Genomic DNA, 72089 nt, shown 5'->3' with positions numbered 1-72089 from the left:
CATCCAGCGCGAGCCAGTACTGTGAACACTTACCTGATTTACGACGTCAGTCATCTGCAGTCTGACGTTCCTTTCTCCAGCGATTACGCTTCCCTTCATTCCGACGACAGTGATCTGCGGTCCGGAGCTCCTTTCTCCGTGACAAAATACACAAAGCCTTTCATACAAATCAACAGTGTCTCGTTAATTGTCCGGAACACAAAACCTTAAGAACGCCTCAATAAACATGAACGCGGAAGGCAAAATATCATTCTCACTCACAAGAAACAAAACTGTCGAGGAGTGGCTTATGGAAGAGGATGCAGAAACTGAAAAAGGACTAACCTTTCCTTCAAATACATTACTTCAAATGACTGAAATGACTGGCAAACCTTCAGCAATTCGGCACCAAGTACTTTCTCCCTTGGAACTTGACTTACTTGAATTTAATAGATGTGAACAAAATACACAAAATGCTACCAAATAGGCAATATACACCTTTAATGGATGGCTAATACAAAAAGGCTTTTCTACTGCTTTTGAAATGGAACCCATTGAAAAAATAGCTGAATATCTCTGTGCATTTTATGCTGAGGTTGGCACAACACAAGGAACAGAATACCAACCCCAAAGTTTGATTTCATTGCGATCATGTATAAATCGGCACTTGAATAATCCACCTTTCAGCCGTAAAATTAATATTATGCATTCTCCTGAATTTACAGCAGCCAACAATGTCTTTATTGCAAAAATCAAACAAATCCGGCGAGATGGAAAGGATTTTTCTCAACACAAAAATCCAATCAGCTACCCTGATTGGCAAAATTGCGTACCTCCGGAATTTTCAATATTCAACATCTACAAAATCTACAATTCAAGGTGTGGTTCGATTTATAAATACATTTTGCACGCTGTGGTCATGAAGGACTGCGTTTACTTCCAAAAAATGCATTTGAAATTGTTACCGACGACAATGGCAAACAATATGCGACACTAACCTACAATGAAATTACGAAAAATCACCACAAATTCATCGATCCACAGCGTTCTCAATTACGTGGAAGAATGTTCTCCATTGAAAGTGACCCTAATTGCCCTGTAAAATCCTTGCTACTTTACATGTCAAAACTTCCTCAGGATGCACTTTGTTTTTTTGTATTACCAAAACGCTTTGCAACAAATGAAATTAACAAAGAAGAAGTTTGGTATACAAATCGTCCTCTCGGAAAAAATACACTTCGGTCTTTTATGCAGCGTATAAGTCAACAAGCACACCTAAGTACAATCTACACCAACCGCTGCATTCGTGCTACTGCTATTCAACTTCTATCAAATGCAGGATTGGACTGCAAAGAAATGATGTGAGTCACTGGACACAAACATATTGGATCACTTTCATCCTACTGGAAACCACTTGACAAACAACGAAAACACTGGTCAACTGTACTACATCAACCACAATGCATCATTGCAAAACCAAATGCTTCTCCTCTCAAATCAAACTACTCCAATAACTCCATCCTCCTCTTCATCCTCTACTGCTTTCAACACTATAATGTCTAATGTCTAATGTTTGCACGCACAAAAGCAATCCACAATTTTTCAATTGCTCCTTTACTTTTCATGGTAATGTTACTTTCAATAGTGAATAAAGCACAAAAAAACTTATTGCCACAATAATGTTGTTCTTTCAAACAGTTAAAATTACAATTTGTTTATTTATTATTACAATCGTAGCACTTGTTCTACTCAATTAAAAGTTTTATAATGCAATGCATATTATTCAAAATGCATTATTTTGTAAACACTATTTTCTTTTTGAGCAACGTTTCATAAGTTTCTCCACATAAAAAAGTTGCATGTTCACCTCACATTTTCTCCATGTTAATTTTTATAATAATATCATAAATGCACTTCATACACATCTTGAATAAATACATTTTTCTTTACATACCCCTCTTTACGACCTACGAATGGATTTAGAACTTTACCAAGTTTCCCAAAACTTCTAAATCCATTCGTAGATTGATGTTTATGTCAATGTCATTTTGTTAACACAGAACAACTAGCACAAAAATGGCGCGCTGCTGATCCGTGTTAACAAAGCAGTACGCGCGGTCTAGTCTTTTTTGAAAACCAGCGCATACTGCTACGAAATCTCTTCACACAGCAAAGCGTTGCTGTGTGAAAAGATTTCACTAATAAGTAGTGTTCCAGGCTGTAAACTGCGATTTCCTGCATAACTACGCCCCGGGGGCATTACCTGGGGTGGTATTGGCCCGCCACCTCGTGGCTTATTGCCACAATAAGACATTATTATTTCACTAAGGTCTGTAGAAATTACATTAATTGTTTATATTAAAAGATGTATTGTTTACCATTATAGATGCAATCATCACTCATTTATTCTGTTAGAAATGTGTCTCCCAACCACTCAAGTGTGTTTGCCATTTCTGTTCCAATAAAAACAATAGTAATATTTGCTTATAAGAAATGTTTACATAATGAATGGTAATACTATAGAAATAAATACAGTGTAGTTACTGTTTGGTGAGAGATTGTTTTGGAATAAGTGATTGGTTTATGTGATTCTCTATGAACAGTTGCATTGACTTGATAATATGAGGTGTACAGTTATGGTTTAGGCTTGGTCTATTCCATTATATTGTGTGCTAAATGAAAACAATGATTTCCACTTTTTGAAGTAATCATTTCTACAAAAAGGTATATTTGGGTCTAGTAAATATAAGTAATGTTGTGTTATGTATATCTTTTTGTTGGTTGATCGGTAGAACATTTGATGCTCTCCCTGTGATTCTGAGCTTTGTCATTGCTGACTTCTGTCCAGGGACTTGTAGGGTATTTTGTGGAGATTTGGGGCCTGACGGTATTTTCTTACCGCCGAAAAATAACTTAGCAACAATCACTCCTTGTATTCAGATTGGGCCATGTACAACAATAATACAGAGGACATGCATTTTTTCAGCACACAGACATGCGTATTTGGTATGCGTGGTTAGTATGCGTGGTTGGTGGTATTTTGGTGAGCATAATTCCCTTGTTTTATTTGTGGCCCCAATATCCAGAACACCTTATTTTTGTTTAGATTTTTCGTGTAATCACTAGAGAGACCTCAGGCTTGCATTTCAGGAACACCACATTTTCATTTTTAGTGTGCCACCATGGGCAATTTCTCTCTGTCTTATCTACGGCAGCGAGCTATCATGTGGTATTTTCACTATCTTATATACGGTAGTGAACTATGTCCCGGGCCTCCCTTTTTGCCGACTCATAGACCTCCGACAAACTACAACACACACAGTTAGTTATAATTGCTCATACTGAATTACATTGTGCACACGGCTGCAGCCAAATTTGATGTTTAGCTACCTTGAAAATGACAATTGCACTGTCTAAACATCTCCCCACATCATCAGCACTGTATTGGTAAATATAAAACACACCACCCGTCTGCTTTCAAATATTTTTGTGTATTATAAAAGTTGCATTTAAACACGATCTCACTCTTTACAGAAATGAATAAAATAGCACAGTAACAGCATTATCTGTGATACACTGAAAAGAGAGTGGCGGAGACAAGAACTCAATTTGCAACATTGAACACGTGAGTAAAGCACAGGAATCTCCTTTCCTACACTGACTGAATATTCTCGTACACACTCAGCCCCCACACTTCTGTAATTACCTTATCTGTTCAGCATGAGTTTTCTCCGGCTGTTCTCTTTCTGAATTTGGCTCCCTTGAAGATTAACCCCAGTGAAAACAAGCGTCTTTCGTTCTCAAACTGGGGTTATTGCCTGGAATTCTCAGCTTTTGCAGCAGGAATGCTTCAGCCAGGAAACAGGTCCTTCTCCCAGCTCTGCCAAATCTCGATTGTCCTCCCCCTCTCCTCAAGCTTCCCCAGCAAAACTCTAATCACTGCCTCTAGCATGATACTTGCTATGACGCTGCTCCAATCAGAATCAATCATGCCATCTCCTCCCTCACTACACAATGGCTCATTTCTACAGTAACTATTTGTAACCAACTGATTTCCTGTTCCTTCGAGTCCTTTGCTTCCTGTAGTTATGTGGACAGAGCAGCAGAGAAAAATAAAATAAAATGAATGTGCGTTTAAAAGTTCACTTTCAGAGTAGGCCTAATTCTGCAGTGGAGACACATTTTTATTAGTGGGTTATGTTAAATGCAGTTTTATTAGTCAGGTTAGTTATTAATAAGGTTAGTTATTAATTTTCAAATGTGTCTCTTGCACCATAGGCATTTCAGGTAAAAAATAGGGTGCATTTTTGAATGTGCATGTGTGCTTTTAACTGTAAAAATAGATGTGCATCTTATATGTAAAAATCGTTTTTGACTGAATAGCCTGTCTTTACTTATATGTCCATGTCACTCTGGCAACACATATAGCAATGCACCACACCCATGTGGTGGTGCTGCAAAAACAAAAAAAAATTGCTACCTGTGCAGTAGTGCTGTACTCTGTGCTGTAACACGCCAAATATCCTTACATACCCTCCTTTTGTTTTTAGAACTTGGCTACGATCCAAGCCAATTCCTAAAAACAACGTGTTCTTTTTTTTTCTTTTAAAATGCATGTGTATTGGGATATCTTTCTCTTCCTGACGTAGCTAGTAAAATCAGTAACATTTTCATTTTTACTGATAGCACAATCAACCATCCACCCATGATTAGCACCAGGACAGCCAAACCCACTATTGAGCGTTCCCCCCAGGTTCCCCAATTAAATCTTTCCACTTCTATTATCCCCAGATTACTAATTGTAATATTGTTATTTCTCAAATTAATTTTTATAACATGTCTTTCTTTGTGATTCAATAAATATTCCACATCCGGATCTATTGGAAAAGTATCCCTTTGAAAAAAATCGATATTTTCCACTTGGCTTTCCCAAACATCATTTGTTACATGAAACAATGTTAACCCCCCAATTGACACAATTGTATCCTTTGGAACCTGTAAATAAAAAACATTATATTTCACCTGTTTAACCACGTATGTTCCATGGTTTAAATGTACTACCGTCATGTTCTTTAAACAGGTGCTGACCAACCATTTACCTCTGACCATCTTAGCCTGTGCCATTTCTTCACTCCCCATATTGCTAATAATCACTTCACATCCTTCTGATATACTTGGGTCAGATTTCAAACCACAAATAGCATCTGTGGCATCAGGAACAAACGGTTTACCTGGACACATATAATTTTGTTCTTTAAATTTTTCACATGTTTCCAGGTTTGTTATTAAATAAACTTCAGGTTCCCATGACTGAAATGCCACCACTTCTGGAGTCTTAATCTTAATAAATTTGTCCTCTTGCCAAAATCCCACGTTGTGTACCCACTTCGTTTGATAAATAAGTTCAGGGGCTACATATGGGATGCATAGCAAAAATCCGATCTCTAGTCTTTCCAAGTCCACATATAACGGCATTGCATTACCCATTTCGAATGCAATTTTTACCTGTATTATATCAATTTCCCTCCTGGTCAATCTTTCTATCATTTGACGAATAATATCCTGCGAAACAAAATACAAGGGGATATTTCCTTGAATCAATTGTGAAACTGCAGTTTGAACTTCTCTCATATAATTCGTAAATAGTCTATCAACAGGACTCATTATGTTCAATATTTCATTTAAAGTTCTGTCATGCTTAAGTATTATTTTAGTCGCCCGTTGCATTACATCCGCTTGTTCATTTAGACTGATTGCAGTTTCATTTATGAATCTTACTTGTTCATCCAGTCCCCCTCTAATTCAATCTAATGTTTTTTGTATTCTTTCTAGGTCAATACTCAGTTGTTGCCCTTTAGAACTCAGTGTTCCTACCGAAATAGAATTGGCTGTTGATATTGTGGTACCTATTATGGCTCCAACTATAGACATTACCAATGATATCGCGAGCATCACTGCACCTCTCTTTCCTCTCCTCTTCTTAATGTCTGCTGAATTCACGAATGTTTTTTCCAATTGCATTAATATATCTCTTATTGACTGCTTAGTGTCCTCTTTTCTTATTTCCAGCCACTCTTTAGTCTGTTCAATCTTAATTCCGGTATTGGTCTAGGGTTTTTTCAATCAAAATCTCAGGATTCAATGGTATGTATATATTTTGGAAAATCATCCTTCTATCACTCATGATGAATCCTGGTGCCTCTTCCACCGCGATACCAGATGCTGGTCCAGGTTCAATGACAACCTGTGCTTCTGAATTCTTGAAGATCCCTCCAAATATCATCATCATTAACCATATCATCGGTATCTTCTTCAATGCTGATTGCTTTGCAGCCTTGGTCTTCACCCCTCTTTGGGGCTTTCCCGGAATCCGTCCACGTGGGCTCCAGGACTCCATCGTCTCCCGTGGGCTCTGATCCCGGAACCTCCGACCAAATAATGTTAATTTTCTAAATCAAATAGAAAATAAACAAATTAAGTACATAGCACAATACTAACTTCACCCTTTTGCCAAAAATAAAACATGCTTGGTAAAAATATTTCGTTTTTTTTTTTTTTTTTTTTTCTGAAATTAAACACAAGTTAAAAAGAAAACAAGCACATATAAAACAGCATCCAATATTTAATACATTTTCTCTCTGCACACCAACCATGAGCTTCCATTATATATATTTTTTTATTTATTTATTTTATATTATATATTTTTACATATATTACAGTGTTTATGTGCCATTATAACAATCAACTTTTTAACTTCTTTGTCACTGCCTCCTGCTTGTACCCATTTATTTTCTCTTTTTGTGTTCAAGGGACTTTATCTGTTTCTACATGCTCAAGCTGCCTGATCTCATGTCTGGGATGGCATGGTTTGATTTGATTTACATGGACAAACTGCTCTATTGCCGTTTCACCTTAATTTTTCAAAATTTTATGAACTACAGGAGAGACCTTATCTATAATTCGAAATGGCCCCTGCCAGGCTGATAGAAATTTAGAATTTTTCTGTTTACTTTTTCCAAAATGAAACTTGTACACCTGATCCCCTACACTGTATTCCTTTACTGATGTCTTTTTGTCATAATAAGACTTTGCACTGTCAACAGCTCTTTCCAGATTTCTCTGCACAAAAGCAAATGCATGTTGCAAATGCCTCCTCAGTTCATCAATATATTCATGAACTGTGGATGCACTCACAAGTGTCTGCTCATGTGTTCTGTATAGTAGGTGTTGTGGTAACACCATTTTCCTACCTGTCAAGACCTCATGGGGGCTAACACCTGTTGCTTTGGCAGGAGTTGATCTGATTGCCATCAAAACCAACGGTAAACGTAAATCCCAGCTGGAACCTGCTTCTGCCACAAATTTCTTTAAAATATCCACAACAGACCTATTGCTTCTTTCAACTGTACCTGAAGACGCTGCCCGATATGCGATATGTAGTTTCCTTTTCACACTTAGTATTTGCCATACCTTACTCATTAGAGTACTTGTGAAATGACTTCCTCTGTCTGACTCAATTCTTTGTGGCAACCCAAACCTTGAGAACACATGGTTCACCAGCAATGTGGCTGCTGTTTGCGCACTACAATCTGGTGCAGGAATGCATTCAATCCACTTCGACATCAAACATACCACACTCAAAATATAACGGTTTCCCCTGCTTGACCTTTTTAAAGGACCTACATAGTCTATTTGCAAATCTGACCATGGGAGAGTTAGGCCTCTTTTCATCAATGGTGCTCTATGCATTGGTGAAGCAGGTTTAAATTGGGCGCATACTAGACATCCTCTAGTATATAATTCCACATCTTGGGACATATGTGGCCAGTAAGCATAATCTTTTAGTGTTTCTAATGTTTTTTGTGAACCTCTATGGCCTGCAGTTATGGCATCATGTGCATGGTGTAGCATTAGCCCTCTGAATGAAAGGGGTACTACCCACTGAATTTGTCCTGTTATGGACTCTCTAATTATGAGTCCATCCTGTAATCTAATTCGTGTTTTGTTCTTTAATAGCACCCTCAACTCTTCTTTTCCCATACAATCATTTTCTGTTAAAGAATTTTGTTCAGGATCTATCAAATGATTATAATAGATTCCCAAAATTCGATCATTCTTTTGTGCCTCAATCAAATCTTGGTCTGGCGTGTCATGACTCCACTGCACCACCGGTTGATCTACCTCCTTTGGTGCTTTAGAACGTGTCACTGCATCAATTTGTATTTCACCCATTAAATAATCAATAGGTAGCAATTCTCCCATCACAGCCCCAATCTTAGCCAGGTGGTCTGCCTTATCATTTCCCTCCTTATCCTCTCCTGGTGTTTTTAAATGCCCACACATTTTTCTCCAGTATATTGTTAAATTATTCTCTGACACCAATTTGTCTATGGCTTGTATCATTTTTCCATGTTTAAGTGGCTTTTTGTTGTATGTAACAATGCCTCTTGCTTTCCAACCAGGCAAATACTCCACAAAGCTATTCCGTGCATAGTCAGAATCAGTCACCAGGACAATTTCACTGAACTTTTTATCAACTGCAGTAGCAATTGCTTTATAAATGGCTGCCAATTCCGCCACCTGACTGCTCCTATCTCCAATCCTCATCCCTATACTGGGGACGCCTTCACATTTCAACCAGACATTTCCTATTCCTGCCACTAACTGTTTATTACTGTCATTTTCAATGTGAAAAGCACAACCATCCACATATACAGTTGGCAAATCATTGCATGTTTTTTCATCAAAAGCTTTGTGTGGTGATTGTTCAAATTCCTGCAAACTAGTTTCCACTTCCATTTCATTTGGTATTTGTTCAGCTGCACAGTCATGTAAGTCAGCTAACCCTTGATCAATTGGGTTCTTTTTATTTTGTCCATATCTCACTTCTACGAGAAAACCTTGTAATGCCAGCGTCCATGAAGTGATTCTGGATTGCGCTAGATTACCTGATCTAATTCTTTTATTCTCTAAAAATTGCAAAGGTTGATGATTTGTTTCAATAATCACCTTTTCTCCCTGAACAATGGGGCGGAAATGTTGTAGCGCCCACACAGTGGTTAATAGGGCCTTTTCACATTCATTAAATTTCATTTCAACTTGGGAAAATGCCTTACTTGCATAGGCAATGGTTTTGTGATTAAAATCGTGTTTTTGTGATAACACTGCTGACATACAATGTTCAGAAAAACCTATTTCTATAAAGAAATCCCTGTCCTTTATGGGGTATGCTAAACATGGTGCTTTTACAAGACATTCCTTTAATTTAGCCACTGCATCAGACTGCTCTTTTTCCCATTTCCAGGGAGTATTCAGTTTAAGCAGTTTAGTCAATGGTTGAGTGATTTCTGCATAATTTTCAATGAACTTTCTGTTATAGCCTGTCATCCCTAATAAACTTTTTACTCCTTTCACATTTTTAGGATCTTTTAATCTTTGTATGGCCTCTATTTTCTTCTTTTGTGGATTTAGCCCATGTTCAGTCACTTCATGCCCTAGAAAGTTCACTTTTTTCTTGCACCATTGTGCTTTTTGCAAAGATACTTTGGCGCCTGCTTTCTGCAATTGGCCAAGTACATGTCTTATTTCATCAAAATGGCTTTTCAGGCTTTCATTTTTTATCAGGACATCGTCCACATAAACTATTGTTCCTCTTTCCGCTGCATCCGGCATGGCCTTTCTCAAAAATATGCCAAATTCACTCCCACTATTGATGTACCCGAACGGAGCTCTAAGCCAGGCATATTGAGTCCTGTCAAATGTAAAGGAAAATAAATGTTGTATCTCCTCTGCCAATGGCACGCATCAATATCCAGAGGTGAGATCTAATGTGGTAAATACATTTGAACCATGTACCTGAGCTAGGCCCTGATCAATGAATGGCAGTGGCCATCTAGATACTGGTACTCTTTTATTTAACTCTCTCAAGTCTGCACATAGCCGCCATTGACCATTTGGCTTTAACACACCTAAAATAGGTGTATTGGATGTGCTATGAATGGGCCTGATGATTCCCCGCGATTCCAAATTTTTAATAATCTCTGCCAATGTTTCTAAACATGCCAGCGGTAGTCTATACTGGCGTACAAACACTGCATTTCTGCTACACCCTTCTGGTAGTGTGGCCACATGTAAATCAGTTAAACCACAATCATAAGCATTTTTTGCAAATACATCCTTAAACTCCATAAATATCTCCCTCAGATTGTCCCTATCCTCATTGCTTTCACAAGCATTCGCTAAGGAGATCTGCTCTTCTACCATTTTGGAAAATTCTGGAAAATCTTCTGGTAAGGGAATCTCAGCGCTTTCCTCTAACTGTGTGGCTGTGTCTTTTTGTAAAGCTGCCACTTTTAAATATTTTGGCATATCAGCTTCCACTTCAATGGGCTGATTTTCTGTTTCATTTTCATTTAAATTAAATATTATTCAATCCTCTTGATGGCAGCACACTGTCTCATTTGAATCATAAGGATACACAGAATGAATTTTAAATATTCCTTTGGGCTGAGAGTCCAGGTGTTCTGGCAACTCACCCTTGGCATCTACATACTTTTCAGGGATATTTCCAATCACCATGTTATTTAAATCTGCCGTATAATGTGACTTGTGTATGGCCATTCCTAATGGGGAGTTTTCCTCTAAATGAATATCCTGACAACCTTTATTATTTACCATAATTTTTACAGATCCTTCACCAATGTCTACCAATGGAATGTATTCATAATACAGGCCTTGCTGTTTTATGGATTCATTCAGGCATACAAATTGCTTCCTGTAGTTATGTGGACAGAGCAGCAGAGAAAAAGAAAAAAAAATGAATGTGCGTTTAAAAGTTCACTTTCAGAGTAAGCCTAATTCTGCAGTGGAGACACATTTTTATTAGTGGGTTATGTTAAATGCAGTTTTATTAGTCAGGTTAGTTATTAATACGGTTAGTTATTAATTTTCAAATGTGTCTCTTGCACCATAGACATTTCAGGTGAAAAATAGTGTGCATTTTTGAATGTGCACGTGTGCTTTTAACTGTAAAAATAGTTTTGCATCTTATATGTAAAAATCGTTTTTGACTGAATAGCCTGTCTTTACTTATATGTCCATGTCACTCTGGCAACACATATAGCAATGCACCACACCCATGTGGTGGTGCTGCATCAAAAAAAAAATTGCTACCTGTGCAGTAGTGCTGTACTCTGTGCTGTAACACGCCAAATATCCTTACAGACTCTAGACTTGATACATTAGAGGCGGGTATAATATAATGAACTTGCAGCAAATGAAGGGGGCACTGGTGAAAAACTATGAAATGTAGTGAACAAACTTTGTTAAAGGGACCGTATGTTTAAGTTGCACTAATACAAATCTATGAAATTAAGTGAAACAACTGGGCTAAAGAGAAGTTTTGGTTAAGTTGCACTAATAAAAACCTATGAAATTCAGTGAAAAGACTTTGTGAAAGGGACATTATGGTTAAAAGTGAAACCGAAAAACTCCAGAAATTCACCAGTAATGCTAAGCAAAGCAACCATAACTCATGCCACCACCGTTTACTGCTAAATAACTCTGTTTCTACTTTTCATTGCATGCCTGATCACATATTTGTAAGATAAGAGGGTTGACTCCATATAGATGGTGCTACAGTACCATCCAAGATCCATTGATCATAAACCTCTAATATTTGTTCACCTACTATATTGGGAATGCTGATACCACCCATTGCAGCAGAGATATATTTCCATATTAGCCTTCATCATACGATTTCAACGTAGTGGCCTTTAGTGTCTATTTCAATTTTAGCTCATGTTTGCCACATTACCGACACCTACATAGCCAAAATATGTTGTAGAGAGGGGCTGATTGGATTCACAGTATTACAACTATGCAAGTGAAATAAATATTTGCTAATTCTGAGTGTTATCAAAGTGACACAGTATACAGTATATATGAAACTCTGAGTCACTTTATGATGTTATACAATAGCACCATCTGGTTATATTTATATGTGGTATGTTTACACTTCGATTGCAGACAAGTTATCCCATAATTACTGATTCAGCCCAGATAAAGTGATAGCATTTTCTAAGAATAAGTAATACAGTATAATTCAATTGAATCAAAAGTGACCCAAAGTGAAACAAAGTAAATGATAAATTATGGGCCTAATCTACAAAATGTTGTGCACGGTGCAAAGTCACTCTGCACTGAAAAAGTGCATTTTGCGCCATGTAAAACTATTTGTACCAATTGACAGGTCAGAGGTTGTGCTAGTCCTTCCCACTCTGGTATTGTTTGTTATGGTATTGTTTATTTATATAGCGTCTATACACAGGCAAGTGTTTCAAGCGCTCAAGGAAGGTGGGAACACAGGCAAAAAATAACAGTGGCTCAGAGCCCTTGAAAATCGGAGACGATAATAGTCTGCATAGGCACAGTAAGTGCATAAATACATTTAACAGTATGTGATATAGCAAATGGGCCTGATGGTGATTCTCCATTTTTAGCAGTACAACTAGGGGTGAAGACAGGGAGAAACAGACAGATGATCTTCAGGTGTGGTGCATACAAATCGGGCAAGTGCACAGAGGGGCACAGAGAGGGGAGGATCAAGGGCACCCGTTCGGTTGAGACTGGGGTGTGTGCAGAGAGAGCCACTCTCTTGGGTTAATTTCTCAGTGCATTGAGTGTAGGTGAGGTGTAGGGTCCTGAGGCAAGTGCGAGAGAGGACTGACGGGGGTGCCACGGAAAAGTGAGACTCTGAGGTACACCAGGCGGCCAGTCAGCATTCTGTAAGGAACAGGAGGGAGAGAGGGAGAACTATGCCCAAGCACATTGCACCATTGTAATATAAGTGTGAGAGAAGGACCGGAGCAAAGAAGAAAAAGGGGGTGGAATTGGCAAAAATCATCATTAAAAGAGAAAAATGAGGACTAACATGGGTTAGGCAGTGTGTGTATTTATGAAAATGCCCCATCTAGTGCAAACATACCCACATTCAAAGAATCAATAGCACTTCTGGGCTAACTTCAAAGTACCAACATTTTACCACCACCCATCACCAGGTGCAACGTGGAACTGCACCATGCAATTCTAAGTATATAAAGCGCAATGCAATACAAGTGAAATCTTATGATCATGCCCAATCCCAAATTGCTCACACTTATACTGCTACATGGAAGGATGAGGTGTGCTAAAATCTCCATACCCGCATAAGTATTTTTGGGATGCCAGATGAGCAAGTGTGTGGCACATACTGGTTCCAGCCACATTTCATCCTTTATTTGGTCAAGGAGTGGGAGAATGACCTGGCACCCCACCACCCCTGTTGAAAGTGCTACCTCCCCTTCACATCCTGGCCTCTGACTCCTTCCAGGGCACCACAGACATGGTTGGGGGTATTTCACAGCCCACACAATCACGCTGCCTCCACCATGTCTTGCACTGCATTACAGCAGGCATGCATATACTTTTAGACATGCCACACACTCTGCATTCAAGGCAAAGGGTGGTTTAGGAATTGCCCACATTTCACAGGTACTTGGAGGCATCCACTGCACCCATGTTACGCTACCACCTCCACGACAGATAAAGCGCATATTTCAGAACAGAAGAAATTACTTCAATGTGAATGCCCAAGGACAAATCATCCACGTGAATGCCAACTAGCTAGGATATATGCATGAAAACTACATATTACGCCTTTACCCTATTATCAGGCATTGGTTTTGGGTAACGTTTGACAACCTGTTGTTCATTTGTGAGTATCAAACATCATGCACACACACAAACACACACATCATGTGGTCACATCTTAAACATACAGGGACCGTTTTTTTTTCATTTGCAGAGATCGGTGCCTACCCTCTTTCATCATTTATGATGACACCCATCAGGAATCTAGGGGCATAGTGGAGTCCACATTTGGAGTGCTTCATCTCTCTTTACCACTAGGATGGATTATTGCTTTATGCAAAACCTGTTGTTTGCACGATTATAATGGCATGGTTTGTCCTGCATAATATTGACAATCATTGTTGCATACCAGTCGAGGTGCAGGAGGGGTTGCACCCTCGGACACAGGCACCCCTGATTCCCCTTGCAGGCCCAAGAGCGAGGGGACACCAGAGAAGGCAGGCATACAGGAGATTGATGACAAGAAGGAGGCAACTTGCATATGCCATCATTCATGAAAGGCTGGAGACAAGCTAGAGATTTCGGGCAATGGTGTAAATCCAGCTCCAAGCATTAGGGCACAGGAGGAGAAGGAGGAGCAGAGGCAGCAACCAATGGAGGAGGCAGCTGCCAGGGCAAGTGCACAGAAGAGGATGGAGCAGGTGCAGACTAAAATCTTGGATGAGTCTTGCAGAGCTTCAGAGGATATTGAGGTGATGACAAGGGAGGACTTGCAGCTTTTGCCCAGACATTGGCACAGATTGAGAGAGAGTAGCATGCTGACTCTGGAATAAGAGTAAGTTTATTTTTGTTTTATATTTCATGGATTATTTTTTCTAAAGGAGGTTTCCTGTTATTTATGTTGGTGCTATTTAAATAATATTGATTTTGCTTATAGTACAGTTATATTTCAACTTTAGTCTATTTGATGTTGTTTTTTTGCCATGTGCACCAGGTTCTCAGTTGCTGATGACTGAGTGCATTTGTGGTTTGATGTGCATGTCAATCTAGGGTGCCATGCATGTCAGGAGTTTGGATGGATCACTCAGCAGCTCCTCTTTCACAGTTCACGAGTTCCTGTGCGCTGTGTGTCCATTCGTTGGATGAGTGTGAAGGGATGATTCTGTGTTGCATGTCTGTTTTAGCAATATGGACTGAGTGTGCTGAATCAGGTGATAGGCTTTCAGTCGTGCACTTTAGGCTACACTTATGCAATTTTGAACTTTCTGGACTCCTGTGTCTATTCATGGCATTGATGGATGTGCCTCGAAGAGGTGGTTGTGTTTTTGTTGTCTGCGAACTGTGAAGAGCTTCTCTCTTTTACTGTATGTGTTTATGGGTGAGGGTCTGTCATTGTGGATCATCATTGTGGTAGTCAAGGTTGCCTAACATTGCATACCTTACCAATATGGTCAGGTGGACATGCATGTTGGCTCTAGGGAAGTGTAACTATCAATGGTATCTGCTACTAACTGTGCCTTACAGTAGCCATATATGTTGCATATACACCTCATGGGATCTGGATATGTAGCTGTTGTGGATGGCCCCATTAGCCATATTGTGCGTGAATTGTGTGGTGGATGTACCTAAGCATTTATGGGTAAGAGTTAATTTTCAAACACTTTACAAGTGTCTTGTTAGAGCTACAGGTCTATTGCGAATTGGGATGTTGCCTGTACGGGTGTTGGTTCCTCTGTGATGGTGTCTAGCAATTCAGTGTGATTCTGCTGCATTACTAATCACACCCAAGTCATGCACTTGTAGTGTTGTTGAGTGTAGAACGATCATGTTCATTCCATGCCACACATGCCTCAAAGAATGTCTTTAGGAGGTAAATTCCTATTGCATTTGTTTGTCCATATTTTTCGAACACACACAGCATGCAAATACGTTTGGCACTGTCACCACTAGCCATTGGCTACTTATATGTTACTGTTAGTAAGCAACAAATGGCGTGCTATGGGTACATTTTGATTTGAACTGAGGTTTTTTAAGGGCTGGTGAGTAATTTTCAAGTTGACTTTTTACACCCACTCATGGTTTTCTATGTGAATGTGCATACAGACAAATTTGTTAATGCAAGGCAGTCAGTATTTCCTTCCCCTTCATATTCATGGAGACACTGACATGAATGTTGTAGCAACATGAGATTTTAACTATATGACTTTACCATCTACATCATTTCCACTATGCATATCAACCATGATGGAGTAACTTTATTTCACATGAATGTTCATTTTCCAAGGGTGCGGTGTGATCTTGTCCATAGGAGGCACTGGGGCTCATTATGAGTATGCAGTGTGGTAAAAATCAGTGGTTACAGAGTGGTAACACTGTGAGCACCATATTACCGCAATGCCATGCTACAAGATGTTTGGTGAACGGGAGGATTCACCTCCAACAAAAAAGCTGGAGGTAAGTCTGACACGTTGTCCCCCAAAATTGGCAAAATTAACAGAATTACAGCTGGTAGAATTACTGCTGGTGGTAATTCTGCCAAAGTCTCCATGGAGTCTTATGGTGGTAAACCTGCCAGACCAAGTGGCCATAACAGTAAATCTGGTTGCCTGTATTCTGGCGGACTAACCGCAGGAATATTGCCAAACTTGTAATGAGGTCAATTGGCCTCTCATGCATTGCCTTTCATGGCCATTTAATGAAGGGACAATTCACTCCTTGTACATGTTCCAGAATGTTTGTTATTTTTGGTCCTTCCCCTATTGGGGCTCAAATGGGAATGGGGATATGCCGGGTCCGGGTTCATTGAATGGGGAAATGCCGGGCCCTCCAATGCAGGATGGCCCAGTATTTCCCCATTCAGGGAACCTGGACCCGGTACCGGTACCCGGTATGGGGGTAGCCATGCCGCTAAAAGCGACATGGCTACATCCATACTCGGAATGAGGCCCAATGTGGTGTCAGCGGCAGTCCGCGGACACCACGGTAGTCCATGGACAGTGCTGCGGGCGGCTTATCTGGTGACTGCAGGCAGGCTTCATTCGGGTAAAGGAGTCAAATGTAGATGATATGAGGAATTTTGTATAGGATGTATTATGCTGTGGTGGTTGTGGCCAGACCCCAGACTCTGCCCACTGGCTGAAAGTACTGTAATAGTATGTGTGCAGAAGTGGACAAGGCCTCTGCCGGCTGGCTTATGTGTGTGGGTTGTGGTCACTGGCCAGATTGTTGGGTGCATAGATTTATTATGCAGTGTTGGTTGTGGCTTGTCCCTAGAGCCCTGCACCCAAGAGTCTGTGCACTGACTGCAACTATTGTAATAGTATGTTTACAGCAGTGGACAGGGCATCTAGTGGCCGGTTTATGTGTGTGGGTTGTGGCCACATTCTTGGTTGCATGGCTGTATTATGCTGTGGTGGCCAGCTACTACACTCTTGAGGCCATGCACCTGTTTGGAAGGCGAAGATCCTATCTCATCCCCCTTGCCATACCCACAGTAAATAGATCATGCCTATTTCAAGGGGGAGAAGAACCCACCCCCACGGGATGTGTTCATCAGATATAACATAGAGACTTATGTGAATACTGCAGCCCACAGCCCTGTGAACGGACACCATTTTGGATCAGAACAGACTGCATCTTTTCACTAGGCCAAAAAGCATCCCTGTGTAAAACTCAGCAATCCCATCCCAGTGCCTCGCACAGAGAGCACAAGACATTGGCCACTCCCTGCCAGCTCCGCCTGAGCCTTGTGTCACAGAAGTCCAGCCATTTACTGTTGCAAGAATGTGCTCTCTGCAGAGCGTGAGACCGAATCAGGCCCAAGCACCAGTGCCCATCCATCTCCACTAAACGAGTCCCGACCCTCCACTCTCTTTCATGTTGATACACATCTGACCCCTCACACTGACCATTCCAGAACACCCACCATACACTTAATCCTATGTGGCTGTATAAATACTGATCGAATGAGAAGCACCAACCAATGGAGCCCAGGCATCTTATATGGAGCCTGGTTTAGTATATGTCTCCAACCAGCTAAATATGTTGGTGTGTCTCCTAGAAAGGCTTGGTGCCTTTTTAATGTGCTGGCCGGGCAGCAGAGAGCTTTGCTGACATTTTTATTATTATATAAAACTTTGAAGTGGGAGAATGGAAAAACAGGCTCCCGTCCTTCCCCTCTCGCGCCTGGCCTAAAGGATCACGGCCCAGGCACCCGCCACGAGAAGAGTTTGCCCATCTACCAGACAACCAAATACCCTGGTACAGGAACATACGGATGTATCCATCTGCCTGCCCAGCAGCACGCCCTGCCCATGCTGACACCTGCGGCACGGATCAACTAGACTAAAACCAACACGTCGTTAGAGATGCCATGACGACCTAGCCAACGGTCAGCACACCTGTGCAAATATACACACTGGACACTCCCGCACCAATCTACACGAAGAATATACTCAGTGCTATGACGTAGGCGACAGACATACTCACGGACGTGCATCTTTATTATTTTCCACATAGGCTCTCAAAATGCAGAAACGCAAGACGCATCATGAACTCATCTAAAGAGCTTGCTTACGCTTCTCCTAAACCCAGGTGCCATAATGAGAAATATAACAAAGACACGATACTGGTCATAAGACAATATGATACTATAACCTAAAGCGCCTGTGCACCAAACGGTTCCACCTATACACCAGGCCTAAGTAGGCCGCAAGCAAGAGCTCCCATGGACGTTAAAAGAACAAGAGTCAGGTTGCTGATCCTGCAGAATGAGCCCGGCGAGAGCAGACAGCCAAGGTCGCAATGTTGCAAACCCACATTCCGAAAGCAGACCATCAAGGGCACGATGTTGCAACCTCGCACGCCGCGCACCAACGTTAAAATCACACCTGCAAATTAAACCAGGCACACAGTAGGAAAACAATATTAATTGTGCAAAAGTCTGCCTCAAACACGGTCCCACCTCACGTGACCAAGCCAAACCTGACAGGATGCCAAGTCCAGGAGAAAGAAGGCGTCTGGATCCCTTGGTACAAGACACAGGCAGACACACTTAAAAGGCTCAATGGACATCTGCGACAGTGGGAGTAGTCGGCCTTCCAGCTCATGAATCCTCACGAGTCCTCGTATTGTCCTTGAATAAGTCCTCACATTGTCTGCACGTACTCATAGTGAAACATTGTTGCAAATGACAGGTACACCGAGAGCTGGGAACAGCAATGGTCCCAAGCTGGGAAGCTCACGGGCGCACCAATCAGAACATGGGGCTCTTATCACTGACGCCATTAACATTGACCAATCATCAGTAGTCTTCATGTAACAATTCTCATGTATCTAATTGTAGGGACAACCCAGATATATCACCTGACTAACCCTTGTCCACTAATATTGTTCTCTATACGTATGCTATACTAACCCTACCACTCGAGCAACCAATTAAGAGTGGCAATAGGTTTTTTGCTAACTTTCTAAGGTGACGCAAGTAGCGCATCATACTAAGGTAAAAAGGGCCTGCGAGCCCCACGATTGTGTGTGTGTCAGGACGGACGCGTACGATCCTTGACCCATCCCTGCCGTTTTTGTTTAATAAACAGCAGAGTCACCTTGCTTCTTGCGTGTGTCTCATACTCTATCTCATCTGGGATATACGGGAGGAGTTGGGGCCTCCCTTCCCGGAGGTCTGCGGACGGCCCGGCCGACCCCGGCAGAATTTCCCCCTGACAACTTTGTCATCCTTGCAACTCATCTCCTGGTCTTATTCCCTGACGGGGTGTGTCATATTTATTTTGCCTACCTTACCACCCAAGAGTCTATCGACTGGCTGCAGGTACTGTAGGAGTATGTGTACAGAAGTGGAAAGGGCCTCAGGCGGCTGGTTTATGTGTGTGGGTTGTGGTGACTGGCCAGATTGTTGGGTGCATGGTTGTATTATGCTGAGTTGGCTGTGGCATGCCCTTAGACGCTGGGTGCATTGCCGGAGGCCATGCACCCAAGAGTCTGCCCAATGGGTTCAAGTATTATAATAATATGTAGACAGGAGTGGACAGGGCCTTTGGTGGCTGGCTTATGTGTGTGGGTTGTGGCCAGTGGGCAGATTCTTGGGTTCATGGCTTAATTATGCTGTGGAGGTTGTGGCCAGCTCCAAGACTCTTGGGTGCAAGTACTGCAATAGAGTACAAATGTGGTCAGGGCCTGTGGTGGTTGTGGCTAGCCACTAGACTCTTGGGTGCCTGGCTGGAGGCTGTGGACCCAGGAATCTGTGCATTGGCTGCAAGAACTGTAATACTATGTGTACAGGGCAGCTGGCATATGTGTGTGGGTTGTGGCTACTGGCCAGATTCTTAGGTGCATGGCTGTGCTAAGCTGTAATTGAATGTGTACAGAAGTGGACAGGGCCTGTGATGGTCGTGGGCAGCCTCTAGACTCGTGGGTGCATGGCTGGTGACCATAGGCCTTAGGCCATGCACCCAAGAGTCTAGAGGCTGGCCACAACCACCACAGCATAATACGGCCATGCACCCAAGAATGTGGGCACTGGCATAAGCCTTGCAGAAAAATGTGTATATAAATGCCATTTGTCCATTACAAAGAAGTATGACACCAATAAGTGTATACTTACTGTACATACTGGTGAGGCACTGCATACTTTTTGGAACACAGTGACAGAATACCATTGAAGTGGAAATAGCAAATTTTCATGTTCTGACACTGTGGGCACACATTTACTTTGTTGCATGTGGAAATGCAGGAGAAATCTGTGTTTCATTGTCTGTGTAATATGTTAGGGAAGGTACATCATAATGTCATAGTGTACACAATTACAGACATTCATGTACTTTGTGGACCCTCATAATTAGTACATTACAAGTACTATGCTTCAAACAAGTGCACTGTGCAATGTGCTTAGTTCCTGTGGGAAATAAATCCATGCAGGATTTAAAAAACAATCCTAGCACATTTATTTGACGTTAAGTGGCTCATTGAAGTGTGCAGTACTTACAGTAATGTTTAAGGTACACATCTATATGGTCTTGCTGTTATAAGCACTGTTGCAGTAGGAGGAATTGAAATGGTGTATGTGTTTTGCTTTTCAGAAGTGGTGGTGCTATGGTTGCAGTTAGATACCATTTGGAGGATTCTGTTTATCTGTATCCACTTTTTACCAGTATCCCTTTATGTAGTTTGCTTGCTGTTGGTGTTTTCTAACTACTGTACTTTTGACAACTAATATTGCAGTGTTGAGATACCTGTTGGCGCATTCAACTATTGCTAGTTTGACCGTTCTTGGGGGTATGTTTTGTAGCAGTTTCATTGTTTTAGACGGATTTTAGCAGTTTGACCGCTGAAAGTAACATTGTAGTACTGTGGGTGTACTGAGATACCAGTTGATGTATTCTGGCTGTTTATACTTAATAAGTCTTAAAGGGTTTCCTCAGAAGAGCTTTCATTTTTGCTGGTGGATTTTAATTTGCAATAATGGGAAGTAATATTGCAGTATTATGGTTGCAGTTAGATACCAGTTGGCGTATTCGAACTGTTCAAAGTTTCAAAGTTTTGCAGGGTATGTTTTCAAGCACCTTTGTTCTTGTTGGCAGATTTCCATTTTCCACTATTGCCAAGTGGCATTGTAGTATTATGGGTGCAGTTAGATTCATTTGCACATATACTGCAGTGATGTGGGCACAGTTAGACAGCCATTGGCTTATTCTAACAGTTGGTAGTTTTACAGGTTAGTGAGGACAGTTTGTAGGATCTCATACTCAGTACTTGTCTTTTTAAGAACTATGGGTGAAACAATGTTAGCGTGGGTTTTCTATAGTTTTTATTTCTGTGCCTATAATCATTGAGTCATTAGGGAAAAACTGTAGAGCAGCGCAACTGATGTACACATGTGCCAGTTGGTGTATGCTAAGTTGTTTCAGTTTCACAGGGCAGAAGGTTATTATTTGTTTGCACTTACATACCTGTTGGTGACTATTGGGAGTAGGCATTGCTACTTGTGTAGGTCAGTGAGTATAATTTGGTTTCAGAAATATGAAGTAGGCATTTGTTGGTAATCTCTGCTTCAAAGTATTGGAAGTTTTGGTGAATTCAAACCACCCACATTTCTTTTTTAATGTATGCAGTATAGTGACCTGCACTGTTTGTGGCACCCATGTGGTAGATTATGCCTACTGTCATGAAGGTTTTCTTGCCACGCAATCCTTGACCGTGTGTGAAGATAGTAAGCTTGCAGGTTTTTGTGTTGCTACCATCTGCATTGTATCATAGAAACATTATTGTATCAAGGTGTGGGAGGGTGACATGCGCTCTACCAATTAAAGATTTCAAGTCCAATGAAAGTGATGAGAATATATCAGATGATATTTCAGATAAAGATATCCTCAAAGCAACTAGTTTTGAATTCATTTTATTGTCCTCAGATCAGCCGACACCTGTTTCGACCCAATTGGTCATCCTGAAGGCTCTTGAAAATAAATAGAAAATTCCAATCTTGAGATTATGATATCCCGTACTTATCAGTGTTACTGAAAGATGTCGGTAGTCTGTTGTCTATACAATTATTTGAGCGTGAAGTCTGATATTTGAATATCGAATTGGTCCAAAGATTAGCCAGTTTCAAAGTCTTCAAGGACACTTGTAGATTTTATATGCCAGAAACTTGTATAAGGGCGTAATGCCTGAAGTTTAATTTATGGGGTCCCAAAAACCTCTTGATCATAGATGTGTGTCTCTTCAAAGAATGCCATGAAGAGGTTAGCCAGAGACGAGATGTATCATAAAAAGATTATTGTATCAAGGTTTGGGAGGGTGACCTTCGGGAGAAAGAATGCCATGAAGAGGTTAGCCAGAGATGAGACTCTGGCTAACCTCTTCATGGCATTCTTTGAAGAGACACTTGCTTTTCTTGACGAGACACTTCTCTTTGTTTGTGCAGTTGGATATGCATTTGCTTTTCACTACATCCTTCTCTGGTTGTGCTAATTGATCTAGTAGCAGCTGCTTTCAATTTCTTTAGTGCTACTGTTGAGAGATCTCTTATAAGTTGTGTTTGCTGCACTAATTATCTTTTACCAAGTTTTCCTTTGTTAGGAACAGGGTACATATTGAGATGGGGTGTGTGCAGTGCACATAGTCTGTTGTACTCTACGATGGAAGGAATGTCAGCCATGACTTTGTTTGTATCAAAATTGACTAGAAATAGTCCTTCAAGTGTATGTAGGCATGAGAGTGCTATGTAACTCATGCCTTCTTTAAAGACTGTGCTGCAAATGTCAATCAGTGCCTGACCTAGGGTTAGACATTACGATTTATGAATGGTGACTGCATATGCAAGAGACAGAGAAAACTGTTCTCTGCATACATACATGTCTTTGAAAAGAAGGAATCGGGCTGTTGAGCATCCTATCCTTTTAACTTCTGAAAGTTTGTCAAAGTGGATGTTGACAAACTGAATGTTGGTGTCACGTGGACATGTCTGGAAGCCAACAACTCTACCAAGTGCTCCATTAACTAAACCTTGCTCCACGTCAACATTATGCTTTAGCATTACTCTACAGTTTAAACACAATGTTAACAATGTCTCCAAACCAGCTGTGTTGGAGATAGAGTTTTCTTAGCTATTTCGTCATGATGTGGCTTGTTAACACATAGGCAGTGTCATATAGTGCACTTCCAGTTTGTCTGTGGAGTTTATTTGCACTATTGGTTGCATTTCTTTTTTCAACGTTGTTTCATTGAATTGTGCACAGCTTGCTATGGATGGTATTAAGGATATACATTTTATATTTTTGTGTGCAAATTGTTCCATAACATCAGTAGCAGATGTGTTATGCCCGTATAGCTCATGGATGAGTCTGCTATTTAAGATAGATTGTGCTACATTAGAAAGCACACCAATCCTAATGCTTTTCAAAATGTTAGCATAGTTCAGGTCTGCAGACTGACACATGTTTTGAGTTAGTTCTCTGTATTGGAAATGTTGCTAGAGGTTTACATTTCCTATACTGCCAAGTGTCTTACAACACAGTTTATGTCCTAAGGTTTAAAAAATAGGTTCACCTTTGACTGGTGTTAATTGAAGAAGATCTCTGAAAACAATGACATGTGTTCCTACAGATAATTTGTTGTAGTTTGTTTTAATGACCTCTTGCAATCTGAGGTGAATCAAAGCCAACATTAGGTTGGGGACCATGCTCACCTCATCTATTATGAGCGTTTTCATTTGTTTCAAATTCTGTGTAACTCCATAGCAGCTTCTGCTGAAAGTTTGTAGTACTCTAATGTGTTTTGGTGTTCTACTGAATGAACAGCAATCAGTGTAAAGTAACACCACCCATGTTGTAGGCAGCTAAACCTGTGGGGGCAGTTACAACAGCTGAAAGTTTGTTGTTTGTCAAGTTTTGGAGGAACTTGCTGATGATTTTTATTAAGAATGTTTTCCATGAACCAGATTCACCACTTACATACATTAGTACAGGTTTATAATGTTGACAGCTACAAGTTTTAGTTGTGTGCTGCACATTATGTTCATCTTCGTTAGTGACTTCCAGGAAAATGCTATACTGTTTATCATTCAGTTGTGATATCAGTACCGCAAAATTTTCTTCAGATTCCTCATACTGACACATGATATTTTCTACTTCAGTCATGGCTAATTCTGCTTCATTTACTATGTGTGGCTCTCCAAGTGGTTCTTGGCTTCCTGTAAGAGAAGGTTGACTGCTCTCAGGAGTGTTTACATTTACAGTTTGTTTTAAGTTCTTTCTCTCGTTGGTGTCATTGTCAAACATGTTTTTGTACTGCTGAAATGTATAGCTGTTATAATGCTTTCACTTGCATTGAAAGCATCTTCATAGGAGGCATGGGTGTCCAATACATCTTCTTCTTCCTGGTTTAAAAAATTCGAGTAGGGACATGTAGTAGTTCTCTATGTCGAGGAGTTTTAAACAATAGCTTCATATAATTAATCATGCTGGGTTTGGTAAGTTTAACTAGGCTGCCTTCACAACTTTTGACAATGTATGTACCATTTTTCCCATCTGATTTAATATTATTCTTGTAGAGAAATTCTGGGCTATGCGGTATAGACGCATGGTTTCCAAAGCAGTACTCCTGTTTGGGTAGTAAGTGTCACATACATTTTTTTTTCAAAATGTCCTGGCTTTTGGGATCGTTTTTGGCTATTGTTTCTATGTCTTGGTACTATTTGAGCACTCTTTTTCTGGATGCAGCAGGACTAAGGCTTAGCCAGACTATTTTTTCAAATTTCCCATAAAAGCGGTATGGCATGGAATTCTTTGTGCATCTTTGGGAGAAAGTAAATGGTCGGCATTTTGGGATGTCTAGGGTGAAGACATTTCATTTCCTCGTCAGAAAGGAGTCCGCGTTTGTGCCATTTGGTTAGTAGGATGTTGGCTTGTGATAGGATTTCTTTTGTGGGGTTGGTGTCAATGGTGTCATAACAGCCTGAGGTGGTGAGATGGTTGAGAGCCATTTGTATGTAGTCTCCTCTGTCCATGATGACGACATTACCACCTTTGTCGGCCTCCTTGATTATGATTTGGTGATTGTCTTGTAATTATTTGAGCGCCAGTCTTTCCTGATTGCTAATGTTGTCCCTTCTTCTTAGGTGTTTAGATCTCCTCTGATCTTCTAATGCTTGGAGGTCACATGTGACCGCCTGGCTGAAGATTTCAATTGCGTTGTCACCTTGTAAATTCGGTGTGAATTTCGATTTGGTCTTCATATTTTCAAGTTTCTTTCCTCAATGTCTAGGTCCTGCAAGGTCTGATGTATGTTCAAGAGTAGTTAGGAGGTGAGTGTGTTCAAGATGTTCCATATCTATTGTACTCAAAGGTGCTGGTCTACTGGCTAGCCAGCCACTCTGGCACCCTGATCCGGGAGGTCCAGTAACCAGCTCTATCCAGAGCCTCCTTCCTAACCAATTAGGTAAGCTACACTGTCTTCCTCAACCACACATTGCCTTAACATCCCAAGTGGCTCTCTCCCTCAACTAACCTATTATTTTTCCCTCTCTCCCTTGGTACCTTGTTCGTGTGCGCTTCGTATGATAACTTACCTCTGATTGGGATGTCATTATGCATTGTAATGGATGTTTTTTCGCGATCATTATTTTATTTTATTTTGCTTTCTGTCACCTACTCACCGACACTCACTATCACCACCCAACAACCTATCACCAAATCTGTGTTTTTATACTTGACCATCTTATGATTCCATGCATACCGCTTAAACAACCATGTGACTACCTTTTGATCACGCCCCTATGTGAAATTCTGCCATTTTGTTGTGGTCCACAATTATGTCACTGCGTCACTCACTGAATTAAAACCACTTAACCCTATGCACCACTCACAGCCCTGAAAAAGACTTAGGTCAAAACGCGCGTCGGCTGTGTGCACTCACCTATGTGAAAAACTGGCAGTATTGGCCACAAATAATGTTCTTCAATTGCTCTGGTGCTTTGTTGAAAACAATAATAAAACATAATTTGCAAACACCAACATGACTCTTCTGACCGGATGATGAACCTAAACTATAAGCTAATCAGCTGAATTCTCGGAGTATCAAATTCTGTCAGCGCCCAACACTATCCACAGGTTTGCCATCCCACGTTCTCTTTCAGCCAATTGGGAACCTCGGAGTTGGTCCCCAGATAAACCAGGAGCCGGGCTGCGGGCCATAACACCGATTTACATATACAAGGTGCGCAGTGGACAGGGAGTCCCGACCGAGATAACTCCAATCAACTGTAACCTGGAAAATAAACTACTTTGCCACAAATGCCTTTCAGTAATTCAGAAGGAGACATTATTTGGCTGGCTGTTTTAGGTTGAAGCATATTATCGATTGAAATGGATGTACTGTTTGGATTATAATGCTCTCATACACATTAAGCTGTTGGAGTGGTTTTGGGTGTGGGAATATTTGCAAGTTATTAGTGATAGCCCGTGAAGGCCTTTGGTTATTGTCAAGCTATGTGGTGCAGTATGTGCAAAGTATTGATGGGTTAGTAATTTCGTATTTGTTTTCTGCGATAAGAGAGCTAATTGGAACCATTGGGATTCCTCGCTGTCTTCTATTTTGTACTCTATATCTACAGTTTTGGTGCTCTTTGTATAAAAGTTATGCAACAACACACACATTCTTGGTTTGGTACTTCATCAGATGTGCTTTTAAACTTTGCTATTTCTTTTTTGTACATGTGTATCAGAAGGTTAGCCTCTGTGTGGTTGTTGCTACTCTTTTCTAAAGTTATGAATTGTGTAAGTGCTCTTCACTTCCAAAATATTTGCTTTGGATGTGGTCTATTTCTTCCTGGAGTTCTTTGGCTGTGCCATATAGGAGAATGTGATTTCAATGCTGCAGTCCTAAAGCAGGATGTTTTGCATAGTTCAGTCTCTGAATACGATTCTGTATAGTGGAATAGTGTGTTGCTCACATTTTTATGTGGTGGAAGCTGCTTCTGCAAGCAGGCCCGGTAATGCAGGCTAATGAATGTCCTCACAGTCCTGTGTATTTGCGCGCTGGACAAGAGCCCATGGTTTGCAACATTTTCATTTACTCTTTCGCTTTCACATAGTGATTGAGGTAATGCAATAAAGATTTGAAGGATTGTTTTCATATGTTACACATTGAGGTGGAAGGCCATTTGTAGATGGGATGGATTGTTTTGGTTGAATGGAGTTGATTGTAGGTTTGTTGGGATATTCTTTCAATGTGCATTTCTTCTGCTATAATGGTGTTGTCTACCATTTCATACCCTCGGCCACTGCTATGTATGGCAATTGGGTTTCTCTGCTCTTGTTTCTATGCCTCGTCATTGAAATATGGCTCTGTGTTGGTTGTGTGAATCCACTCACCTGCACAGAATTCTGAAAAGGTATTTATGTTTATATTGCACATATTGCGAAGAAAAGGTTTTTGTAGTTTACTAATTAATTTTGTTAATGTTTTTATTCTGTTTAAAATTAATATAAACAGTTTCTTTTTGAGAACCATTGCACTCTCTATGAGGCTTCCAGGATCAGTTTTCTGCTGTAAGTTTTAAGGTTGGAGTGTGATTTCTCTGCTGTTTTTATAAGGTTCTGAAGGACTCTATGATGGAACATTTTTTGTAAAAGTAATTTTTTGGAATGCGTAGCTGTGGCTGCGTTAACATTGGTAGATGCAGTGCTAGTGCTACTGGTAGTTGTATTCTTCTTAACACATTTCTTAGTAGTTTTACATTTCAGAAGATGGGCCACCTTTATTTCCTGCTAGCTGGTTCAGGTTTGCTCAGTGACTGTATTAACTGTTTTGTTTGCACATTTCGTACAAAGTCTGATAGAGTCAGATGACTATTTTGCCTTCTTTTAGTTTTACCTGCTCTATTTCTGCTACGTTTTCTACGTAGTTGCTTTTTGGAAGGCATACTCTTTTGTCTGTTGGAGAAAAAAATAAAGTGTGTAGGCATACTCTTGTCTGTTGGAGAAAAAAATAAAGATTGGGTTTCAAAGTTGTGTAATGTATTTGCCTGCACTGTATATTAGAGTATGAATATTAGGGTAGGAATACCTAGAGGGGTGTGTGATTGTGTGATGGGCTATTACTTCTAATTGGTAGGGTTATAGTGCTATTTGTGTGTGTTCATGTGTGAAAGGTTTGCATGACAGTCTACTGTGCATGAGTAAACAAGGACATTTTAAGGGTTTCACAAAACTACTAAGTGTTACGAGACTGGTGTTAACATGAGAATACAAAAAAGAGACATGCTGAGGTGCAATGAGTAAGAGTGAAGGAAATGCTGCCGGGCTGCATAGACTTTGGTAGGTTACAATACAGCAACACCTCACTGTCTGACCAACAGGAAGAATACTACTCCAGAACTACAATTACTTTGTTGGATGTGAAGAGTAGGTTTATTCTGGGGTTTATCTTCCAGTGGAGATGTTTTTGTGTTTCAGGAGGCTGTTCTTCACTGCAATTGTGAAATAAGGAAGTTAGTGGGTATGTGTGGTAATGGCACAATAATTGCAGTAGGAGAACATATTATTACACATTGTAGGACAATTTTTTGGGAGGCAGAGTTAGTATATTGCACGTCATTATGAATATGGTTGTGACACTACTGTTGGTCCAGATAGGTTGATGCTATGTTCATAACACGTGTTTGGCTGCAAGATTCCCAGCGTAACTAGGATATTACGGGCCATGTTGGCTTGGAAATTGAGGTGTTGGCAAATGTTAGTCAGTATGTGTGTGCAATTGAACAGCACTACATAGGAATGGGGACTTCGGAGAATTAGCATTGTTGGTATGGGGACCAGTGGTGCAGTGATAAGTATGCCCTGCAGGGCTGTAGTTTTTCAAGTGTCTGAGTTGTTGTTGCACTACTTGCATTGGAAATGGATTAGTGTATGTAGTAGGAGGGTGAAATAAAGGTAGAAGAATGTGAGTGTAAAGAATTTTATTAACTTTCCCACATATAAATGCTTGCTACATGAATGCCATTGCAGTATGTTGCAGAAATCTATTCTTGTTGCTTTCATTTTGTTATCACAATGTACATACAGCACTGTTGCCACTGTACACATACATGTCTTTGCTTTCCTTCAAATGGTGCTGAAATCAGTAGTTGTAAGCGCAGTGCATTTGGTTGATTGTGCAATTTATGTATTTGTCATGGTTTTGTATCATTCGTGCAGTTTTCGTTTTCTGTCTGCATTCTGGGCATTTTACAGCAGGTGTGTTAGAGGGAGAAGTGGTTGTAAAAGAAACAGAAGGAAAGAAGAAATGAACAGTTTGCACATTAGAATGGGTGACATGGGCAAGCATGTATTTCGTGGTAATGTATTGAAGTTTCACATAGGATCTGGCACTTGCATTTGCTGTGCAAATGTTCCCAATGTGCTTTTATTTTTTTTTATTTTTTTTTAACAAAAGAATCACAGAGTGCTGCTGAAAGTGAAATATGTGGTTTGCAACTTTTATGCAAGTGGGCTTCAAAGGAAAACTCTGAAAGCACACAGCATTGCAAGTAACTGTCACTTGATGTCAGGAGATATGAAAAATGAATGTATGCTTAATTAGAATGGTATGTAGGATAAGTGGCAGGCATCTTGTTCAAATGCATTTGTAAAAGAGTTGCAAATGTACTGTACAAAATATATGCATACCTGTAGTTTGTGTTGATGGATGCAGAGGTGGATTAATCTGGAGGAGCTGCTTTGGAATTACAGGAGATCTGTACTCTCAGTGTTCAACAGTACATCTAAAGTGTTGAACTGTGATGACAGACTTAGATGTAGAGTTCTTGGTTTTGATTGGTGGATGTGTGTGTGACTTCTTAACAATAGCCAATGAGGGAGTGCTGCAAAGAGTGAAGTGGAAAGGGAAGAAGGGCTGGCCCTGTGTTACGGGGTCCACCGACAGTGTGGTAGTCTGCAGACAGGCCTGCCACATCCAGGGCTTCTCAGCATGTCTGGCATGGAAACGGGACTTTGAGGATTATCAAATCATGTGTTCAGGTTGTGCTTTACAGGAAAGGATGGTAATACTTTTTCACTGCTGTGTTGTTTGTGTAGTGAAGATGGCTGGTGTTGGAGAGAGTAAGAGGCTTAGTGTATGGATAATGGGAGATTCCTTTGTGCATGATCTGGAGAGGTATGCTGAGGCAAGAGTGATCTTGGGTTTCCAGGCCTGCAGGCTTTGTGGTATAGTGTGCCTGGCCGCAATTTGCAGGGACTGCTTGCACTTTGCAGAGGCATGGCTACTTTTGGTACTACTGATGTTCTGGTGCTGCATGGTGGAGGAGAGAATTTGGGCTACATCAGTGCTCCAAGTTTGGTTTCTGTGCTGAAGTTGCTGGTGGAAGAACTGATGCTGCTTCTTCCTACTGCAAATGTCTTTTTTTCTGAAATACCACCTAGAACACAATGGAACAACCCCAATGTCCTCAGTCCCCAGCAAAATGCTGGAAGGCACTTCGTTAATGGAGGCATGGGAGTATGTGTGTGACCTGCTCAGATGTTCGTTTTCCATAATGAGAACATTGATTCCCTTACAATGTACTATTTCACCGCAGATGGTAATTCCTCGTCCATACTTGTAAATGCTCTTTTTTCTGTAATTTGAGGGATGTTTTGCATAAATTGAAGTAAGGCAGAAAGGAAGAAAAGAAGAAAAAAAAGAAACCCAAAATAGAAAACAAAAGGTGTTTTTTTACTAGCACTTTAAAAAAGGCTCCTGTCAGAGCCACCACAATAAAGGAAATCTCCTATCGTGGGTTAAATTTCTCTCCCCACCCCTTGATTTGACCGATTTATCCACGAACACTGCAGTAGTGCACGGATCGCACATGCCACATCCAAGACTTTTGAGACTGGCAGGCATGGACATGAGACTGTGGAGGCCAGGGGATTTGCCAATAAGATTTGCTGGGTGTGGTGTGCAAGGAGTGAGTGTGGCAGAGGCTCTGTTTTCTAAGAGGAGTGCAAATGGCTATTGTCTGTTGTCTGGATTTTGGGAGAAACTTGGATACATTGGTTACATGTGTATGCAGAGCATTGTGGAGTGGCTGCACATCTTGGATTCTATCATGTGGATGTGCATTGGTATGAAGTGCATGACATGAAGTGGCTAGATTTGGTTTCCCTTTGTTCCACTTTGGTGATGCACCATCATCCAGCCATTATTATTGTTCATTGTGGAGGCAACAGTTTAGGGCACGCTACTTGAATCTCATTGTAGTTTGCGATGAAAGAGGGACTTGGGAAAATCATGGACATATTTCCAAACTCTCGAGTATTTTTTTCGTGCATTGTCCAGAGACAAATGTGGCTACGCTCTTCTTCATTCAGTCCCCAAATGGAGAAAGTGAGGCGCAATGTCAACACGGATGTTTGCGCATTTTTGTGGGATGTTGGCATGTCCTCCTTCCACAGTGAAAACATTTCCTAGGACTAACATTTTTTGCACCGATGGCGTCCATCTTACTGATGCTGACAATAAGCTTTTTTTGCGCAATATCCAAAATGCTTTGCAGCCCTTTATGCAGCAACAGCAAGAATTTTTGCAGTAGGTGTTGGCCACATAAAACCTTCCAAATACAAAAAAACAATACAAAAAGCTCTTTTTAGAGCCACCATTTTCTCCCAGAAAAGAGTGCAATGTTTTTGATGGTGCCACACCTGACAGTTTTTAGAAGTCTGCGGACTACTGCACTGTCCGCGGACTTCGCAGAATACGCATGGGCATGTAACATTTAATTGGAACTTCTATTTTTAAACTGTTAAAGGTGGCTCTGGGAAGAGCCAATTTTGGGGCTTTTGTTGTTTTATATTTTTTGGGGTATTTTTTAACACGACACACAAGGAGGGGAAGGTAAGGGAGGGTAGGGAAGGGGCACCAACCACTAGGACGAAGGGGCAGGTGGAGAGAGGAAGATGTTGGGTGGGCCTCATGGAAGTAGGCGGCACTTTCCCACATGCTCCTGGACCATAGCATTGAAAGCACTCTGGCATTGCTCAACCCTGCAGAGTACTGCGTCGCAGAACATACACAATACAGTGACCTTTGAAATGTAAGGGTCTGCTGCGGTGCGTATGGACTGTGAAGCTGGCTCAGGGATCTGCTGCCCCACAGGTGTGACCCTTGTGGTGACTGAAGCAGATGCCGAGGATGCTGCAGAGCAACTCAACCTATAACCCTGTTCAAAGGGGACAACCCTCCGAACTGCTGGCTTGTGGTTCGACCTCAGGTGCCGCTGCATGGAGGGGTTCGCGTGGCTGTACAGCCCAGGTTTGCTGTGACTGAGTACCTTGTGGCACTCATTGCAGTGACGTTGGCATCACAAGCCTTGGGTACCCCCCAATGGTGGTAAAGAGCCTCCCCACCCAGTAATCACATTGGCAGCTGGTAGTGGGGTCTTCCACTACCTCATCCTCTTCTCCTTCGTGTTCCCCCTCTACATCACCATACCTGTTCCCCTCCCCGGGCCCTCAGAAGATGATGATGGTGGTGGTGGGGGTGGGGCTGAGGAGCCCGCAGCAGCCGTGGTTGCCATTAGCACAGGAAACCAAAGAACTAACAAAGGACTGGGTTTTTTTGTAAAGAGAGGCCTAGGACAGTGCCCAATGAAACATGTATTATTACAGAAAAAAGGTCCTAGCTCCTCTCAATTCCTCGCCCTTAAGGATCCAAAATCAATGGTTTGGATACCTAACAACCTGCCCTCCTTAGTTGCAACAAATTGCACTCACAACCATCATTGAAAAAATATATGTATATTGCTATACTTTATTACAAAATTCATTCCATATTAAAAAGTTTTTTTATATACAAACAGCATTTCAACCACAATAATTCATATGTGTGGAGCGACAAAACAATACTTAGATGAAAAAGTATAAAACAAGTAAGGGAAGAAAACAAAACACCAAAGATAGAACTAAAGGAGTTCTGTGTTTAACAAAAAAAGGAACACCTGCACCTTTAATAAACAGAAAAACAGCAAAACAATTAAGGTAGTCACTATTACTCATTAGTGGTTGTTATTAATATTACAAACACACACATCCAATTGTATACGAAACAACACATAAAAAATACACAATATGTAACATTAGCATCTTAGGTACGAATACAAATCTGATGTCTAATTATGGATCTATTATATTAATATTGAGATCCTATTATTAATTCTAAGTAGACAGCAGCTCTTAATGCCTAATTAAAACCGTGACAGTTATCTCACAGTCAGAGAAACCCGACATGTTTCATTCCCATAGTTCTTCGAAATAATTATTCATGGGAAATTCTTCAGGGGGGATGTACTGTAGACAACAATCGGAATTACAAACACTTCTAACAATTTGCAGTATTAACAGTGCAACTTGATGCAAGCAAGCGGGGGCAGCTCTTTGATGAAAGGCTCTAAACACTGTGTGGTGTCGGCCTAAACAAAAAGGGAGAGGAAGAGAAAAAGAAAAAGACAACCGTATTCATCAGTTGAGTGTACCAAATACAAACCCTCAAAACAAGTAGTTTATAGGCATTTTTTTAGAATATCAAAATTTGTAAAATTTTGGAGGCTTACCTCACTGCCAACTTGTTATTAGTAGCAGGGGTAAAAGGAGAGTCTTCGCGTGAGGAGGTTCCGCCCTCTACAAAAAAGTGGGAATGCAGCGCCTTATCAGTGGTGTAGCAAAACACGCTCCATATATCAGATGTCAAACACATCGAAAGGTCACAGATGAGATTCCAGTACTATCTCAATCTTAAGACAGGCGGCAGAAAAAACTTCATTTAATACAAACAATTATCGCACACTGTCAACAGAGTGTGCCCTTACATATCGCATGAACTAATAGCATGCCAGTGTTCTAAAATCCCATTCGTAATGGCAACCCTCCATTGATTGAAAAAACTGTATGAATAACCACTACTACTCAAAAATTAATTACGACAAACTTGTATCGTTGTTTGGATAATGACTGACCTTAGGCTCAGGGTCTTGTAATATCAATGGCGGCAAGATTTAGAAGTCTTCATGCAGCCGAAGATTTCAAAAGCAGGCACGGCTTCAAACGCTCTCTCACCAATCGCCTTAAGGAGCACTTCACTGTGTCTACCAAGAAGTACAAGTGGAGAAGCAACCGTCACTACTTATGTGTGCGAAAAGCACCGATGAGCGGGTTGGCAAACGCAATATTAACAACATTGAAAAACGGCAACACGCGCTTGTGAGGTTTATTTCTGCACTTACTTTGTTGTGCCTCCGCTCCGCATGCGCTTGCTCTGAACAAACTCCTCTCACACGTCCTACTGCACCGGTAACGTTACCTCGCTAACTATTGCGATGTGACTAATTGCTAAAGCGGCTATGTGTTGGATGAAAACAGAAACTGAAGACGGCGGAGGAGGTAAGGTATAGATGGAAACGGTGGGGGCCATTTTAACAAGGACAAAGTTACTGCATAACCATACTGACAACCTTGTATGTTAAAGTCCGGGCCACCTAGCCTAGGTACGCTCAGGATTCCTGATTGTAAGGTGGCAATACTCGCAATTGAACATATTATTACCTTGTGAAAATTATACTGTTCTTACAAGGTATTCATTCAAAATTTGTCATAGACAGACAGAGTTTTAGTAAGCAGCACATCACGACTAGAACTACTGGTATTTTTTCAACTGGTGTGTTCTGTTCTGTAAAATAAAATAAATGACATCAAAAAAACACCAGTATTGTAATTAATTGACTGTTCAAATGTATCTCACACATTGGTCCAGTCGATCTGCTCATTGAGACCTGTCTCTACTGAGTTACAAAGGTAAATTAATCTTTGTTCTTTCTCGAGCAGTCTTTTCTTGATTGCAGCTGTATTTTCTTTTCTATCAACTTGTAACAGGACACTCCAAATTAAGGATTCCGGTGTGTGATCCATGGCTGAAAAATGTCCCACAAGGGGAGCTGTCATGTTCTTATTGCACAGCACAGCTCCAACAGTAGCAAAGCACAGCAGAAGTTACCAGACAGCAATTCCAGCAAGGTGCAATCTGGAGCACTGCTCTGGCACAGCAGCAAACGTTGCACAGCATAGCAGATTTTAGCAGAATGTTATTACAAAAATGATCAATCCAGAGCACTGCTCTGTCCCGGACAGCCAAAAACAGATTGAGGAGCAGCACTGGGGTGTGGCCTTTTATAGGGGCACATGGGGGCGCTCCACGAACGCTTCGGACCCCAAGCTGGGATCAAAAAGTTTTAAAAAATCTCTAGATCGCCAGGGGCATAGTATAGGACCTCTGCAAGGGTGCAATTTCACCATACAACACCTTGGATTGCTCCAAAAAGCATTTTTTAGGTATCCAGAGGTCCAGACAGTTTTCATGGCTGATGAGACTGATGCTGAGCGTGGTGCGGTCACATGGTGACATCGCAACCATTCGCAAATGTGCCTAGGTGTCTGTAAGACTGTGCCGGGATCCGCAAACTAATTAAAAGTGTGCCACAAGTAGAAGACAGATCCGGACAAGTGCAGTGTTCAGAGGGAACAGGGGAGCAGAAGCGCATGTGCCCAGGTGTCCGTAGGACAGGGGCGGGTTCCCCAAACTATTGAAACTATATCATGCTTCTGAAGACATATGGGGACAGGCGCGTTGTATGGAGGGCACAGGCAAATAGATATGCATGCGCCCAGGTGACCGTAAGACAAGGGCAGGGTCCCCAAACTAATGAAAAGTGCGACACAACTTTACAGACCTTGCAGACAGGCACAGTGTTCGGAAGGCACAGGGGATTGGATGCGCATGCACCCAGGAGTTCGCAGGACGGGGCCTGAACCCCCGAATCATATAAAGTTGTGTCATCATTTTGCAGACCTGTCCGGACAGGTGCTCTGTCCTTAGGACACTCCATTTTGATCGAAACAGCCCGGACAGCTGTGGTGTCCACAGGACACCGCCATTTTGATTACGGACAGCCCAGACAGTTGTGCACACCGCAGACTCCTAACAGGGCTTTTAAAAAAAAAACACACAGATCTCAACATAGCGTCTCTGAGTGCAGGGAATGTGTGGGTATGGTTGGCTGGGGCAGGGGTACAGATGCAAGTGGGGCAGTGGTACTTTACATTTCCCATTATATGCCTCTCTACAAACCCTTTTAAGTCAGCAAAACATTTCCGACACTTGCAGCTTGGGTTTGCATGTGCCCATACACTTGTGGAGCAGCTAGTGTTTCCGGGTGAAGCAATGTGTATTAATTGTTCTACCTTTTAATTTGCACTGTGTACCATTACAGTTTCTATAGTCACTCATTTCATCAAGAGGGAAATTCTCAAGTCACTCCAGGGTGCTTGCCATTTCTGTGTAAAAGATGCTATGTAAAACATATGCTTTTCACTAGTCATGTACACAGAACAAACTGCACAGCTGCAGGAAGAAATATGGTGTACTTACCACTTTCTAGTATGGTTCTGCTGTTACTACGTTGCACTTCTCCCATTGGCAGTTGCTTTTCAGTGTGTATGCAAAGCAGCACTGAGGTAACACAGTTGTATACATAGGTCATTTTCCTGCTTGGTGTATTCGATTATGTTGCACACCCTATGTAATTGCCCTGCTGCTTCTATAAGTACAGACTTTGTAAACCTACTTAATGTGTCCTTGTAATACACATATGTGTTGCCTTTTAATCATCTTCAGTTTCTTTGCTGCATGCTACAACAATGTAAGACAGCCTCTGAGCTTTTGGCCAGTGTGGATGCTGCCCGAGGTCTGTGGACAGTCGCATAGTCCACGGACTCTGTGGCTATCACGTTGGGCCAGGAGGGTCAGTATGTTGTCTGGTATATGTACACAAATTAAGGGTATCCTGGTAAATACCTGTGAAAGTCGTTGTTAAAGGGCCGTTATGGTTAATTTGCGCTAATAAAAACCTATCATATTCATTGAAAAAACTTTGTTAAAAGGTACGTTATGGTTACAAGTAAAACCGAAAAAACCTCAGAAATTAGCCAGTTATGGTAAGCTAAGCAACCGTAACTCGTGCCACCACCGCCCACTGCTAAGACTAACACCCATTACATCAAAGAAGACATCACAGATGTCATTTATGACATCACACATGTCATTGATGACAAAACTGATGACATCACATGTACATTTACTTTTCATGAAAAGTCCCTTCAAGGGGTTGTGATTATCATGTTGGGAAAAAACTGGCAGGGGTGATCGGGAGATGTATCATGAACTATGTACTTTATTAAGCAATGTACTGCTATAAACGACATTCTATTGCAGTGTGCTTTCTAGTTCAGGTACCTACTCATACAGAAACATAGGCATTTGCTGCAACATGCACCATAGCGGTGCAATATTTATAATCTTGCGATGTTGGATAGTAAAATGATGAATGCTTCTGTATCAGACTTGTGCGTACTGTGAAACATTTATTAACTGGCTACTACTGCATCACTTACTACAAACTTGTACTACTGCACATATAACATAAAGAGTCCAAAATGCTTAAAAATATGCAGCATATATAGGGAAAGTAAAGTAAGCAAAAAAGATACAGTATCATCAGAAACTGTTCATAACCAAAATAATTATCTTCATGCACAGAAACGATTGCTGTGTTTCAGGCCTCCTTGTTCTCCTATCTACATGCATCATATGAAGCGACTGAAATCTAAGGAAAGTACTGTAAGAACATTTGAGCAGGGTAACATCTACAAATATAGTACCTTTTGAATTTTCAATGTCTGACTGTTAGTTATAAAACACCACCTGGCCTAGATATGGCAGTGAACAAAAAGAAGGGGCCAGACATGTGATGCAATCTTTGACCACCCTTTTTTGTTCACAAAGAAAATGTTGTTACAATAAAAGCACAAGAAGATTTGGATATTGTGTTAGAATATACAGGTTGAATGTCAACTGCATTTCCCATGATGCAACATGTGGTCATTTACCCAACAAGGCTGATCTATAGAACTTTTAACAGCTATTAAAATGTATCTTGGATCAGTCTCCTAAACCACATACAGCAGTAAAGATAAGTGAGATGGTATATACACTCTTATATCACTTAGGGTCCTTTATGGATCTAATTATAATTTGGGGTGCATCAGGCACACATCACACACCCAATACGCAGGCTGAAACAAACCAGGTCTTTGCATAGTTACGAGGAGCTGATAATCCAATTGTAACCAAGGGGAGACAGCATTACACATTCCGTTGGACGTCTTGTGTTAGTCTAAATCTTAACTTAATTGGACTCAAATGTAGCAAAACGATAATGTTGCACTTAAACGCAGTCCTCTGTTTTTAAAAACAGGACGCCTTAACATTCCTGGTATGCTATAAAATGGGAGGAAGCACATTCCAAGCATTTGCGATAGGGTAAGAACTCTGGCATATGTTATAATTATAGATTGGATGTAGAGCACAGAATTGAGATTGATTTTTCCAGACCCTCATAGATGACACCATAAGCAGGGAACTGAACACGAGTAGCCACAAGATACGTTCAACATTTTTTTCTATTGGACATACCAGCGAACAGGTACTTTTTACTGTAAACACCTTTTGTCATTATAATTTCCCTTACAAAGGCCTTAGAGAGAGATTACATTGGCCAATGTTTACTTTCGTTATATAGAAGAAGATAGACTGAATCGAAATAGACCATTTTATTCAAATGACGATGTTTTTGAAACAGCCCAAGCCAAAGGTGAATTTGTGAGCTTGTACTTAGTTTAAAGCAGCATAAACCTGTCAGATTAAATATTCAGAAACATATTGATATGAATATTTTTCACTTACCTTGTAGACCACCTTGGAGTTTGAAGACATTTTATGAATACGCCTTATTGCACTTTAATTTTTCTCCTGAAGAAGGGATAGATACTTCCGGTAACACGTTGAACTCAAAAAATATTTTGATACTGTCATACACATTATTGTATTAAAAATATAAAAACATTCTCGGTTGTAAAAAGATTGTGAAGTTGAACAACAGATTTGGAGTATTTCCATGAATGATATAATCAATATCAAGAAGAGATTGTACCACATGATAAACTTAACTAAATACTGACTGGTTGTTGTTACCAGTACAAGCATGTGCAGGGGACGGGAGTGTCTGTTAATCTTGGACACTTAATTTTTTCTTGCAATTAGTTTAATGACTTTTAGTGTCAAAGTTGACCTTTTCTCCTCTGCACCCTTAAAACATCTTACAAATTGTTCAGAAAATGTATACTACAATATCAATATTATTTTTTAATCAAGGAGTGCGCCTTTCCTGTTGTATTATTTGGTACTTAGTATAGCCACCTTAAATGTGGGGTGAAACAGTGTCGAGGGATGCACCTTAAACTCAAGTATGTATTTTTTTCAAAAATTAACCTATTGACTAATAAACATGCTACAACCCTAGGATTTAGTGAAGAGGAATCAACACGGATACTTGACTGTAATAAGGACACAGAACGTACAACCACTACATTAGAAAGTCCAGACAAATGAACTCACAATTTAGAAAGACTCATCAGGAGAGAAATCTCCCAAATACTCAATGCCTCAACTTTAGCTCAAAACTACAAGGCAAAATGAATACAAAGGGGATTAGGGATATACCTACGCCGAATCTTGTATAAGAAAAAAACTGAGTTTGTGCAAAGCTGGGAACAGATCTTAAACAAATGCTCATTGCTCCAATATTATTAACTATTGAAGAACTGGCCAAGTCACTCTGCAAGATAGTTTCAGGCTTGGTCCCTGATAGCCCCAACTCCTGATCACCCCACTCCCTTTCCTCCTCCTCACCTGTAGTCTCTGGTTCCTGTCTTTCCCCGAACCTCGTCTGCCATAAGGCTTTTTTTTTGGAGTGCAGGTAGGGTCTGCCGCGGGAGGAAGCCTCTCTGACCCTTGGACAAGAGGTCTAGGAGGGGCCCCACTTCCGTGACAGACTGGTCAGGGGAAAAAGCCACAAGGCATAAAAAACCCCTCTTCAAACAGCAGCTCACAGGTCTTTCTTCAGATGGTAGCTTGATGAGGAGGTTCAGTGGAGGTGCGGAAGGATCCAGAATGAGAGAACACTGGAAGGACCTACGGGTGAGCACTGGACGAAGGAAAGGCAAAGGGAAAGAAATGTTGAATGGGAAAAGGAGGAAGGAGCGGAATGGCTCGAGGCTGGAGAGAGAGAGAGAAAAACGAGAAGGGGAGAGCAGCAGGGCGAGCGCGGAAGGGAGCGCTGCACAAGCGAAAGGAGAATACAGAGGAGTAGCGACCGTGAGGTCGGAACAGAAGGGAAAACAGCGTATCAACCCGAAAGCCTAGATGCGAATGTTGCAATGTGTAGGCTTCCAGGTTGAGCGCAAGGAGAAAGACTTCCGACGGCATTGCCTGGGATGCCTAGACCGTCACTGTGTGGTGCGTGGGAACGTGGCGGCCTAATCAATGGCAGCCCAAATGCTAACGGGGCCATATCCGCCAGCTCCCATGGCGTGTGACAGATAGATGAAGAAATTACTGAGCTTAAAGAACAACTAAGTATACTATTATCTACAGAAGACCTATCAAAAATATTAGAAGATACCAATAGAAAACTTGGCTGATATAAAAAAGACATTGAACAAAGAAAAATCAGCAAGTTTAGGGGGGACACTATAGATTATTCGAAAGATTTAGTTTTCACATAGCGGGATTTCTATCGCCAAAACAAACCACCAAATAGACAACAATTCCAACCAAGACAACCCAACAATCCTGGGACAGAAACCGTCCCATCGAGTGATACATCAGGGAGTAGTGGGACACTCCAAATCAACAATCTGACAGTAGAGAATAAAGATACAGACCTTCCAACACCTCAAGGACCATCATCCTCCATTGTACCCCTTTTTTAGGTGTAGAAAACAAAGAGAGGACACAAGAAGTTAGAGGAACATAAAGAAGATCACAAGCTAGCCGTTAACATCTCGAATAAGAGATTCTCAAAACAAGAACTAGACCTACTACGGTTAGGTCTCTTGTTTTTACCAAGAAATAACACAACTTTATTTGAAGAACATGTCAACATGTTCAAATTGACAAGGAAAATGCGATTACAAATCTGATTTGACTCTACACCACCTTTCGAAGAAAGATCTAGAACTTTTCATTACCGGGATATTAGACCGAAGAGTACCTTCAATGCCTATGTGCAGAATTCAGGACTTGATCTCTTTGAGGACTCTAGGCTAAATGACCTCAAACGTATAAAATACACAGAGGGAAGGACACATCAACAGAGACTGCTACGACAAATGGCCAATGACACCACTATCACAATCAAGGCAAGTGATAAAGGAGGCGCTACAGTAATAATGGGCAACACATTTATCAACCAGAGCTGTCTGTCTCTTTTGAATGACAAAGATACCTATCTCCAATTAGAATATGACCCCACCAATGAAATCAAAGAACTGATTGAACTAGTCCTTACACAGGCTCTAGAAGAAGAATGGATTAATGAGAAAACAAATGAGTATCTATTCAATAAACATGCAATCATGCCAGCATTTTATGGCCTTCCCATGATTTACAAAAATCTGAAATTCCCACCATTATGTCCTATCGTGGTGGCAACCAATAGCATCTTTCATCCTATGGCTAAATATATGGATAAGATACTACAACCAATAGTTCAAAAATCAACAACATACTTAAGTGAGACCAGATTGGACTATTGAAAGGATTTGGGCCACACAGCTGGTTTTCTTATCCAGGTAAGTTTTTTAATATAAATGGGCTCACCAGAGCCAACATACAGGTACCAGTCAACTGTTAATACTGCAGCGTTCTAGTTTCACGAGCCTGCATGGTACTTCCAGCTCAGCTCGTGAAACTGGAATGCAAAGCATATCTCCCTCCCCCCGAAATAATAATAAAAATAAAAACTAAAACCCAAAGAAATAGAATTAAAAAACAACATAAGAAAATAGCATATACTAAACTAACAATAACAAATGAAACACAGCAGCGAGAGTTTTCACTGAACATAATCTCTCAACCAACTTGGTTTGCTTGCAAGTCTCTTTGAGATATCACTACCACTCACTTTACAACTTGTACTTTCACTTTCCCTGACATCGAGCCTGATTTAATCATCCACCCCAGACTCATTGTTGCTATCATCCTCCTCAAGTTTGATTTGCTCATCACTCACTCCCTGATCTCTCTTACATTCTCCATCCTTCACTGTCTTAGCTCTTGCCAACCTGCCCTGAAACCACAGTTTCTCACCTTCCAAGATGACAACACTTCCACGCACAGCAGCAATCTTCTTAAGTCCCTACCCTTGAGTGACACAAAAGGACACATTTTAGTAACAGAATGAGAGCTAGTCATTTAACTCCACATCATGTGATTTAATACATCTCTCCAGGGCTGTCCCGTACACATCACAAGTTGAATACCTCCCGTGATATATCTGTTGACCCTCTCAACCAAACCATTTGCCCTGAGATGATAAAGTGCAGTCCTAATGTGTGTAATGCCATAACCCTCTAAAAATGTCCCCATAAACTGGGAAACAAACTGAACACAATTGTCAGACACTAACTACAAAGTGATGGATTAGATGCCTTGGAATGGGCACTTCTGAAAGAAGATTATGTACAATCTAACAACATTTTTATAATTGAGCTGGCTAAAATTATTCTACGTAATAATTTCTTTTGATTTCCAAAAATACATTACCTAGAAATCTCAGGAACTTCGATGGGTTTGTCAATGGCTCCTGCTTATGCACACCTATTCATGTATGAGTTTGAGCCAAAATATATTCTGGACGATCAACAATGAAAAACCAAACTGAGCTTGTAGAAACCCTATTTAGATGAAATCGTTGGCATCTGGAAAGGTCCCAAAGAGGAACTAGATATGTTTTTGGACTACTTAAGCAACCTACATCCACGCAATAAATGTACCATGCAGATTGGATCAGCAAGCATCCATTTCCTCGATGTAATGATCACGCCAATTGGAAATACTTTGACTACCTCCATGCATCAGAAACCAATAGATTTCAACAATACATTACATTATTCAAGTTTACATCTGGATCATTTGAAGTACAACTTACCCTGAAGTAAATTCCTAAGAATAAAGGAGAATGAACACAGAATTCCAGTGATACCATACAAGTATAAACAACATGACCAAGAGGTTTTAAAAGAGGCTACCCAGATCACACACTGGAGAATGCTAAAAATAGTAGGTCAGAAAAATCAAGAGATAATCTCTTAACACTAAATTATTCCCCAAACCTCCCATGATTGCTTACACTAGAGGGAGAATATTTAAGGATAATATGGGCAAAGCAGAAAGAAATGTCCAGAATAAACCAAAATTCCTGAACAAACCCCACCAAGAGGAGGTGATATACATACAATGTTAACATAGAGAGAATTATTTTGGATACACAAGTTGGATGCAATGGCCCCTATGGGTCTTAATGAAGAATATTCATTACCAGCATTCTCATACATGCACCAGCTAAACATCTTTACCTTTATAAAAATGTTACTTATTACTCTACTGTTCCATTGGACATCTAGTGTAAATCTACTTCTTAACTTTTTCGGACTCATAGGAAGCAAACTTATAATGTTGCACTTAAACACATTCCTCTGTTTTTAAACACAGAATGCCTTAACATTTCTGGTATACTACAAAATGGGAGGAAGCACGTTCCATGCAAATCCCCGATAGGGTAAGAATCGATGGCATGATTTTTTCATATCCTCATAGATGACACCATAACCGGGGAACTGAACACAGGGTGCCACAAGATATGTACAACACTTTTTTCAATTGGACATTTGTCAGCGAACCGGTACATTTTACTATACACATCTTTTATCATTATAATTTCACTTATGAAGGCCTTAGAGAGACCTTATATCTACCAATTTTTACTTTACTTATATAGAAATGGGTAGACTGAATCAAAACAGACTATTTTATTCAACTAAAGATGTTTTTGAAACAGCCCAAAACAAATGTGAATTTGTGAGCTTGTACTTAGTTTAAAGCAGCATAAACCTGTCAGATTCAATACTCAGAAACATACTAATATGAATATTTTTCACTTACCTTGTGGACCACGTTGGAGTTTGAAGACATTTTATGAATACGCCTTATTGCACTTTAATTTGCTCCCGAAGAAGGGATATAAACTTCCCAAAAACGCGTTGATCTAAAAAAATATCTTTTTTATGAGTTTATTGCACTGGTACTGGTGTACACATGATTGTATTAAAATGTAAAAATATTCTCTGTTGTAAAAAGATTGTGAAGCTTTAAAACAGATTTTGGAGTATTTGCATGAATGATATAACCAATATCAAGAAGAGATTGTACAACATGATAAACATACCTAATTACTTACTGGTTTTTACCAGTACAAGCGTGTGCAGGGGATGGAAGTGTCTGTTAATCTTGGACACTTTATTTTTACTTGAAATTAGTTTAACGACTTTTAGTGTAAAAGTCATCCTTTTCTCCTGTGCACCCTTAAAACATCTTGCAAATTGTTCAGAAGATTTACAGTAAAATATCAATATTATTTTTTAATCAAGGAGTGCGCCCATCCTGTTGTATTATTTAGCAGACATGCAAGTCCCTAGCTGCCATCGGCAGATGAGGACATGAACACACTTGATGTGCTTTCCAAGGTATTCCTCGTAGCAGGGGTACAGGTGAATTGGGGATAGAGCTGCATCACCTCAGCACATTGACATATTGGATTTGGTGTCTCTGCTCCATTCAGTCCTGAATTGTGCACATGGCATTGGCCTTCAACAAAAGATGGGTCTTCCAAGCAAAAAAAAACCTTGATGTATATCTGCTGGGATTTAATGGGTGCTCCTTCTCCTCAGAGGGGGACTACTTCGACTGTACCACCAGAAACCATCAATCCAACATTTCCACTGGGGAATTAATTGTGCAGGTTTGGTGACCTGGTCGCAAGCAGAAGCTGACAGGTATGGTGACATGAGCACAGTTACATCATGATTAAGCAGTAGCTTCATATTTTGATAGTTTACATCATGCAGACCAGGAGATCGGGGTATGAGAAACAGTATATGTCAATGTAAAATTAGCCCATGTGACTACAAGGTACATTGCTTCCAACTATCCAATACAAAGATATCTTGTACTTTAAAGACCCCGACACAAGTCTCCTTATACTATAAAACCAGGAGGCCAACTTAGTAACCCCTGGATCAACTAGCAAAAACGTTATACTTTGGATGAATTGGATATGTAGTTCATGTCAACAATGAATTGTAATGAAAACAAGATTTTGATTAAGGTTCAAAAAGATGTATGAGATTTGATGTACACTTGAACTGAATTGTTGTTTTGTTTTTCGTCTTTCTCACTAATTAGATTTTTTGATTAAGGCTCAAGAAGATGTATGTGATTTAATTTACACTTGAACTGAATCGTTTTTTTTTCTTATATCTCACCAATTTCACATGACACAGTATAATTCTTGTATTGTATGTGTTTTTTTTCAATTTGTTCTCCTTTTTAATTACTATATTATCTTTCTATTTATACCAAATATTAAAAGCATATTTGATTTTTTCTTTGAGTTTCGTATTCCTCATATGATTGATGTTTCACTTGTACGAGTAACGTGAGTGGTCACCTTCAGATGCTTTGTCCAAAAATTGCCACAAAAAAGGAGTTAGGACAAGGAAGGAACATTACCCGACATCCACAAGCTAATGGAGTGTCGTGACCCAGTTAATTCAAATTTCTTCTCACTTTTGAGATCCAGATAGGGGCACACATTTTTTTGATGAATCTCCAACTATCCTTGCACTTTCCGAGGATGTATGTGATTACTGTGACCACCAGAAGTCTGACAGCTGTAAAATGCGGATTTTTTTCAAAAAAAATTTCAACCACATTTACACCACATACATATGCGGGGGGAGACACCCTGAAGCCCCCCATAGTAGTTTTATATCCCATACCCCCCTCTCACATATATATGTGGTGTAAGGGGGGATCGGGAAAAAAAAAGCTCAGAGTTCTGGAGGCAACATTTTGGTATATTTCCTTTACTGAAATTGTAACAATGATGCATCAATTCTACTGAAGAAGCTGAACAGCACGCTTATCACCTTCTGGGTTCTGTGTGGTATTCCTGAAATTCTATTCTGTTTCATACGGCACTGAACCAGAATTGTCTTGTTGCTATAGCAGCTAAGAGTTATGTGTGCTCAGCAGCAAGGCACTGTTGTACTTGATTTGCATGAAAAGAGTTGTGTTCCAGAGTGCAAGGGAACACAAGAGGACATGCATTTACCAGTTGGTGAGGTAGCAGTCTCATGAAATGCTGAAGGATTTTGAGATGCCTACTGAGGTGGCCCGTAACTTACTCAAGAACGTTAGAGCCAAGCTCTATACAAAGGATATTGCTCTGAATACCTTCAGTTATTGAGATACCTTACATAAGTACTGTGAGGAAAATGAGCGGGTGTAGGCTTCATGAAGAATTGGGGATGCACAGAATAGTGCTTGTACTAGGATGAAGTAGATTGGGTTTAGGCTTAATGTACATTTGAGGGTTGCAGATTTTGGGATTTGCTTGAGCGCGTAATGGTGGGTGATGGCATAGTGTGTAATTTTAAGTGGGATGAATATGTGCAGATTTGGGGGGTTACTGGGACGAGGAATGTTTGGTGTTGGCGTAATGTGAATTTAGAGGGTGCAGATTGGTGGAGGTACTGTGATGAAGATGTGTTGGATTGAGAAGTAACAGTGATACTTGTAAGTAATCTGAGATTCATTTTTAACATTAGCTTGCCCAATGATTTCGGCGCAAACCTCTTTGACAGTGCAATCTTGTTTTATGCTGGGGGTATATTATATGTGTGTCTCGGGCTAAAGGTTTTACTTAGCACTGCATGCTTCTGCATGTTGTTTTTTCTTGAATTAGCTAAATTCACTGTTTATTTGCACGGTACAATCTTAGCGCACACGCTAACACTTTTGCGTGTCGTTTCAGCTTTTTTGTAAAATAAGCCTTACATCTAGTAATCTGATATTTGTACTGGTTACTTGCTTGTCAATTAAAAACCTACATTTCAGCAACTGGATGCCATAAAAAAAAAACTTTTCACGTGGTACCTACTACATCCATTTGCTGGGGTGCATGTTTCTGTACATCTCTTGAACTGCTGTGATGAAAGATTAAACTATGAATTTTGGTCTCCCTAGGCACTGCCCTCTTCCAATCTGCAGACAGCATCCATGATACTCACTTTCCATCCCATCTTGACTCTCTTTCCCATGCTACAGATCCACTTAGTTGTCTTAGTTCACCAATTTTTCTGTAGCAGCATATTGCTACTGCTACAAAGTGATCTTTGTATGTGCCTATTTTCACCCAGGTGTTCCAGGTGAGTGTTGTGTTGCAAGGGCCCTCCTGGGATTTGTTTCTGATTTTGAAAAAAGTTGTTTGAGCCCCCCAGAACCACGTGCAGTCCAGCTTACCCCTGACCCTCTCCTTCATTCCAATTTCCCTCCCCTACCCTCCTCCAGCCTTCCAGCCCTCCCCCTCCAGAGATAGGCAGCTTCTGTTGTCCATGCTTGGCCTGGTTGCCGGCGCCTATTTTCACCCAGGCATCCCAGGTGAGTTTTGTGTTGCAAGGACCCTCCTGTACCTTGTTTCTGATTTTTAGAAAAGTAGTGCAGACCTGCTTCCCACATCCCTCTCCTTCATTCCAATTTCTCTCCTCCTGCCTCCCAGCCCTCCCACTCCCCTGACAGGCTGCTTCTGCCTTCCATGGTTGGCCTGGTCGCCGGCACTGCTTGCGCGTGCCTATTTTCACCCAGGCGTCCCTGGTGAGTGTTGTGTTGCAAGGACTCACTCTCCTGGGACTTGTTTATGATTTTTTTTTAAAGTTTTTTTGAGCCCCCCCACAGGCCTGCGAGCAGTCCAGCTTTCCCCAAACAGTTTCCTTTGTTCCAATTTCCCTCCACCACCCACCTCCCACCTCTCAGCCCCCCCTGCCCTGATATGCCAGATCACTGGTCATCACTAAACTTCCCAGGGCAGCCCTCTGCCCGTCTGCCCCTGCGGCTAAGGGCCCCTAGGCAAAGGGTGGCTCCTACAGAGGTGGCTCCAGCTAGTGTCTGCAGGTGTCAGCAGGGGAAGCCAGTGGCCAGATGTCAACCAGCAGTGACTATTAAGGTAGGAGTTGCCTGGGTGAGTAATAGATCAATCACTGTACCCTGAAAACTCTGCCATATTGCATACTTACCTTCACTAGAATAATACTGTGATTATTAGCATGTCCCACGCTGGAATAGTGTTTTGATTATTGCCGTGCATCGCACCCTCAGAGACTCAGTGACATGTCCATGAGTCGCATCTATAGAATGCCACACTTGAATAGTAATGCTGATTCGTAGCCTGTGCCACATTGAGATAACACTATGGTTATTGCCCAAATGTATACTGAAGTGTGAAACTTAGGCCTTTCTCCCACCATACAGGACTCTCAGATGTTGGTGTGTGTTCTCCCATACCTATTCTGCATTGTGAAAGTAGTGCTGTCTTTGGTTTTTGCCTTCTTAGAAAAGTGTTCATCTAGCAAAATCTACTATTGTCTGAGCTCTTGTCGTTTTGTCCAATTGTCTACTATTGTCTCTTTTCTCTATGCCTTGTCTGCTTGTGCCCCTTCCTGTGTCCTTCCCTAGTGTTCTCCCCTCCCCCATTCCTCTGCTCTCCTCTCCCCACCTACTCTATGGTGATCTCTGTCTCTCCTATCTTGTGTAACTGCTTCTCTATCGACTATCCTGCTCTCCTCACCAAGTCTGGTAGGAAGAAGTTCAAAAAGGATATCCTGGTATCCAACCCAGGCCTCCCTATCGCTGACACTTATACCAGTGCTTTCTCCAGACAAACCCTCACTGACATCCTCTAAGTCATTCCCTCACCAGACCTATGGACTCTTCACATGGTCTCTGTGCTTTCTCCTTTCTCTTCTTCTCCCATTAAGGGTGGCACCCAATGGGAGGCTCTCCTAGCCTCCTTCCCCTCCTCTAAGGTCATCATTAATGTTTACTTTAATGATACCATCTTGGTCCAAGGCCCTCAGCCAACCTTCTCCTCTTTGATCGATGCCTCCCGTGTCTCATCAATTTCCTATTTTCTCCTGCTTTCCCCTCTCTTCCCTCCATGGCTTCCTTGCCTCCCCCTGTGGTCTCCTCCTTGGCTACCTTGCCCTCTCCTCCTTCCTCTTCTGCCTCCTCTCAGGCTTCTTCTACACCTCCGCAGGGCGTACCTCTGATTTGTACCCCTACCCAGAAGCCTTTCAAGGATGGCAAACTTCTCCATATTGCCACTATCAACTCTCGCTCAGCTGTAAAACACTCCTCTGACATCTGCCACCTCCTGGAAGAACTTGATCTTTATTTCCTTGCTCTCTCCGAGGCATGGTTCACTGCCAGCTCTGTCATGAGCTTTGACACACTCCTCCCTGATGGCTACAAGATCCTCTCTGTGCCCAGGTCCAATCGCTCCAGAGGGAGTGTAGCCCTGATTTTCCCTGAGTAGATACCTGCCCTGTCATTCCTACGCAGGCCTACTCCTCTTTTCAATGCATCGTCTGCAGACTCTCTCTCTCTCCTAGCCATTCTCTCGCTGTGGCTAACATCGATTGGCCACCTGCTCAGATCTCTTCCTTCCGCTCTGAGTGGGTGGCCCTCTCCTCTTCCCTCCTGGTCTCGACCACTTAACACCTCCTTCTTGGTGACTTTAACATCCTGTCTTTCCTCTGGACTCTTTCGCGACCTCTGCAACTCTCTCTCACTCTCTATCCTCCCCTTTGTCCCGACTTTTGCCACCACTATCCCCCCACCCCCTTCGGCTGATTGACACCCTGACACAGCCATTTCTATGCTCTACTCTGCTAGCTCTAATACTCTTGATGCTCTTGCCCCTGTCATGAGGATACGCTTTAAGCGTAAATCCAAGTGCAACTCCTGGTATGACTCAGACCTTGTCACCCTTAAACGCAAATGCAGGGTGGCTGAGAGGAAATGGCGTGCTTCCTGTACATCCTCTGACAAACTGGCCTTGCGCCAGCTCCAAAGGCAATACCGGCTCACAGTCCACACCAACAAGAGAGCCCTCATCCAAGCTCGCATCTCTGCAGCATCCAACAACTCAGCCAAACTCTTTAACATTTGCAAAGAGCTGGCCAATCCTGCTACAGTCACTACCTCTCATGTCTCTGCCCAGGCCCTCTGCATGGCCCTGGCTTCTCATTTCATCTCTAAAACTCAGGACATCCTGTCCTCTCTCTCTTCCTCTCCTCCTCCTCCCTCTATTCCTCGCTCTTCCTCTGGCCTGCTGTGTCCACCTCTCCTCCCTCCTTCTCTGCGTTCTCCACAGACGAGGTTTCTAGACAAGTCCGATCTATGAAAGTCTCGTCAAAACACGTTCTCCCCTGTTCCTCGAAAACCATCAAGGACCACATTGACACTCTGGCTCCCGCTTTGGATGACTTTTGCAACCACTCCTTCGCCACTGGAGTTCTTCCCTTCCCGCCTGAAGAACTCCGTTGTGCACCCTCTTCTTAAGAAACCCTCAGCCGACCCCTCCTGCCTGGCTAACTACCTCCCAATCTCCATCACTCCTTTCCTGGGCAAACTCCTTGAAAAGAGGGCAATCTCCCAGCTTAATCTTCACACTGAATCGGTTGGTTATCTCCATGATGTCAAGGGTTTTGACCCATTTTGAATCAATAGACTGGGTAGATGTGGGGATGAGCTGTCGCCGCCCATTATTCTAACCCAGAAAAAAATAAATCAATAGACTGGGTGGATGTGTGGATGAGCTATCGCCGCCCACATTCACGCCAGAATAGGGGAACTGCGCAGCTGGCACAAGACCACTCCAAAGATATAACCTTCTTGTGGGGGGTTCCACATCACCACTCTACTGTAAGGATGCCATCAAAAAAATGTTAAGCAAGGGTCCTATACTATAAAGCAAAAGACCACTCTATTGAAATGCAGTAATTCAAGACAACTCAAAAATGGATGCAGTACCGACAAATTCCCCAAGGTGGCGGTAGCGGTCTAAACTCTGACAGGGAAACTGTATTTAGGAGTTGCAAGAGCAGCATGAACTTCAAAGCTTGTTAGTTAATTGAAAATCTAGCCACCTGCTGTTCCCAGAGGCCAAGAGGCTGGGAAACCTTAACACCTCAGAGATTCCACACTGGGAGGCAGGATATCACATGGCCCTGTTGATTGATTGAGGAGAGACTTCCAGGCAGCCTGCTGGAGCCCACACAAAAGGCTCTTTCTGTTGAATGGGGTATGTTAATTTTGAGTGTTTCCTGTCAACAGCCCTCTGCCAGCAAGGAGAGACATGTGATCACTGACCCACCCAGACTCCTGGAGGCGGACCCAAACACTTGCGGGGGTTGAATTGCAACAACTATATATTTTATAGAAACAATGATAATTTATTGTAACCAAATGACAGGAATGTACAACTTTGAGAGTCTTAGTTTGAAAAATGCCCTCACGAGTCCAAACTCCAATTTTTACCATGTTTTGGGGCAAAAACCCACTAATTAGGATTATTGTAGACAATGTGTTTAAACTAGAAACATGGAAAGTTAATGGGATATATGTGGAAGGGAAATGTACCTTTGTATAATTTTTGATGAAAAACCAATGTTGCAAAACCCACTAAAATCGAAAATAAGTAGCCATTTTTGAATGCAAGCTCCTAGAAACGCCAGAGTCGGGACAGGGACTATCTTTAGTAATATATGATGTGTGTATGTGATGTCAAACAACTGTGTACCTGGGAAATATGTATTTGGATCAGGAATAGATTTGTGTGCACATTGACCAGGGGAGTGTCATTTCTGCAGGTCATAAAAATGACATCACTCTGACACACTATCCCTTCCCAAATCAGGGACCAAAGAATCTATTGACCTATCAAATCAAGAGAGGGGCAGGCTTAGGGATGCTAGCCTTTCCACCCACTTTCCAAAACACATAAAAAGAGACTGCTGGGACAGGTAGAGACAGTCAATTCCATTTTCTGCGGGATGCTCTGACTCCAGACTTCACATCCATCAATCTCCAAAGACCAGAACTTTACTTCAGAACTTAAAGCAAGGGCCTAAACCCACAAACTGAGAACTCTTCTCAGCAGGCCTCAGCATCCTTAAAATCATCTTCAAACAATTCCACAGCCGGGCGAGCTGTCTGAATTCTTTTGCCAAGAACAATTGCCAGAGACCCAGACCGCTGTGAGCAGTACCAGAGACCCAGACCGCTGTGAGCAGAACCGGTGCCTGATTGACCCGCCGAGCAGAGAGAACCGAAGTCCAGTCCGGTTGACCAGAGTACCTAGCAGAACTGTGCAGAATAAAATAATCTAATCCAAACTATTTTAACCTAAGTAGAACAGCCTCCTAGAAATTGTGTCATCTGTCATTTTTAAAGCTGCACAACTGTCACCTGTCAATTCTGCAGCTGCAAGCTGTCACCTGTCATTTTGAGTTTTACTTTAAATCTGAAAATCTACCTTTATTAAATCGTCCGTATCTCTTGAACCGTTTGGGCTAGGAACAAAATTTAACTTTCTACTCCTTATACTTTTTCCGCAATCACGATTTACGCACTCACGAAATTTACAGCGATTTGCGATTTTGGCTCAATTTCTCCACTTGTCAAAATAGCGGCTCCATTCTTTCTTTTGTTAAAATCCGTTTGCAACTTGGTAATAACTCATAGAGCATTGCTAAAGTGAGCCTGAACTAATACCAACACGCATCTCCCACTCACCCTGAATCTCTAGAGGGAATTAAAATCAGTTGGCACATTTTCCCATCCATTGCCATCACATTTAAAAAGCATTTTGGGCCTGTGTTTCAAACTCCTACCTGTTTCCTCTAAGCTTGCTGGGGGGGGAACTGAATTTCGTATGGTATTTGATTGCATTCCTGAAGACTGTGTGCTCACCTTCCATTTCTTACATTGCATAGCGGGGGTGAATTGTCAAGGAAACGTGATTACATTGTCTTTTCTCGAAGCCATATCACGTTATCTTCTGTACTGCATTTTATTCCACCTTGCATTTCCTTGAAACCATCAAGCATTTTCAGCTACCTCATCCTCTACACTACTCCTAATTAACCAAATCAGTGTACCCCTGTAACATTATCCATTGTTGATCACGGTCATATTCTGAAGTGTGATATCAGTTATCAATTTATTTATAAAGTGTGATAGATATATACTGTTGAATTGCCCAAATAAACTTTTTAAATTTGCAAAACAAACCTACTTCTTGGCTCAGTGAGGTCAGGGGGATTCTAAGAGGGGGGTGTATACAAGGGTTGTCATCTAGAGTACTGAACTGGATATAAAAATACATCAATAAGGGTTTTCCTTAGCATCCCAGACTAGGCATTGTCTTAGCTGTAGTGTTGATTGAATATCGCTTACAAAAGTGGGGGCTCGGAGCCGGGATATTCTGGGTTAGGTTTACCACTTGTGCAGATTAATACAGTGTGCCAACTGACCAGATATACATATCCGGTTTGATCACCACGCTGTTTTACAGTGTGAAAGCATCCCTCAAAGGAACGCCCTAAGGAAACGGTCTGTTTTGCAAAATAAATACAAACTTCTGTAAGTCAGGAAGGAACTCAAATTCCAGAATGACAACCTTGGTAGATATGAAAATAGCCAGAGAGCACTTCTTACATAAGGTATTTGTGAGAGGTGAGTGGACTCATCAGGACCAAACGGTCTGGTTGCAGGCAATCGCGCAACAGGTCACTGAAACAGGGTCAGATATATGGGGAGATCAGGGTCCCCCACATGTGGCCCTGAGTGAACTATATATGGCCCCTAAAGCCAAAGATGAACATAATAAGATTGCCAGGATAGCAGCATATTTGTATCTATATATGGGAGCCATGCAGGACAAATGTGCTGAAGGCCAAGATCTGGCAAATAGGCAACAGATGGCGTTAGAAAAGGCCCAATCTGACCTGGTCTCTTCTGAGCAGAGGCTGCAGAGGAGCCAGGAGTCAGAAAATGATAGTAGGCAGTATATCATTAAAATAAAAGAGGACATGGATATCCTGCAACAGGAAAAGACAGACCAGGATACCAGAATTCTAGCTTTGCAGAAGGAGCACCAAGACAGTTTGGACTCCTTACTGCAGAGCCAGAAAAAGCTGGAGCAACAGATCAATTTCAACAGGGCATGCACAGAGCAGGTAGCCACCCTGCAAATCCAACTAGACAGAGAGAAAGAGGAAAGCAATAAATTGATTTTGAAAGACCTGGATACCCAGGCAGAGTTTGATGAAGAACACCAGAAAGATGGTGCCTTCCAAAGGCAAAGGGACGACCTGGCGGCACAGATGCAGGATCTTAGTCAGGAAAGGGATACCTTAGGCCAGGAAGTCTGCCACTGAAAAAGGAAAATGGAAGAAAATCACCTGGCCCTCCAGGGACTGGGTGACCTCCAAAAAGAACACCAGAACTTGTTAGAGCACACCAGGAGGGTGGAGGATGCTCTGGCAAGAAAGGAGCAGGCCAATAGGGACACAGCTCAGGAGGTAACCCTCCTGCAGCAAAGACTGGCCCAGTACTCCAGGACCAATCAGAAGGCACAGAGAGAGAATCAGGCTCTCTGCCAGCACAATGATAGGCTCCAGCAACAGGTAGCGATGCAGGAGAGACTGATAGAGTCTAGTAAGGCCTTAAGTGAGGAACTGAAAGTGCAGGCTCTTGCTTTGCAACAGGAAGCAGGGGCGGATAGAGATGAGGTTCGCTGGGAAAGAGAAACTCCTGAGCATAACCTCAGGAGCCCTAGTACCAGAGGCCTTCATCTCTCCCAGTCCCTGGACTCTGCCACCCCCATGTCCCTTCGCGCACATGAGCCCAGGGCCACAGGGATGGCAGATTACTATCCAGCTAGAAGTATGGGGCTCATAGGCCAGTACCTCCCAGGAATGGATGGGCGGGCATCCGGGTATGGGCACCCAAGCACAGTGCAATTTAGTGGGTAACCCCAGGAGAGTAGGCCCATTAAGGGCACCCTGAAAACCTCTGCCCAGTTAGGCCAGTGGGGGGGATACCCATCAAATCCTGGCAGCAAGGAGGGATCTGAAGACTCCTCTGAGCATTACAGGACACAGTAGACCAGGTCCCCACATTCTGCCATCCATTCCCAGGCTTGCAGAATCCTGAAAAACAGACGGGCACCTCTGGGAGCAGCGCTTCTGAGTCGGAGGATGAATGGACCAGGGTTACCCGAACCAAAAAGGCCAATAAGGCAAAAAGGGCCTTGCTTAAGAACCCATTGAAACAAATAAAGGCAATAAGGAGTGTCATCACGCCTTATCATAAGAACGCCAAGCATTCTGTTTGGGAACACTTGGAGCTCTATGAGCAAATGATGGAGACTTTCCATTTGAAGGACAAAGCTGTATTCAATATGTAAAGTGGACCTTCTCACCAGAATACTCCAGTTTCTTTGCAGGGCTGGAGGATCAAAACCATTCAAGGTGGTCCACATACAAGGCGGCCATCTTGAAACATTTTTCTGTGCACAGAAATCCTCAAGAGGCTTGCAAGGCAGCCTACAATTTGCAATGTGGGGAGGATCAGGCCCCACAAGAGTTTGTGCAAGAATTAAAGCGTGCTTTTGCGCAGACCACCAGAAGGGTGCACACGGATAGCAGAGAATTTATCAATACGTTTTTCCATGCCTTACCCAAATACATAATGACCCAGCTCGTGAGAAATTTTCATGAGAAAAGATCTTTAGACTGGGTCATTGAACAGGCTACCCGGATCTATGAGGTGCAGAAGCCCATCGAAAATAAAAATAATGCACCGAAAAACCCCAAAACCACCAGCACCCCTGCTGCTGCCAAGGTGGCAGAGGCAAAGGTTGCCCCCATTTTAGATTTGGAGATGGGGGGGGCCTAGAAACCTGCCTGCACCAAATAATTCACAGCCCAGAAGGCCCTCGGGCCAGTCACAGACAGGGAGTCGAGGAGGTAGTCCCACAAATGGGGTCCCCCGCTGCCCTGACTATGTAAGTCCCCGCTACAAGGGAATCCGACCCATCCTGGGTTATGTGTGGACTCCTCCAGCCCAAGGGGGGGGATCCAGCCAAGCACCTAACCCAGGGAACTTCCCTCCCAACTTCCCACAGGAGGGCAGAAATTCTCCAAATCCTGGGCAGAAATTTTTCCCCAGGTATCCACCCAATTTCCAGCCCCAAAATCATCCATCCTTCTTTCCCCAATTCCCTGAGCCCAGAAAACCTAATCACGGAGAGGGGAGGCCAAGGGTGGAGGGGTACCAAAATCTTCCCAACCAGCGGTACTATCAGAGAAGGGATAGCTACCCTTCCCAGGATCAGCCCAGGGGAGAAAATAGAGCCCTGTATCAGCCTGAGCGGGTGTCACAACTTGAGCGCCAGGTCCAAAATATGGCACGCGATCTGGGTCACATACTGAGGGCTCAACAGAACCCTCAGATGAGCATGCCACCGCAGAATGCCCCAAACTCTGGACCTGGTGCTCCAGAACAATGACGGGGGCAGCACCCCGATAACCCACCGGTTCCCAGGGAGGAGGCACAAGAGGAAGGGGGATGTAAAGCCTTGGAGGAAGCTTCCTTCCCAACTTGTAAACAGCCCCTGGAAAACCAGGAACCGGAAACAAAATCGCCTGCCCCTGAAAGCCTGCCTCCCAAGGAGCAGAGAGGGTTAGGAGAAACAAAGGACCCAAACAGACCCACTTTGTGGAGGAGGTACAGGTCTTCCAGTTTGAGGGAGAGGGATCCTCAGAAGATCCTGGGAAAAGGATCTTCTCCTTCAGAGATGGGGGAACTCCTCACAAGGAAAAATGGGTCCCAACGGATGTCAATTCAGACTGGGGAGATGTGGAGACTGAGCTACCGCCGGCCATCATCTCATCCCAGAACCGACAATACCAAAATCCCCTGGTTCAAACCCATCCTGGTGACTGCCTCCAAAAAGGGGGGAACGGCCCAGAACCGGAACCAGGGGAACCCACAATGGCTCTGATCTCCAGTTGCCAACTTTTTCTTTCAGATTCCCAAGGCTCTCCACAGAATTCTGCCCAAATTTCCTCTCTCACCATGTCCAAAATCAGAAAATTAGCCCACCAGTTGTCCAAAAATGTGCATTATCTGTGCCCCCTTGAGGAGAAGGTGGGAAGATATTATGCCCCGGTACAAGTACAGGGGCAGGGTACAATTTCAGCACTGGTGGACACTGGATCCCAAGCTACCCTTCTGTCCAAAAGGGCCTTTGATTAACTAAATGCAGGAAGGGGGTAGAATTACAGTATTCCTCTAACCTCTCTTCCTGGACAACTGCAGAACTTTGACGGGAAGGAAATTCCTGTCGAGGGGACTGCAGATTTGGACATCGAAATTGGGCGACACAAGGTGAAACACCCAGTCATAGTAGTGACTCCAGAGGGCACCCCTTGTTTACTAGGGAATGACATCCTGAGAAGGTTGTCACCCCTAATAGATTGCGTAAACAAGGTCCTCTGGACCCAGACTAGTCGACCAATAAAATTAAAACAGAGTGTCAACCATGTTAGTTTAAATGGCACCTGCCACATGGTTGAACAAACTCTGACCAAGTAGAATTTCACTTCCAGAACAACCAAATTCCAGATGTGACTGTAATAGCAGTAGGACAACAGACTGGTGATGCGGGGTCCTCTCTATTTCTGAAAATCAACCTTCCTTCCAGTTTAAGGTGGTATTCCACACTGGAAGGAAACACTCTGAAATTCTTTACCAATCCACAATCAGACACTCCCACTCCTATTGTCCTGAAAGAGGTGAAATCAGCTCAGAGCCTGGCTGATATTCAGCAAATTGGAGAGCAGTTGTTCATCCCTGTTCAGTTAAATGATGGGAAGCACTCTGTTCTCGCCCGAGTGTGTGTGAACAACGGTAAGAGCTTCATTAGTGAAGCCATGTTCCGCCAACTCCCAAAAGATCCAGCCATTCCCACATTCAAACTGATAGACAAATGGGAAATGGACCTGGAAGCACCTAATTCCAAACATCTCCTGCCAAGCAGGTGTATGCTCAAAATCTCCATTGGCAACAAGAGCATAGTCCATAATTGTTGGGTCGTGCGAGACGTCACTGCCACCTTTTACTTAGGCAGTGACATTCTCAATCGCTTTGCCATTAGTTTGGACCTAATAAACATCAAAGCTTGGTCCCGATTAGTGGATAATCCCATGGGCTTTGATGATCCAGAAAAAGCATTTAGGTCAGCTCAATTGCTACCTTATGCAGTTGAAATTCAGATTAAAGAGGAAGTCACCATCCCAGAAAGGGCCCGACAATTCTCCCTGGAAGTGAAAGTTAAAAGAGGACAAAAATTGAAAAACCCTGATGCTTATATTCATCTAAATGCTTCTCTCCAACAGCAAGGGTTAGGGGTAAACCCAACACCATTAGTCAACATAGAACATGACACCATTCCAATGGAGGTGGATAACAGTGACTTGAGTATTACTCTATCCGCAGGCACCATTATTGGAATGGCGGTTGATGACTGACATTTCTCCATCGATTTAGGAAATGAACTGTTAGGACCAATCCCCAAGGACTGTTTTGACAGTGACAGTGAGGACAATACAACACCAGACAGGATTTTCACCCGGCATGGGGGGAACTTCCTGGTGTACACGTCTTGCCCTTGTGGTAAGGAAGATGTGACTTGTGACTTCAGGAGGGATGAGGTGATTTTCCAGGTCCATGAGGGCTGCCTTTCCCACCTGAAGCCCCCAGTCCAAATCAGCACTCTGACCAGGGACTTCTCCACCCAGCTGGAGGAGGCTGCTGAGATAGCCAAACTAGAAGTCTTTCCAGGCTTCAGGCAGATGGTGGAAGAGAGGGTCAACCTAGCTGATGCCTGCTTGACTCTGGAACAGAAGCAAACGTTGAAACAAGTTTTCTTGGATTTCCAAGATCTCTTTGCGGTAGACTCATATGACTGTGGTCGCACCGACATCCACACCACAACAATTCCCACGTACCCTGGAATGACTCCAGTGTTTGTGAAGCAATATCGTTTGCCTCTCGCTTCCATGGGGTCCCTTATTGAAATAATTAAGAACCTTGAGTCCCGGGGAATAATCCGTCCAGTACACAGCACCTTCAATAATCCGGTGCTGGGAATATTGAAACCAAACGGCCAATGGAGACTCTGCGCCGACCTTAGGGAGCTCAACAAACGGGTCCATACTTCCCGGTGGCCTCTGCCCTACATTGACCAAGGGCTGGCCCAGATTCAGGGGTCACAGGTATTCCCTGCAATAGACCTGACCAATGGATACTGGACAGTGCCTGTCAGTAGGGAGGACCAATACAAACTGGCTTTTACCTTTGGGGGCCAGCAGTACACATGGACCCGGACTCCCTTCGGATACCTCAACTCCAGCAATGAATTCAACATTTTTCTACACAAGGCCTGCCCGACCCGGGTGCGAGGGGTAACCTGGCTTATGTAGATGATGTCCTCATCAAAAGTTCATCTGTGGAGGAACACATAGCGGAGATCCGTTATGTTCTGATGCAGTTGAGGGCCGCCGGAGCAAAACTTTCCTTTCAGAAAGCACAGTGGTGTAGAGCCCGTGTTAATTTCTTGGTGCATGAGATTACTCCTCAGGGTCTCTGTCCCCAAGAAAAGAAAGTGGAAGCACTCCAGAAACTGAAGGATCCCACAACTCTGCGGTAACGAAGGAGCCTCCTTGGACTGACTAATTACAGCAGAAAGTTCATTGAGGGCTACGCAGAGATCACTAGACCCCTGATTCATCTCCTGAAGGGGGGGGTCAAGTGGGAATGGGGTCCAGAACAAGCGAGGCAGTAAGACAACTCAAGAGAAGTCTCTCACAAGCGCCTTGCCTAGCTTACCCTGTCAGAAACAAGGAGTTCTTCCTGGAGACAGGGTTCTCTAATACATGCTTGACGGCAGTATTATACCAAAAGCATGACAAGGTCAATAAAGTAATCTCCTATGCGAGCAAAACTTTATCCTCTGTGGAGGAAAAATTCAACGATTGAGAGAAGGCACTCCTGGCAACGGTGTAGGCATTGAAGAATTACCGCCCGTTTATCCAGGGGGAACACATCATAGCGGAGACTCCACACCAGCCTCTGCAATATCTCCAAAGTGACAGGATCCGGGCCGGAAATGTGAGTAATTCCCGAATTACTTCCTGGATTCTGTCAATGCAAGGCCTTCCTGTGGAGGTCAGATATGGCCAAAACTAGAAGAGTCCCCTTGCGCAAGGTCTGGCTGACTTGCATGATTGTGCCAGAGAAAACTGTCTTGAGGACGAAAGTCTAAAAATCAAGGACAACATGGAGGCATACCTTAATTCCCCACACAAAGTCTTTGAAGAAGACAAGTGTGAGGGAATGCCCACTGTCTATGTGGATGGATGCTCGTACCATGTTGACAACAACGGGGAGAAAGAACTGGTGGCCGGCATAGGGAATGCATGGGTGAATGAGTCCCCAGAACCCTCCGCTGGATACAAAATTGGTCCCCGAAGTAGTCAGGTGGCAGAATTGATGGCTGTGCATCAGGCCATCCTCACTGCTGTCCAACATCAACTCCACGAACTGGTCATAATCACAGATTCGGATTATGTACGGAACGGGTTCCTGGTTAATTGGAAAACCAGAGGCATGTTATGTGCTAATAACAAACCCCTGAAACATGGGAAGTTAATTCAAAACATTGATGATCTGGTCACATCGAATGGGATGACCATCTACTGGAAAAAGATCAAGGGTCATTCCAAAGTAGAGGGACCAGACAAAACTGGAAATGACTTAGCTGATCAGCTGGCCAAAACCGGGGCCATCCAAGGGGATCTAATAGAAATAGAGTCCCTGTTGGGGGAAATCCAGGTCACTGCTATCACTAGGTCCCAGACAAATGCTCACAATGATCTTTCAACTGCCCAATGGAGTAAGGAGACCCCTGATGCCGATTTAATTACAGCTCAGAAGGGGGATCCAATTATTGGTAAGTTTTACCAACACCTTGAGGACCCTGAGAACTTTCCCCTGACGGATATCGATTACATTGGGAAAGAGGACCTAAGAGTGTTGATGAAATGTCCAAAAATGTTCCGAATCCAAGACGGTTTGCTGGTAAGGAAATCCAAAGTTGGCCAGGATCAGTGGGTGGTTCCTACCTCATTCCGAAGCCTGATGTTAAGTCACGCCCATGATGCGGCCACCGCTGGTCATAGGGGGTTTCACACAACACTGGAAATCTTAAGAGAGGTTGCATACTGGCCACACATGGGGAAGGACCTCGACCAATACTTGAAGGGGTATCTTGTGTGTGCACAATTTCAGCCAACATCCCTCACACAGCGGGCGCCTCTCCAAAAGAGGGGGACGACACTGCCATGGTCAGATTTGCAAATCGACTTTGTAGGCCCTGTAATTCGCTCGTCTAGAGGAAACAAGTACATGTTGACCGTTACATGCTTGTTTACCAAGTGGGTGGAATGTCTCCCAGCCCCAAACTGCAAGGCAGAAACAGCAGCTGCCCTGATGATTAACCACATCTTTTCCCGTTTTGGTCTACCTCAAAGGATTGAGTCAGACAGGGGTAGGCACTTCACCAGTGAAGTAATGACAAAGATGTGTGAGATACTGGGGGTCAAAATGAAGTTACATATTGCTTACAGGCCAGCTTCTTCTGGAGCAGTGGAGAGATACAACCGAACCATTGTGAGCATATTAAAAAAGTTTGTGGCAGATTCTGGGCCAAGTTGGGATATACGTTTACCTCTGGTCCTAATGGCCATCAGATCTACCCCTTCATCTGCAACTAAAATGTCACCATTTGAGTTGATGATGGGGCGCAAGATGGTGCTTCCCCAGCATCTTCTCTACAGGACCCAAGAGCAGACACTGATAAATGCCTCCACAACTCATGAGTATGTGGAGAATTTAAGGAAACACCTTCAACATGCTTTTGCCTATGCTCAGCGGAATCTAGAAAGATCAGCCGAGAGCATGACGACCCACTATGATTTAAAAACTACCCGAAAGCAATATAAGGTGGGGGACCGGGTCTATCTATACAATTTCCAAGGGAACCAGGCCAAACAGCGAACATTTTTGCCTACATGGAAGGGACCCTTTGAAATTATAGACAGAATCTCCCCTGTTGCATACAAGAGCCGCATCCCCAAAGGCAGTTCGGCAGAGGGGGAAGACAAGTGGGTACATATAAATCAGCTAAAGTGTTGCCATCCCAGGCACACTCTGCAACAACTGGAGGAGTCCTCTGCAATACCAGAGGGGACCGCTCCAGAGTAATCCAATTCCAACTCTAAAATATCCCACATATAGTCTCTAAAATATTATGATTTGGAAAAAAAAATGTCTTATAATTGTATCTTGTTTTTTTGTTAAAATAAGAACGCAAAAGTTTTGACTATAAAATGTATATGCCACCCCACTATATCAATGGTGGGGAAGAAATGTCTACGAATAGGTATTGCCGCTTTCCTTTGTCGTCCTAGGAGAAAGAAAACCCAGAGACCCGGCCAAGGAGGAATGATCTGGGGATCGGGAGCAGAGACCCGAGGGGCCCGGGGTACCGCCCAATATTCCCATCAGGACCGGCGAGTAGAACCGATCGATCCAACTGGGTGGAGGAAAAGATGCTGAACTGTGCCATCTACAGAATTGGAAGAAGATAATGCGGACATACCAGTGCAAGGGCTCAAAACCTCCTTTGCACCCGACTTCCCCTCGACTTGAATCAAAGCGCAATCGGGCGGGGGGATTTGTCAAGGGTTTTGACCCATGTTGAATCAATAGACTGGGTAGATGTGGGGATGAGCTGTCGCCGCCCATTATTCTATCCCAGAACAAAATAAATCAATAGACTGGGTGGATGTGGGGATGAGCTATCGCCGCCACATTCACGCCAGAATTTGTCAAGGGTTTTGACCCATGTTGAATCAATAGACTGGGTAGATGTGGGGATGAGCTGTCGCCGCCCATTATTCTATCCCAGAACAAAATAAATCAATAGACTGGGTGGATGTGGGGATGAGCTATCGCCGCCCACATTCACGCCAGAATAGGAGAACTGCACAGTTGGCACGAGACCACTCCAAAGATATAACCTTCTTGTGGGGGGTTCCACATCACCACTCTACTGTAAGGATGCCATCAAAACAATGTTAAGCAAGGGTCCTATACTATCAAGCAAAAGACCACTCTATTGAAATGCAGTAATTCAAGACAACTCAAAAATGGATGCAGTACCGACAAATTCCCCAAGGTGGCGCTAGCGGTCTAAACTCTGACAGGGAAACTGTATTTAGGAGTTGCAAGAGGGGCGGGAACTTCAAAGCGTGTTAGTTAATTGAAAATCTAGCCACCTGCTGTTCCCAGAGGCCAAGAGGCTGGGAAACCTTATCACCTCAGAGATTCCACACTAGGAGGCAGGATATCACATGACCCTGTTGAATGATTGAGGAGAGACTTCCAGACAGCCTGCTGGAGCCCACACAAAAGGCTCTTTCTGTTGAATGGGATATGTTATTTTTGAGTGTTTCCTGTCAACAGCTCTCTGCCATCAAGGAGAGACATGTGATCACTGACCCACCCAGACTCCTGGAGGCGGACCCAAACACTTGGGGGGGGTTGAATTGCAACAACTATATATTTTATAGAAACAGTGATAATTTATTGTAACCAAATGACAAGAATGTACAACTTTGAGAGTCTTAGTTTGAAAAATGCCCTCACGATTTGAGTCCAAACTCCAATTTGTACCATGTTCTGGGGCAAAACCCCGCTAATTAGGATTATTGTAGACAATGTGTTTAAGCTAGAGACATGGAAAGTTACTGGGATATATGTGGAAGGGAAATGTACCTTTGTATAATTTTTGATGAAAAACCAATGTTACAAAACCCACTAAAATCGAAAATAAGTTGCCATTTTTGAATGCAAGCTCCTAGAAACGCCAGAGTCGGGACAGGGACTATCTTTAGTAATATATGATGTGTGTATGTGATGTCAAACAACTGTGTACCTGGAAAATATGTATTTGGATCAGGAATAGATTTGTGTGCACATTGACCAGGGGAGTGTCATTTCTGCAGGTCATAAAAATGACATCACTCTGGCACACTATCCCTTACCAAAAGGGACCAAAGAATCTATTGACCTATCAAATCAAGAGAGGGGCAGGCTTAGGGATGCTAGCCTCTCCACCCACTTTCCAAAACACATAAAAAGAGACTGCTGGGACAGGTAGAGATAGTCAATTCCATTTTCTGCGGGACTCCAGACTTCACATCCATCAATCTCCAAAGACCAGAACTTTACTTCAGAACTTAAAGCAAGGGCCTAAACCCACAAACTGAGAACTCTTCTCAGCAGGCCTCAGCATCCTTAAAATCACCTGCAAACTATTCCACAGCCGGGCGAGCTGTCTGAATTCTTTTGCCAAGAACAATTGCCAGAGACCCAGACCGCTGTGAGCAGAACCAGAGACCCAGACTGCTGTGAGCAGAACCGGTGCCTGATTGACCCGCCGAGGAGAGAGAACCGAAGTCCAGTCCGGTTGACCAGACCGTGAAGAGGCCTATTTCAAATTGATATTGTGAGTACCTAGCAGAACTGTGCAGAACAAATCTCTTAGTTAAAATAATCTAATCCAAACTATTTTAACCTAAGTAGAACAGCCTCCTAGAAATCGTGTCATCTGTCATTTTTAAAGCTGCACAACTGTCACCTGTCAATTCTGCAGCTGCAAGCTGTCACCTGTCATTTTGAGTTTTACTTTAAATCCGAAAATCTACCTTTATTAAATCGTCCGTATCTCTTGAACCGTTTGGGCTAGGAACGAAATGTAACTTTCATCTGAAAGCTTAGAATCTAGACTTCCTACTCCTTATACTTTTTCCGCAATCACGATTTACGCACTCGGGAAATTTACCGCAATTTGCGATTTTGGCTCAATTTCTCCACTTGTCAAAATAGCGGCTCCATTCTTTCTTTTGTTAAAATCCGTTTGCAACTTGGTAATAACTCACAGAGCATTGCTAAAGTGAGCCTGAACTAATACCAACACGCATCTCCCACTCACCCTGAATCTCTAGAGGGAATTAAAATCAGTTGGCACATTTTCCCATCCATTGCCATCACATTTAAAAAGCATTTTGGGCCTGTGTTTCAAACTCCTACCTGTTTCCTCTAAGCTTGCTGGGGGGGAACTGAATTTCGTATGGTATTTGATTGCATTCCTGAAGACTGTCTGCTCTCCTTCCATTTCTTACATTGCATGGGGGGGTGAATTGTCAAGGAAACGTGATTACATTGTCTTTTGTCGAAGCCATATCAAGTTATCTTCTGTACTGCATTTTATACCACCTTGCATTTCCTTGAAACCATCAAACATTTTCAACTACCTCATCCTCTACACTACTCCTAAGTAACCAAATCAGTGTACCCCTGTAACATTATCCATGGTTGATCACGGTCATATTCTGAAGTGTGATATCAGTTATCAATTTATTTATAAAGTGTGATAGATATATACTGTTGAATTGCCCAAATAAACCTTTTAAATTTACAAAACAAACCTACTTCTTGGCTAAGTGGGGTCAGGGGGATTCTAAGAGGGGGGTGTTATACAAGGGTTGTCATCCAGAGTACTGAACTGGATATAAAAATACATCAATAAGGGTTTTCCTCAGCATCCCAGACTAGGCATTGACTTAGCTGTAGTGTTGATTGAATATCGCTTACAATGACCATCAGTCTGGCTTCAGAGCTGCCAGAAGCACAAAAACTGCTCTCCTGAACATCCATGAATACCTGCTCTCTAACCTAAATTCCAATACCCCATGTGTTTTCATCATACTTGATGTTTGTTCTGCCTTTGAAACAGTCAATCATAGCATCCTGCTCAACCATCTCCGTGATAACCTCGGTATCATCGATCAGGCCCTGGCTTGGCTGACCTCTTTCCTCTCCGATCGACCCTCCCAGGTCCAGCTTGGGTCCTTCCTCTCCTCTATCTCTACCTGTCGTGTTCTGCAGGGTCTAACCTCTCTCCATGGCTGTTCAACCAATACCTGGCACTTCTTGCCTACTGCATTGCCGTTCTCTGCAACAACTTTCAGTGCTATGCGGATGCCACTCAGCTATATTTCAGGCTCCCTTCAGCCACCTCTTCTCCTTCTGCCCGTCTGTCTGCCATCCAGGAGTGGTATGCCGCCAGTGATCTCTGCCTTAATACCAGTAAGACTAAGATTCTCCTCATCGGCACACCTGCTCCCTCCTTTCCTGTCGCCCTCTAGCTGGCCTCTCTTGGCCCTCTTCCTGCTCCCACCTATGAGGCTAAAACCCTTGGGATCATCTTCGACTCCAGACTCTCCTTCTCTCCTAACATCTCTGATGTCTCTAAGAAGACAAACTACCAGCTGCACCTCCTCAGAGGTATTCTTCCTTTCCTCTCCTTCCCCCAGAAGCTCACTGTCTCCAGAGCTGTGGTTCTCTACAAGACGGACTACTGCAATAGCCCCTTTCTAAATCTGCCTGCTTCTACTCTCCGCCCTCTGCAACTCATCCAGAACAGGACTGCAAGACTTTTACTTGGCCTCAAGCACAGGGATCATATCTCTCCAGGACTGAAATCTCTGCACTGGCTCCCAGGGGCTGCAAGGATTAAGTTCGAAACCCTCTGCATTGTCCACAAGGCCGTCTGGGGCCTGGGGCCTCAATAACTTGAACTCTCTCTTCCTAAATATCTTCCATCTTGAGCTCTTCGCTCATCCGCCTCCAACTCCCTCAGGGTCAGTCGCTTCTCCAAGCAACAGGTTGGTGGTAGATCTCTGGGGCCTCCCTCTGGAACAGCCTCCCTGCCTCTTTGAAACTTGAGGAGAACCATCTCTGGTTTTGGAAGCACCTTAAGACCTTTCTCTTTGCTTTTGCCTTCTCTTCTCCTCTCCCCTGCTGAACTCCTGCTTGAAACTGCACTGGTCACCTGGCTACCCTCTGATCTCGGGCCCAGGTCCCCTTCCCCGGCAGTTGCACACCTGCACCACCTCCAGGGCAACAACTGCATCTGGGGGCTGTTTCTGTATCCCTACAGTCCTGCACTTGCCACCCGCTGTCTGCACTTTTTTACCTATTGTTCTTATTTCTTTTATATTATTTATTTTACTGTTTATCCTATGTATTGTACTGCCCTTTCCCCCCTTCCCCACTCCACTGCACTTGTGCAATCTCAATGTCACCTGGCCTGGTAAGATAGTTGTCTTGTCTTCCCTCTTTTCCCCCTCCCTTGCCTCGTCGCACCTTGAAACACTTGTGTATAGGCGCCTTATAAATGCCATATCATATCATATCATATCTAGTCAGCATTGTAAAAAGGAGAAATGTAAAGCAATACAAGATCACAAAATACATACTTAAACTTTGAGTAATTGCAATCTGGCAAGGGTGCTAAACCCTGGCTTTTTTGATTTTTATTAACAAAAAGGGTAATCAGCCAACCAAATTCCACCTTTCTCATCAACTCAATGGCAAAAGCATAGTGCACTCATGCCCTGCAACATCATCAGTATTATCCATGGCCCGAGCTTTACTCCTGGCACAGAGCAGGCTTGAAGGTCACGAGATGCCCACTTGACAGCTGCAGGGACAGGTATGTCCCCGCAGCCCAGAAGCAGTATGTAAAATATGCCCCACTGTGCCCAAAACTATGATGATCATGAGTAGCCCATGATGGTGGAATGGTAAACTCTAAATTAAAGCTATGCCTGTGTTTAGTATAGTGTATGGTGCTACTTATATTCACGCCCACCACATTACAATTGATATCTCACCTGTGTCAGCTTCTGTGAGCCATCTCCACTATGGAAGGTGATGTGTATTCTGGCCAGACGTGTGTAGCTGGCAAATTGCAGGCTGGGCCTCCTCTTTGATCTCCTTGTGAGGTCAGGTAACACCCTCCACCTGAGAAGGCCACACAACAAGTAGCTGTCCTGTGTCTAGGCATCAAAAGAGCACACCCATTGAAAGGGAGTATCCTCACACCCATGTGCTGTATCTCTTCAGGTCTCTGTTCTCAGTAAGAATGGGAGGGAGCAGGATTATGAAATGCAGGAGGGCTCTGGCCAATGGAAAAGGTTACTACCATTTTGATTCTCACTGTGCATCTCTCTCTTTCCTATGCCCTCCACTTCTTCTGAAGCAAAGCACTTTGGGTGTGATATCAAAAGGGCAAATCCCCCTCCATCCGAGAGCAGGGATTGGACCACTAAGGAAGGATAGCTTAAGTCCAATTACCTGAGGTATTTTTCTCATCAGCAGATGTGCTTATGTCCTCTCAGAACCTTTAAGGCCACACATTTGTTCTGAAGATCTCACAGACTTCCTTCGGGAGAGTTGTACTCTCCAAAGGCCTCTGCCTGAGGTGAAGGAGGAATCATCCAATACAGAAAGAGGATCTGTCCCCCACCACTTGCAGGGCAAATCAGGAGTAACTTCTGCTGTGGATGAAGACCTACCACTCTGCACAGGAATCTAATGAGCTGGAAGTGAAGACACTGAATGGAAACATCCTATCCTCGAGGCCCCGGAGAGCAGTTTACAGCAAATGAAGACCAGATCAGCTGAAGCTCCCTGTTCACTGAACCGAACAGGTCGCTCCATGTTCACAGCACCTGGAGAAAACAGGAAATCGCTGGCGCTGGTTGCTGTGATCCTCCACCAATCGAACATTTGCTTGCGCCTTCATCCAGCTCGACACAGCATCGTGTCCCAGCCAAAGCTCATTACTTGATATTCCCAAAATGACAGCTCAATGCCGGGACCCAAACCGAATCACTGGAGAGTCACTCGCCAACTCTAACCAGGGGTTACAACCATGGCACAACATAGCTAGCCCTGGAACTGCCGCTTGAATGATCGCACTTTGACGTGCCCAAGATCACCACTTTTACAAACATCGCTCGCCAACTCAAACCACTGGAGTGACACTCATCGACCTCTCCCAGCAGCTAAAGCCTGACTCAGCCTATTCATTTGTGAAGCATTCCTGAGACCGCCTAGATCTGCATCCTTGATTAGCCACCATTCTACCTCACATTGCACCCACATTTGCCCTTACTCAACACCCACTTGCTGCCACGTTCTTCACAGTCCTACCTGCCTGAACTGAGTCTGATCAGCTCCCATCTCCTTTCAACCCTGGGTCTGACTGTGTCAGCCCACCAAGATCTGCTACCATACCTGAGTTTGGTTTCTAAACACGGATCCAGGATTCAAACCTCTGTTGCTCTGTGTGGTCTTGCTTCCAAGAACAGCGGGTTGCTCCTGTGCTATGCAGGTAGTGAATGCAGGTACTGTTGACTCTGAAATGGCCCCCCACCCCGGTCTACTGAGACCCTAGTGACTGGTTAGGTCCCAATTGCTCCTGTTTTCTACTGAGTTATCCTTTTATGGTAGGATCTAACCTACCACTCCTGGAACTATGCTCAGAGTGCTACTTTGTCCAGTCTGTCACTTCTTCTCTGTTCTTCCTTTGGGGTGGGTTTTTGTACAGTGTTTCTATTTTTATTTGTTCTACGTGCAGATGGTGTGTTTGATTAATGTGCTTATATTTTTATAGAACATGGATTGGACAGTCCCTTTATTTTGGACTGTGAAGCATTGTTGTTTGGCTTACTACTGGTTCACGTTCACACCCCTCTTGAGAGCATAGACTTCCGTTGGCCTCTGTTATCCCATAAGGCAAAGGGGGGTACATCTCTCAACTGTCCCAGTTGTACCTTTATGATTGCAGTGGGTTTGGGTTTGTAGAAGTGTGAGGGCTCAGTGAGCCGCCATTTTACCCCTATGCATTCTTGTATTCCTGTGAAGAGAAATTCAATTCATTACATAAACACGCACACTTTAGTTGACAGGTCAATGGGAGAATAAGGCCATATTTTTTTGTCTGCTGACTTACTGGTATAAAATTGATTGATATATATTTAGATGCTGATGGATATTTACACCTTAAGCTCTTGTCTGCGCGTCACAATTTGAAGTCCGAGGAAGGCCAAATCATCCTTTTATCCTTGCAAGGTCAGTAATTACAGCCATGATTACAGTGCTTCGAAGCAGCAGGGTTCCCACATGAAACGGTATAGAAACAACATGTTTCAAAAAATGATTTATGATAAAACAAGATTTAATAGCATACTTAAAAACTGAGTTTCATCATATGTTACATTCGAGATATTGTCAGGCAAAAACACAACTACAATTCGAGAGAAAATTGAATTTCTGTGACTCACAGTTTACTCAAGGATTCCAAGTTGTCTTGCATATGTAATTTTTTTTTATTTGTGCGTTTAATAGAGCACACTTTAGGGGCATATGAGAGGGCACATGGCATACGATCACAGCAGATACACATACTTGCTGATAATGCAAGTGATAACTATGCCACTCTTATTATGGCATCATTGAGGATTTTAAGGCTACGCTTGCAATGCTGAAATCGAAACCCATTGGCTTTGCCAATGCTTACTTCTTAGAATATAATGGTGTACAAACTGTAGAATGATAAAGAAGGCACGAAAGAAATAGAATTATTATTTTATTTCATGTTGTGAAATGAAGTACAGTAACAGCCTGTAGCTGCCATCTGGCTTTTAGATAAAGGTATTCCTGAATGGAAAGCATTGAGGTGAAATTGCAGAACGTGCAGTGAGAAATGCCTTAGTTGAAAGATAATATTGCATGAAAGCCAAAAGACTGTTGAAGCGGCCTCCAATCGACTGACAAATGTAAAATAAAGTATGCCATCCGTTGCTTAATGGGATATAGACTTTTATTTGTTTTGTGCATCAGATAGCCATTTTTCCCAAATTATTTTGTCATTGCTTCACTTAAAGAAGTGGAACACGGAACTCAATGGAAACATGTGGGAAAATAACATTACTCCATCATTCGGCGCCAAGGGTCAGGGGAAGTTATCATTGAGGATAAACACCGTCAAGTACAAACCTGATGAGCAATTAGGAACTCCACAAAGAAAAATATACTTTCTGAACGCTCAATTTACCTAAATACCACGTGCCCACATTGCACACAGCGATCTTTTTACTTCCGCCGTCTTCAAGTTTATTTCCGGGTTCTCCTGTAAAACAGCGTTGTTAAAGAAACTGTGCGGAATGCCCATAACTGGTATGATTAGAAAGCTCAAATAATGCTGCATGGACAGATTATCATTTTAAAAAAGGCACAATTTTCTCAAAATGACCTGCACAATTTGCGATCGTCAAATGGGGAGTCACACGTTTCATCTTATATTTACGAGGGTTTAGTGGTCGTTATTTAGCAACCGGGGCGTGTTGGGGGTTTTGGCATCCTTTGGGTTAGGCTTTGTTTTATCAATGTATCCAGTGGCATGGGTTAAGCAAGGAAGAGGGTGTTAATTTTTAGTAATGCACAGATGCCAATCATCCGTCTTACGAACTACTCCGTTATACATGCGTATTTATTACAATAATGTATAAATTTGAAAGGGGTCACATCTGATTATTTATAGTACTAGCATACAATGCTATTTTTCATTTGAAAGTTTAATTAATAGTTAAATCGTTACACAAGTGTATAATTTCGGGCGACTCACACGTTTGTGATTTTTCACGTTCTTCTTGCTCTCAGAATATTTTGAGTAAAAGTTTGCTTTTACTATTTCAAATCTCTGTATTCCTGGATATGAATGTTAGCATGCAGAAGCATGACATACCTAAACATTT

Source organism: Ambystoma mexicanum, chromosome 2q (assembly GCF_040938575.1).
Source record: "Ambystoma mexicanum isolate Mex_15411 chromosome 2q, UKY_AmexF1_1, whole genome shotgun sequence".
Taxonomy (NCBI): Eukaryota; Metazoa; Chordata; class Amphibia; order Caudata; family Ambystomatidae; genus Ambystoma; species Ambystoma mexicanum.
The sequence above is the reverse complement of the archived record's forward strand: the minus strand, read 5'-3'. Positions refer to the sequence as shown.